Below are 72089 nucleotides of genomic sequence, written 5' to 3'. Positions count from 1 at the left end.
TTTCCGACACCAGACAGAACACGAGCTGCTAATACTCTCATGTACATGACAAGTTCTGCCTGTCAACTGACAAATAATAAAACCTTCTGATTTTAAGTAGGCCTTAGTTGTGGCGTGGTGGTAAAGCTTCTACATTATCTACTTAGGCGTCACTTTTGGCTTTGCTCAGGAAGCTCCTTCCCTTTGTTTCACCTATGCTTTGGTTGAACTTGTCAAGAACAGCCAAAGGGAACAGATGTGTAGCATACACATCTGTCCCCTTTGGCTGTTCTTGAATGATAGTCTGACTTGTTTGACTGTGTCATCATGACAGAGCAGGAGACAGACTGAGACATTTAAGGATGGGGGAAAAAAAAGAAGTATGAGTGTACTTTTATGGCCTCGTTGCCAGGGTGATGAAAAGGCTTTTGGCCTGTTTGAATGTGAGGAACGTGTTTCTTAATGTATTAAACTCAAAGCATGTTGTTGCAAAATTGACATTAAAGCCTATGTAAAGTTCATGTTGGCTTGCTTTTTACTTCCACCCATCAGAAATAATCACACATGACAAAGTAGAAGTTGGATTTCAGCTATAAGAAACATTTGTGGGATTGCCAAACATTTTTTTCTTTTATGAACTTAATTTCATTAAGCTAGCTTGTCTAAATTGTAACCATTTTAAATGCCTGCTGAATTTGACTGCCTTTATCCATTTATAATGTGTGTTATTTGTTCTCCCATACCCTGAAGTTGTTTGTTTTTATTGCTTTGTTTGTTTTATTGTTGGCCTTTTGATCAAATTAGCGAGTTTTAGCATTTTCATAGCACAGTTCGAAAAAAAAAAGGAAAGCAATACATTTTTCTTTCATTGAAATACATTAACAAAAAATATTGATTTGATACTGAAAAAAATGCTTTATATATATTGTGTTCAGCGGTGCTGAAGTTAGCACATGGCAATGGCACGTCATGAACCCTATGAAACTTCACTTGAGTAAAAGTTGTTATGTTTACCCTTAGGATGTTTGCTATAATGGTGAAGCTTTTATTAATGCGGAGACATTTTTAGAGGTATGTGTATTTAAAAAAAAAAGGCAATCGTTGTTGTTCTTTCTTTGATACTTTTGTTAATTTGTCTATATAGATTTCAGCTCATTCTGTTCCTCTAATGTGGTTGTTTTGTCAATACTGGGTCAGTATTTTCTGTGTAGCGTATTTAATATTATCCAACATTAGAGCCGTATCAAAGTAAGATAAATTGGGCTTGGTGCGTATAGATTTTCTTTCAGCACAGGATAGAAAGGAGAGTGAAGAGGAAGAAAATGTGTGCGCTCAGATGATCAGGATGCAGAGGCCGCCGCTCGGCCCCCAGCGTTACAGGAGTTAGGGGGCTTGCTGATGATGGGGCTGCACAGATGGGCTTGAGCCTGGCTCACAGCTTACTCCTTTTGTATGGACCTTGCTCTCTAATTACAGTTGATGAGTGTGTGTGTGTGTGAGAGAGAGAGAGAGAGAGAGAGAGAGAGAGAGAGTAAGGTGGAGGAGGGAGCAGGAGGGGAACTTAGAGGAAGGAGGTGGGAAGGAGAAGGATGGGGGGGGGGGGGGGGCACAAGCAGGTGACGGGGCGAGGAGAGGAACCTGTGGCAGATCCTCGGCACCATCAGGCACAACGTGTCCGCAGCCTGACAGCTAATTAGAAACGACACGGATTTCTCCCAATGTAACAGATGTTGCCTAATCAGTCCAGCTCGGGAGAACCCTGCGCCAGCAACATTTCATGCACAATTTAACCATCTAAAAAGGATGAAATACTTAATGCATTGTAAGGCCAGCACAGCTGTTTCTCTCATCTAAAAATTTCCCTGTCAGAAATATGCATGTTTTATGTAACTCTAACCGGGTGTTTATAATGCCATAATGGGGAAGAAAAATGACTGTCACACACCTGCCAAGATTTCTGCTCTATTGGTCACCACAACTTTGATGGAGTGAAAGAGCAGCTGCAAATGTTCTATCTAATGTTAGAAAGGTTGACAGGCGTAAAATGTCAGTACATATATATGCCAGTACTACACATATACTGTATGTTAGTACATACATATATTAACGAAAACGTGTACATGTTGACATCCAGCAAACTGCTAATTACACATTTAAAGCGAGATGTTCACCATTTAAATCACAAACCTGTTTGTCTGGAGGAAAGCGTCCCAGTTTGTGATAGTAATAATATGTTCTATTTTCCCCACTATCAGATAAATGTAAATGTGTGTCCCTGCGGCTCCTTTCACACATCTCACTGTCTCCATCCAAATCATTTCTTCCTATCTGCTCCACTGTGGCCCATATCTCCTCAACTCTGCATTTTTATCTGATGCACTGGATGACAGGTAATCTAGTAATCTAGCTGAAAGTTCCAACAATTGCACACACATAGAAGGGGGGGGGGGGGGAAAGAAGCTCTGGCTGATGAAATCGGAACAGTTATCACACTAACCATTACCTGTCAAGCCCTCCGCTTCAATTTAAGGGTGCATCAATTTTCTGAAGAGGAAATCAAGGGCGAGGAAGAAAAGCAGTCTAGATAAACAGTGACAAAGGCCTCTTTTCTGCTGCTTTTATTTATGATAGGATGTTGCTGTGCGGGGACCAGGGCAAAGGCTTTATCAGATCGACTGATACATCTCTGATAGCCAAGGAGTCTTCACCCTTGATGAAGTGTTGCACTCGCCGAAGAAGATTTCGAACTCAAATGACTTTCCTTCAAAAAGCCGTGGGGATAGGGGAGTCCCTGGATGGCCACACATGACTGAGTGAAGTGACACACTGAGCAAACAAAGACACAACAGTGCGTGAGCGTTTGTGTGTTGTGCTGTTAGTGAATGACGTGTAACAACCGCTTTTCAGTTCATCTGACAATGCGTGGGGCAATATGAAATGTGGCTCTGCATATGGGTGCAACTTTTTATGTGAGGCTCCCAGAAAGTAATGGATTACAAATACTCACGCGAGCTGCTTTTATGGATACTTGTACTTTTTTGAGTATATTTCTAAATCAGTCATTTTACTTGTACTTAAGTATGTTTTAAAAGAAGTAAAGTAATTCATTGCATTTCTACAATCAACCATTACTGAGTAAAATAGTATTTTCTGTGATTGTTTTTTTTTTTTGTTCTGTTTTATGGTCTCACATTAAACATAATCCATATGTTCTTAATCGTTCCATTTCTGATCAAAGCCCAACCACTTTTTTATGGTTCAGGTTGTAGTTTCTACCTATTATGTTGTTCCCCACATGGCACAGTTTTACAGTTTATAAATGTATCTATACTTAGAGCCTGATCATTTATTATTTTGAATTGAATTCGTTGGTGTTATTTTATTTAAAAAGAATTGTACATTTTGACAAACTTTTTATTTTATACAGATGCCTTTTTGGAAAATTAATTAAGTTCCAATTGTGGTAGATTTATTACCAACAATAAACAAAAGTAACTTTTACTTTGAGTACTATTTAATTGAGCTTCTTTTTACTTGTACTTGAGTACAATTTCACTTCTACTCGAGTAGAATATATCAGTAGTCTTTACACTATTCCCACAAAATATTAGAATAAAGATAAACAACATAAATAATAATAATAACAGTAGTAGTAATTTGCATCATTTATAAAATATCAGCATTTATTTCCCCTGTACGCCGAGCACTTTTACATCCACAAAAATACTGTACACATTTCCTTTTGCACCTGTTTGAAAGCTTTATGGTGGGATGTTAAAGAGGAGGCGGGAGGGAGGTACTCTAAGCCAACAGTCAAAATGCTTTGATAGCTTTGTGTGTGCGTGTGTGTGTGTGTGTGTGTGTGCGTGTGTGTGTGTGCGGGTGCGTGTGTGTGTGTTACAGTCTAAGGGCTCCCGTGCTGACAGTTAACGGAGTAGACACAGAGGAACCATAATTAGATTCATCTACTGTTATTGACAGGCGTGACAAGACTCCAGTCAGATCAATACACACACTCACCATATTGTTCCCAATACCAATAACTGTGAATATCTGTCTTACATGCATTAGCTCCAATCAAATAATTAAAAGTCACCCTTCAGACGCGAACCAACACAGTGTATGGTGCAGAGTGCACCATATACACAATTAAAATAAATCTTTTGTTCAGGGAAGAAAATCGCAGCCATATCACTGAAATTCAACTCTCCAACACAGATGGAGAAATAGATAATATTCACCAGTAGAAATTGTGCATTTATTTTGAACTGAAATAAAATATATAGAAATAAAATCTAACTCATATCTTTCACTTTGCATATTGACATATTTATAGAAGGAAGAAGGCAATGCTAAATGCGTGATGCTAATCGTGTGTTTTCGCTGTTTTATCGGTATCTGGATGATATAACAATCTTGCGTGAATAGCTTTACTCACTGCATCTCGCCCTCCGAAAGCTTTTTGCTGTGAATACTCCAGCATCAAATGGAAAATCCATTATTGACAATAACCAAACACTCTCCTACTCCGTCATTGACGTTTGACCCCGTCAGTGTTTTTTCCTCTATTCAGAATCACTGATAGCATTTTGTTTACCATAACTGAACGCACTATGTTTCAACAGGCTTGGTCTTGTGAACAATCCACACAGCCTAGCAGGGCTTTGCACATAATAGACTCCTCCATCTTTTTTTTTTTTTTACCTTCAACAAGGTTGTTGAATCGCACTCATTTGTTGCATCAATGCAGCTGCCAAGAATGTCTTTCTATATATATTTTGTGCACATCAAAACAGAACTTTTTGCTAATTGTATTAAAGCACAATAGGAGCCACGAGTGATAATGGATACTAATTACCCAACAGCTAGTATTGTCCTCATAAGACACTCTGGATATCTTGTGATATATTCTCCATGATTACTCATGCCAGGGGGTAATGACTGAGAAGTATACGGCCACATGAAACTGACAACAATCATTCTGATGAAAGGATCTTCTGTTTTGCTGCACATCAGTGAAATCACTCTTACTTCCACCTGTCAAACATGAAAGCTGCAGAAACACTTTACAAAAAGATATGCTCCGCACAGCCGTCACCAAAGAGAGGGCTGATTAAGAGCTTATTCACAATGAAGTCACCACAAAACAGAATAATGAGAAAGTCAGCAAGTCACATTTTAAAACGTGGTTTTTTTCACCTACTGCGTCGCCGGCGACACATCCTGGTACGAGTGCATTAAAATTACCATAACTCTGGTAAATATGTGTTTGTTGAAAAATCTGTTATTGGTGTGAGCTTTCGTTGTTTTCTTCCCACTAAATCTCAAAAAATCTATTTCCTTTTTGTGTTTTTCTTCATTTTAAAAGGATATTGCACTGGTAGAACATGTAATAAATGGTCAAATAAAACAAAAACTGACAATTATTTTTGTAAACAGGGTAAAAGCACTTCCTCATGTGACATTTACTGATCATTTTATAGACAAAATAAGCAAAAGAAAACCCAGGCAGAGATGGTAATATTGTTAAAGGTTTAACAAACACGGAGCTTGATGGTTTAGGATGAGAAGTCACTCATGCCAGGCGATTATCGAGAGCAGGGCGGTGGGTGGGGGGGATTGCGATCAAATTTGATAAATGTTTCGCATGTATTTCAATTTTGTCCGTCCTTTGACCTTTAGGGCAGGCTAATGTCTCTGAGGTCATCCCCTTCACCACCACCCGCTCACCCACGGACACGCTTTTTTTTTCACTAAAACGCGCACACGCACACACCAACGCACGCATGAACACACTCGCATACACAACCAGCGAGCGGGCTATAAGAGTCACAGTTAATGGGATTACCCCAGCAGTCCTGAGCCATCCCTAACCTCACCTCCAGGTCCCACTGTGGCAATCAGAGGCATCAGCATCCTTAACGCATCATGGAGAGTGCTTGTGATACCACGCTGTGGGGACCTCTGCTCTCTAACCTCTTAGCACAGTAGCACTCTAACTGAAGTGACCTCTGCTGCTTTATGGAGCTACCCCCAGAAAAGAGCTAAGCACTGCACCCACCGGGTCACAGTATAAAACACCATTAACCCCAAACCTCAGTATGTTTAAAAGTCTCTCCTCCAGCAATCACAGCAGCATCAACACCTTGTTGGCTGACCCCGTCACACAGCAGTGCCGATACGTGATCTTTAATGCGAGGGTCACATCTCTAATGGATCTGTACTGTTGCATATGTGATACGTGTAGCTGACAATAAAAAGGAATGCTAATTTTTATGCTGCTTTGATACAAAAAAAAAAAAAAAAAACACACGGACTGGTACGCATTCCTTCCTATCCACACTCCCAACACGATTACTTAGAAATGAAGCGGAAAATGGAAGCGATTTATTAACGAGACATTAGAGGCACTTTTAATAACCTTCCCATCCTGCTCAGCAGGGAGCTGCGGATTACACCACACAGGTTTCGGTGACACCAGAAAGGAAGTCCCCCGCGGGGTGTGTGAAGAGTGCAGAGGGACACAATACCCAGCCTGGGGTTCTCACATCCCGCTCTGGGCCCTCACCCCAGGGGGAAGGACAATGGGTTAAAAAGGCATGAATGTCCTGCCTATCCAGGATATAATGTAGGTGGCTGCCACTGGGTCTGAATAGCCTGACAGAGCAGCGAAGGGAGAGGCACAAAGAGCGCGTAATAAAAGGGATTCCTCGGGTCAGTAAAGCATTGCATTCACATTGCCCTCCATAGCTCACAGCTTCTCCTCACACATTCACCTTTAGTCTAAACTGCAACAGCTATTGGATATATTGAAAATACCAAACAAATCTGTGAAGTGTAAGCATTGTCGTATTGTCTACGAATAAATCTAATTAAAAAATTTACATTTAAATACATCGGAGGCTATTAGTTATTTTAACACCTTTTTCAAGGGAATTTTTTTTTTACTTTTTATTTTTTAGAAAAACTGATGCTATACTTTTATTTGACCGAATGTATAGTTTTTTTTCAAATATCCATATTATTGCTGAATGACTTTGAATGGAAATTACCAAAGGTGTTCATCTGAGCTGTACTTAAGGACCAAATCTGCTTCAACAAGAGAGGCACTCCCTCTAAAAGTAAATGAAAGGATTAGAAAAATTCCTGAGTATCAGGTGACAATGTTCGTGCAGAACAGAAGTGTGAGAAATGCTTGATTATTTCCTTTTTAGCGTGCGTGCCGTGCACCGCGCTCAGGTCAAACTAAAACACCATCCGAGACATTGGCCATTGATTGAAACCCAACGAGAAATGAAAAAGAAAACATGAAGCCGATATATTTGGGTGTCTCTATTGACTGCGAGGTGAGAACAATCACTACAATTTGCAACTATGTGGTCAGATTCAGTGATTGGGATAATCAGATAATACAAGGAGACAAGGGACTGTGTCCACAACGGACACATGCCTTAACTGCACCCTTAATCTAATTAAAGTAAATAAACTTATAACAGATCTCCGCAGTGACAAAACACTGCTGAGAAAGCTAATTTGCTTCCCCGTTGTTGCTCCAGAAACAGATAATACTGTTTTATTACACAAAGGTCACCGGGGAAATTAACTTCAGGGCCAGCAAATAAAAGAAAGGCCCAGCACTCAGAATAACAAGTACATACTGATTACATTCAATCACGAGAGTCCCAGTTGGAGAGGATGCTGACCTTTCCACCGTCTCGTCAGAAGATCAGATTTGTAAACGTAGGGTGGGCTGCGTGCACATGTATCCACGACATGTTGTATTGTGGGCACAATCTAGCATGGCAGCTACAACACACCAAATTGCGCAAGTTATTTGTTTCAAAGAAGTTTAATTTTAACAGTTGAAAAAGAAATTCATGGATTTTTTTTTCCCCAGACTCGGGGGGGGCGGGGCAACAAATTGGATTAAGAGCACACGGGTGAATTCCCAATGAATTAACAATAAAGTTTCCGATTCTTTGTCTCCTGTTAAATACAGAAAATAAACTGAATGGGGAAAAAAAATTACATTTATGTTTAAGTATCTCTGGATTAATAAAAGCTTGAATCTAGTTTCTAGCTAAAAGTAATTCTTAAAAATATACATCCCAGTTATTGTTTGTCCTCACCAAGCTAATGGCTAATTGCTAAATGTGCATTCATTTGATGTTGAACAGAAATTGTGTTTTTCTGTCCATTTGCGGTCGACCTTTGCTACAATATTTACGCAGTAAATGGCAGATATCAGCTTTAGATCTTCTCTTCAGAATTCCTCAATTTTGTGATCAATGTCTGTGTAATTTAGGGCACATTCGAGTGACTGTAATAAATTGCTGGAATTTAGAGGACTAGAGCGTTCTCAAAAGTTATTTGTCTTTATTGCGCGGATAAATAGGTTGCTGCAAATTCTGTGGAGATTCGTTAAAGTTGTTCATTTGAAGAAACTGGGATATCTACATTTAAAATATTTGGTAAATTACACAATGAGTAATGTTTTCTCTGTCACTTTTACTTTCCAATGCGGCCCGATTTGGAAGCTCTAAAGGGCCGGATTTGGCCCCTGAGCCTTGAGTTTGACACATCTGCCTTCAAAAAGCCAATTTATTGTGAAGTCTAAATGACTCTGGTAAAACAATCATTCAGAACAACGTATTAATAAATAATCTTACATCAGCACTTTAATTGTACACTTTTAACATGTATAGTTCCAGATGAGTGTCCTGTTTTTTTCCGTATTGAACAGTTATTCCTGTTAAATTCATTTCAATTTGAATTTGTGAAATGATTGACTGATTGATTCAAAAGAAACATTCCTTCTGACTAATCTCAGGTTTGAACAAGCAGAGTAATTCCACTTTACTTACAGAACATTTTCATTCACTCACCATCAGACTGAAGAGACAATTCAAGCCTTTATTTCCTATTTGAGATTACTTATTCCAAATAAAACACATCACGTCACTCATCATTACTATCTCATTGGTTTGAGGCTTTTTCTCAGTTTCTCCAACAAGTACCAACTCAGATGTTTCTTTTATTGTATACTTTCATCACTTTCATTTTATCCGTCCTCGCCAGTGCTGTTAGTCACTGTCTCCGTCTTGCTCTGTGATTGATGTTTACAGGTCATAGCAATACTCTTAACTCATTAGTTAGAAAGGGAAAGATTGGAGCACTTGCTGGAGTGAGATATTGCAGGGAAACAGAGGGAGCTATTTCAATGAGGAGACAGAGAAACTTAGCATCAGTGTGATAATAGCCACTGAACTATTGCATGTTTCAATCAATGGAGACAGAAGTAAATAAAAACCAGAGGGGAAGATTCACCGGCATCGATTCCAGCTCAACACAGACCTTGCTGACAATCTATGGTTTGAGCCAGTAATGCTCCCAGTCATCCACCAAATCAATGAAACCCATCCTTTCAATAGCATCCAATTATTAGCACAAAGTAAAGGCAGTCGAGTGCGATAAATCAGAAAAGTTTATTGAAAAGCAACACAGACAAGATAAATGCTAATTGGAATGTGACTAAGGTGCAAAGCCAAATGCTACTAATTAAATGGTCAACTATGTTTCTATGTAGGGTTATATTTCATGGGCTGAGAATCATACAATAAATCATTTAAAGTAATATTTGTCAAAAGCAGGGGTCTGCATCATGTGTTATCAAATGCAAGTTACTTTTTGTAGCCTTTCAAATACATTAACTAAAACAAATCTCATGTAAACTGAGAATTTGAAGATGCAAGATACTGTTTTATTTCTTGATGTCAATTTATTTTATTTTATTTTAAACTGTTTTTGAGTTGCCATTTACATGATCAATATAAATCAAACATTGTTCCATATCATTTTAACTGTATAGAATTTATTACACTGTATTGTCTTCATTGAGAAGGTATTTTTTCACCTCCTGGAGGACTTTATTCCAGGTGAGATGAGGCAAAATGGCTCCTTTGAGAGTAAAGGTTGCAGACCCCTCGTCAAAATCATCTGGACTTGAAACGGAGAAGGGAAGAAGCTCGTTGGATGTGAGGGGCAATGTTTTTATCAAACAAACTAAATGTATAGTTTCAAAAAGTCTCACAAGTGCTTGTATTGAATAACTGCAATATTATTCAATAACTGCTATTTTGCAATACATTTTTAAACAACAATTTCTCATGAAATATTATAACGCCCCTGTATCTGCTTCAATGACATGTTTATTTAATTCATTAATGTTAATTTTATACCAACTTTACGAGTCATGGTGCTAACTCCACCTCCCATCATGTGTATGTGGGTGTACACCCTGTGTTGCTGGGCTAAAACAGTGTTTCATAATGATAAAGGTGTCTATTTACTTCTGTCATGTCTGTGTATAAGCAGAATGAAACATTTACTTTTACTGGTGTTACAGTGATTCAAATAAATATGCTTCATGGACAGTGTGAGGAAGCTTGTTAGCAGAGAAAGCCCAGGGTAGCAGGGGGAGAACATGCAAACTCCACACAGATTTTTGCCAGAATGCAAACAATATTCCACTCTAGTCTGCTTGCAATTATTGATGTGGTAATGTTGGTGTTTTTTATGCAACTGCAAAAATGGAACAAGTACTATTTGATTTTTTTATTTATTTTTTTTCTGCAAATTGAACAAATTTCCAACCTGGACTTGAAGATACTGTTTCATTGTTACATTAACTTAATGAAATTAACAAATAGAGCGACAAATGATTAGCTTTGATTTGATTGATTAGATTGATTCATACTTTAGAGTGTTTATCCCACAGGTATGGGTACTTTCCTCCTCTCACTACTGGTTACATTACGTCTACAAATGTCCAATGTTGCTGATCTCTGTGTATTTTCCCATTAATTTCCCATTCCCAATTTGTGTTAATTAAAAAAGAAAAACTCCAGGTTTAAATGCCATTAAGTGTAACAATGTTAGCTCCACTCATCACCTGCTCCAACTGGCTGGATTTAATCAGACAGCGAAGAAGACTTGTCTCTAATTATCTGCTTCGCTTCTTCATTTAATCTTAGTGAAACAGCTCCTCACATGAGCCGCAGTCTCGACTCATCATATGTCTGAGCTGATAATAAGCGCTAATGATCCAACGCTGCTATACAGTGTGTCGCCACATTATCATTTATTTGGTTAATCATTCGGTGTTCAACTCAGAATAACTAAAATTATGAAGAGAAGGGGACTGTTCATGGGTTAAAACCAGTCATTTGAATAAATTGTCATAAATTCATTTAATAATGATAATATAAATAATGTAGTCTGTTTGTATTCTGTTTAAACAAAAGATATTTGATCACGATACTAGAAAGTCTCACTATATAAATTTGAGAAATGATTCCCAAACCAAAGATACAGAAGGCATGTGTAGGCCGATTAAGTGTACTTTTAAACATACTGTATATAGATCAGAAGTTCACAAACAACAACTAAACCCTTTACAGAAAGCTTTTACATCCGTATCTGAACATGTTTGGATCATCAACGTTTTATTTATAAACCTGCTTAGGATCTTATATTATGTAAAACAGATCGCAATGATGTATTGATTTATCAACCTTGAATGCAATGCATTAGGAGTATCCCAAATAATAGGAGCAAAGAATACTAATGTACTTCACATTAGTATTCTTTGCTAATGGGCTAATGTACTTAGGTAAGTAGGTAATAAGACAATATCTTATTGGTTCCACAATGAGGAAATGTGGCTGTCCCAGCAGAATATATGCAGGAGTAGGAAAATAAAGAATAAGATATAAAACAACAGTTAAACAGAATACCAATATAAATGAATGCTAACGGAGTAAAATGAATAGGTATACGCACCTATATTCATACTTGATTAGATTAGATTAGATAGCTTTTATTGTCATTGTACAAGACAAGTCATACAACAAAAATGTAGCAGCTTGGAATATTGTTACAACACAAAAAAAAAACCCAATAAAATCTTGATAAATTAAAAGCACATACATATCAACACTACACTTATAGCATACACAGGCAAAAGGAAAAGGAGGGGATGTGATGGTGTACATTATATAAGACGGTGTAACCCTGCATTTACTGTATTTGCTGTAATCATTTTTGGCCACTTTTTAATTACATGCCTACTTTTTTTTTATTTTATTTTATATTTTACAGTCTTGGAAAGATGCATACATGCATAGCTCTCAAAGGTCATTCCCACTCCTGAAAAAAAAACAAATTCCAGTGTTAACACACACAAGTGGTGCACTGAACAGAGAAGCTACTTTAGTAAATATTACTGCACTAATATTAGGGTGTATTCAAAATGTCATATATCCTATGTTCAATGGTTCAATACTAATATCACCTGTTCAGGATAAACACATTGCAGTTTAATATGAGTCTTTCAGAATTACTTTTACTTCCTTTAAGTCAATAGATCTGAACAAACCAACATTTGTAGCCGGTGGTGATTAGCGCAACCCTTGATCAAAACCAAAAGTCTTAAAAAGTACTTTAGCTACAGCAGGGAAATTAACTCAAAATCACTGTATAGGCTACATAAAAAAGATTGGTAACAAGTGCACATCCCCTTCAAAATAAAAGTGTAAAATCTTTTTCTCTATTTTCCTCACATTATTGGAAATAGGCCACGATGGGTCTGCAAAACACTTTTGAATCCCGACTAATGAGGTAAGGATTTACAGTTTTGGTGATTCCACCTTTAACTAATGAGAACATGAAATGGGTTCTTGTGTTCTTGTAGTGGTCAAAGTCCTGAGTGAATGAATGAATGGTTGTATCATGACACATCCATGTGTTTAAGTCAGGTGAGCAGTACTAACACTGAGATGGGAGCAGCCGTCTACGTCTCCACCATCCGTAGCCTCTTAAGAACTCTCATGTGAACAGCGTGGTCCTTATTCCCTCCAGCACTAGTTGAAGTGGTGGGAGAACACACTTGTACGGAAGGGAGGAAAATCTGATTAAACAATTAGTGTCAATTAGCCCCGACCAAATCATTCTACAAACAATTGGTCTCTAGTGCCCGGCTTAATTACAGGCGACTTTCAGCTCCTTATCAGGAGCCATGTCGCGTGTGATTCATGTCCGACTCACGCTTGTCCCTCAAGCACCATCAATTATCCACCAGTAAACACAACGCCAGGAAAAAAAAATGCATCTCCAGGTCCCAGGCCTGATTAGCATACATCCATAAGCTCCGCAGCAGCAACAGGATGTGATGAAAGAGTTAAAGAGTTTAAATTTCTAGGTGTGATCCTCAGCCACAATGTTAGCTGGAGATCACAAAAAAATAGTATCGCTATAATAGGGAGGTGAAGATGTTTGCTGAACCAAAAAGCTTTCTCCAATCCTACCTTATATCAACAATTGCATTGAGGTCTGAGATAATATCTACAGTATAGCAGTCATCTGCAAATCTCATATAGACTTAAAAAAAAGGGCCATTCAAATTGTGCACAACGGAGGCTATAGGGACCATACAAACTCATTGTTCTTAAAATCTAACACTCTAAAACTTGACGACTTAATAAAAATGAAATCTTTGTTATTAAAATATAAGCCAGAAATAACCAACTTCCATTAAACATTCAACAAAAGAGGGACAATACTACCTTAGGGGAACGTTTAATCTGAAGGTACAGTATGCGCGGCCTCGTACTACCCTGAAGAGTCAATGTATCACACAAAAAGGTGTCAACCTATGGAAAAGTTTAGATGAAAACCTGAAAAGTGCTGCTAGTCTGCAGAAATTCAAAATACATTGTAAGAGAAGTGTTTTGGAGCAATATGCAAATGACATTAGACCATAGCTCTTTTTTAACTGTAGGTAACCCTGTAATATTTGGAATTAATATAAATGCTAAATTATAAACACCAATGTATAAATGTGTGTAGATAATTCTGTGTGATGTCAAAATGTACTAACATGATTTTCTCTTTAATCTTGTTGATGTTGCTATTTGTATGTTTGTAATGATAATTGAATATGAGGTATAGGTGCCTTTAAGCTTTCTTGCTTCAACTTACTCCTTTTCAGCTTTTATTACCGTCTAATAATGTATCTTGTGTTTTGTAAAAATTATGACTGTAAATTGCTTAAAGCTGATAGCCGCAGTTTCTGAGAGGACGTCTTGATGTCCCGCCCTCATCAGCTCCAATTCCTCCCCCAATCTACCAGAAGCCACGCCTCTACTTTTCATGCACATCGCAGAACATAACAAGGTTGCATCAGGTTGCATTGATATAGGTCTATGGGTCAGGTAAGAGCCAAAATCATATTTACCAGTTTGCTGTTGTGACGCGTGGCCTTGTTTCCGTGCACAGTTCCACATTCACTTTGATTGACAGTTTTAAAAACAGGAAGTCGAAGCCTTCGGGGATCGTTTCCATTTGTATAGGGGTCTACAGAATGAAGGAGAGACTTATATACATTAATGTATATGAATGACCACCAGCAGTAGACCATAGTAAAAGACTAGTTAGGTATTTTTTCGCATTTCAAAAGATTCATACATAAACATAGATTTCTCAGAAACTCAGGATATCAGCTTTAAATAAACTAAACTAAACTAAATAAACAGAAAGATGAACAGCATCATAAAAGAGACGACATATTTTAACAAATGTAGTTAACTCTGATGAAAGCAGGGAAACATAGGGCACCTGTTGGGTTCTTGTGTAGATTCAAACACACCCTAGTATCTCCTCCATACTGAGGCTTGATTGAATATTGGCACAGTGATTAAAATACATCATGCGATTTATAACATGACCACACACACACACACAAGCGATTCTTTTGTTTCCAATCTCTGGGGAGATGAGCCATGTCGTTTCCAGCAATAATCTTTGGCATTTTGTAGTTCAAGCGCACATAAAAACAAAGGGTTGCCAGTACAAACACAGCTAAACTGTGAGGTCAGAGTCTTGTCGTCAACACACAAACACTCATATCGACACAATGCACAAAATGTGTGAAGAGAGCGACAGCAGGCGAGGTGACATGTTAAATTACCCCGGTGATGTATAGCTTAATGAACCCCTTGTGTTGATCACGCTCCACATTAATCAACAGCCATGAACAGATTCCCTTATTTTCTCAATGCTGCCTTGATAAACTGCAATTTCATTTAACCTTGGACAGCAACTTTAATAGCTTCCACAGGACAACTGTCAATACTTCCCTGGGTATACAGTGATTAAATTGCGAGGCGAGAGAAGTGTGTCGTGCTCATCCTGTGTCCTCACACTCCAGCCCCCACCCACCCATCCGCCCCTCCTGCTTCAAATCACTATTTGTACCTTCACACTTGTGGACTGCACTTTAAACTCAAAGTCAAGACTGGCCTGTTTCAGCTGTATACTGTAATCACTGTTAGAGTAGCGTCTGTTGGTTCACTTTTACCAAGTAGCTGAAGAATCGCATTATTATTTTTTTATATCTGACTATTAGGGCTGGGCAATATGCACCAAAATTCTTGATATATTTTTTTCAAAATAGTGATATACATTATGAATCTCAAACTCAATAAAGTCTTACCAGAAAGAAAATTCTGGGTTAAATTTGCTGATGCAAAATGCCACACAAGCACAAACAGCTGCACAATATGTGTCACTTTTGTTTTTTTTCTCCTATAGGGGACAGCATGTGCGTGTGAGTTCTGTACTGTGGTTTGTTTAGGGCAGTGTTTCTCAAACAGGGGTATGCGATAGCACTACAGGGGGTACTTAGAGATAGAGAGAGGAAAATTAACAAATGAAAGCATTAAAATGTAGGCTTCTATAATGTTTATTTTTCAGTTAAAATGATAATATTAAACATTACCAGCAACTCACAAAACGACAACAAAAACACAACAATATAAGAGAAAAATATACTGAATGATAAACAGACAAACAATGACAAAATACACAAAATGACACCAAAAACACATGCACTAAGAGCGAAAAATACTCCATTACCATCGACACACAAAACGACAACAAAGACAGACTAAATGAGAGAAAAATATACTGAATAATAAAAAGAACAGACAAACAACAACAAAATGACACCAAAAAAACACAAAATGATGATAGAAATGATTTTGATTAGAACATGAACTGAAAATACAAAGGTCAGTCCTGGTTCCACACTGGGAGGCAGATGAATGATAAAAACTATAGAAATAGATCTAATCAGGAAGCACAAAATACTGTTTTATTCCACTTATTTACAAAATGAGATTCTTTAAAATGTGTGTTATCACTTATTCATTCCATCATTATGCTTTTTTTCACAGAATTCTGAATAAAATGTTGTAGTTCGAGAAAGGGGGTACTTGGATTGAGAAATACAGTAAGATAAAAAAAAGTTTGAGATCCTCTGAGTTAGGACGCACTCAGTAATCTATATAACTGAGCTTTTCATGCTCCTAAAACCAGTATTTTAATACAAAATAAGCTATAAAATAGAAATACATCATTATATTGTAATTTTCTATATCGCCAAAATAGAAAACTCAATATATCTTGATTCACGATATATTGCCCAGGACTGCTGAGTATCAGAACACATGCAACTTCTCACGAGGCCAAAACTTTTCTGAATCGACAAATTGCTGTTTAGACAAGATAAGAAAGAGAGGTGTGTGGTCTCCAAAGGGAATATTTTCATCACAGCTCAGTGGTCAGAGTAAAACAAGATGGTGACAGGCTGTGACCTGAGCCCTGTCATAATGATTTTCTGTGATATCCTCCACCCTTGTCAATTTAGCATAAATTATCAGCTGTGAAAGGCCTGCTGGCTGATTAAAACCAATTGTCTGGGTAGGGAAGGACAAAGCAACCTCTTTATTATATGATAAACTAAGTTAATGGAAGAAGACAATCTCCCCTCAGGGAAATCGGACCGACTCTTAATTAAAACACTGTGTTTTCTCTGCTGTAAGGAAGACGAGGAAGACCTTTTTATCATGCTTACATTCACCAGAAGAGATGACTTTAGGAATAAAGTGATCGACAAACAGAGGCAACAATCCATTATCTGTGGGAAGATCTGACAAGTGTTTTTAGAGTCATTTTGTGCAAAACGTGATTTTTTCTTGTATAATAAAGAAAGAATCTTACTCTAAAGCTGAAATGCCAAAATCGAAGCTTCTTTGCTTGTAAAATTAGAGGTTGGTTGATTATGTCCTTGTCTATTTTCAATATTATTATATCATATTTTTAAAGTTCGGCATGTTTCTCTCACCATTTTATTCTCGGACTAAAGTAGCATGGTGTGATACATTTTTATGCTTAAATCATATCCCAGCCCGAATATATATATATATTCTGGCTGGGACTTTAACACATTAATGTGATTCATTAATTACAGAAAAATAACGCACCAAAAAAAGAATGCAGGTAATCTTCTTTTTTTTTTTCTACTCCGCGTGGAACCTTTCTCATTCCATGAGTTCCCGTTGTACCCATAATACTGATGCACAGACTACATACAAGAAATGGGGAACCCAAAGAGAAGTGGTGGCTGTGCTTTGTGGACGTTAATTTTAGCTTATAGCAAACCACAGAGAGAGCCATTATCCACAAATGGTGAAAACATGGAACAAGGGTGAACTTTTCCAGAAGTGGCCGGCCGACTAAAATTACCCCAAGAGCGCAGCGACGACTCATCCAAGAGGTGACAAAAGGCCCCACAACATCTAAAGAACTGCAGGCATTACTTGCCTCAGTTAAGGTCAGTGTTCATGACTCCACCATAAGAAAGAAACTGGGCAAAAATGGCCTGCATGGCAGAGTTCCAAGACGAAAACCACTGCAAAGCAAAAAGAACATTAAGGTCAGACAGAGGGTTGGTCTCAGTTCTGGTGCTCTTAGATCTCAGTGCAGCCTTCGATACAGTTGATCATCATCTACTGCTGCAGAGACTGGAAAGCATTTTTAGGATTAAAGAAACAGCGCTGGGTTGGTTTAAATCCTACCTATCAGGCAGAACCCACTTTGTTCATGTTAATAATCTCTCCTCAGCTCATGCCAGAGTTAATCATGGAGTTCCACAAGGTTCAATTTTGGGACCAATACTCTTTATATTATATAGGCTTCCACTAGGTAACATTATCAGAGAACATAATATAAATTTCTATTGCTATGCGGATGATACACAGCTTTATCTGTCAATTAAATCAGACGAAACTCCAGGCTTGTCTTAAAGACATCACATCCTGGATGAGCTGTAACTTTCTCCTTCTTAACCAGGACAAAACCGAAGTGATTTTATTTGGTCCAAAACACCTTATGGATAAATTACCAGAGCAAATAGTGTCTCTGGATGGCATTGCTCTGTCACCCGGTACCACAGGATAGTGGGCCAAAATTCCTCCACAGCGTTGTAAAAGACTCCCTAAAAGACTTGTAGTAGTTGCTGCAACCTTCCTCTTGTGTTAGCTTTCTGTTAGCATCTCTAATGATAACGGCTCAGTTTTGACCAACGTCTGAAATCAGCTGGAAAAAGTTGATATGAAGCATTTTATTGATTGCTAACTACATATGTGTACGCCACAGAACTGTAACATGGTTCCCCATGTTTGCGTTTAATTAAATTGTATGCCAGTTACAATTATGATTGCAACAGCAACATATTTTTTAATTACAGTTACAGGGTGTAGAAGAAAGTAATATAATCCCTGTATACCAGATTACTCCAAACTGGGTTTTTAACAGTTTCCTTTTTTTAATCATAAAGAAATAGACACTTCACAATTACACTTGACATCAATACAAATTATCACCTTTAAAAAAAACATGTTTCATTATCACATCCAAGCTATAAAAAAAAAAAACAAAAAAAAAAAAAAAAACACTGAAGGTATAGTGTTGATTTGTGTGTCAATCCCTGTTGTTATGCAGCGGTGTCGTCCACGCTCAGCCAACAATGTAGGTTTGTCTTGCTCTTTGCTCCTCGGATGACACAACAGAAAAGCAAACATTTCTCTGTCCTGCGCCTCTCGTCGCCTTCCTCCACCCACACTTGAGAGGTGACAGGCGTACACCCGGACTTCCATTATTATCCAGCACAGCAAGAATGCCTCCAGGAGGATAATTACTGAAACTTGAAGAGCTCGGGCTAATCCTAAGTACTTCACTTTGTATGTCCGCCTCGCCCGCCTGTCTCTTAGGCTGCCGCTCACACTGACAAAGTGCAATGCTTGGCTCTGTGAAAGTCAATAAGAAGACCTCATGGCCCACGGATGCAGCAGTCAAGCCAAATGGTGGCAAAATACACTCTTATCTCTGTTTATCATAAACAGTGAGTCATTTGAAACACTATAATCTATCACCTAAGGCGAGCGAGCGAGTGGTCTATGACACAGATTATAAAAACTAAGAGGGCTGTGCAACAAATCCACAAATAAATAAGTGCACTTGTGTTTCGGTGAGAATATTTTTTGAAGAGAGTTTAAAGACGCAGGGAGTTCGAACTAAAAAAAAAGGAAAAAAAGCTGCACTGACAGACACTAAAAATATCTGCAAAGGCTGCAGGTCAGAGAAAGTCCCTGTGATTGACAGCTGCTGAGACAGATCATCAGCATCATTTCCTAACATATTAGTGTGACAAACCCATCACACAACACCCACTGTAACTCTAAAGATATTTACCATTTACCATACAATTATGGAAGACAAGTTACACACACCCATATTAGTGTGGTATGTGTTTTAATGTTGCTTGTTTCATCTTACAACCAGAAGTGTAAAGAGTACTGATATATTCTATTCAAGTAGAAGTACTGTTACTTGATTAAAGTTGTACTCAAGCACAAGTACAAGTAAGTCATACATGAAATGCTCAAGTACAAGTAAAAAGTAGCTCAATTAAATGGTACTCAAAGTAAAAGTCACTAGATACTTTCACCCCCTACGTTTATTTTTGGTAATAAATCTTGCCACGATTCCCTTGCATACAGTAAACACCAATGAACTCAATGCCAAATTAAAAAAATATCAGGCTCTAAGTATAGCTACATTTATGAAATCTAAAACTAAGAAAATAACCTGCATTTAATGCTGTTTTGGCACCGTGCATTAAATGATTGTTGTCTGGACATTTATTTTTTTCTACTTTCACAATGTCTGTTGATCATTTTAAGACAGAAAATTATAATTTGCTCAGTAACGGTTGGGTGTAGAAATGTAACAAATTACTTTACTTCTGTTAAAACGTCCTTAAGTATAAGTAAAACTATTGATTTAGAAATATACTCCAAAAAGTACAAGTACCCAACTCAATTACTGTGATGTGAGTACTTGTAATCTGTTGCTTACTTAGCTTTGCATGCAACAAGCAACTTCAACATTTAAGTTTTCATTATAACTGAATAAAAAGTGATGAAAACTTTAGATTTCCCTTTCAGCCACACTTGAAAGACCAACGAAGGTTGTTTTCTTTCTTTTTTTTTTTTTTTTTAATTCCTCAACTGCATCCATTCATCCCAGAAGGAACCAGAGGCTCCAGGCCTGTCACACAAAGCCGGGAACAGCTGGCTGATCGATCCCCGACAAAGGCTCAGAGGTTAGAGCAGTCAAAAGATTGTTAACTAGCCATTTTATTTGCCAGACATTTATATCATTGTTTATGGTTCAGTGCACTCCTTTAGCACAGGCCGTGCTGCACACCTGTGCTTGGAACCATTTCAGGGCCTCTTCAGCCACTCGTTATGACCTCAGAGCATGGATGATAAATAGAAAAACACCCATGGAAACCAAATATGTATCAATAGTAATGCATTTGAACTTATGTACAGCAGAGCTGCAATGGGGACTACAAGTGTGCATTCCAACAAATGCAATGTGTTGTTGATGTTTGTGTGAATCTATCTGTTGGTGTACCAAGCAGCATCCCAGCTGGTGATACATGGCTCTGGCTCATGTTGTGGGTGACCCTGCAGGCTGGCAGAGAAGGGAGACCCTTTCAGAGGCTCATCCAGGCGAAGAGGGGCTTCCTGCACATCTTTTGTCACACCATTTGGGTCCTTGTGTCTGACTGCCCTGCTCCTGCGGACCCAATTGGCAGCTACGGTGCAGAAAGGACATCTGCTCTCTCCAGCCTCCTGGTGAATAGAAAAAACAACAACCAACACACTCGGCTTACTTTTTGCCCGGCACACTTTACTGTATCTTTTCATCAATATGTCTGCATCTGCACAAAATATTACAAAGTGGTCTTTTGCAGAATTTTCATAGGATATTTATATTTTTCTACTACAGTCTTTGAGCTACAAGTGATTACGTGAGCCTCACCTCCTGATTTATTTTACATGAAAACCCTTCAGATAATTGGGCTGCTTTGTAACCTCACATTAAAGTATAGTTCTCCATCCGTGGACTGACTCCTTTCTGTTGGTTTCCTAAGCAGAGTGAGCAATATTGAACGCGTTTTGTTCGTGCTCAGCGGCCCAGAATAACTCGGTCATTATGGTGGCTAAAGGGACAGGTTTTGAGTTTGATTTCATGACGGTAATATAGCCCATGTGTGTCGGAGAAGAAAGCCTTCAATGAGGACATCTGTTCAATGCGGCTTACAGTTACAGCCCATGTGATTGGGACAACCTGTGAACACCATGAACCACAGCCTCGAAACTTTTTCTTTGATGCAACAAGCAAAAAACACTGGAAAAATAAATTCATCAATTAATTAAACAAAAATGAATTAAATAAATCCAATGGATTAAAATCTCTTGTTTTGCCTATCCTGCTTCCTAGGGGAGGGGTCACCAACCTTTCTGAAACTGTGAGCTACTTCGTATATACTGTATAGTCCAAAGGGTTATCAGTTATAAAATCACTTCTTGAATACTACGTTTTCACGGTCTTGCTATAATTAGAAGGTAAAATAATAAGGAAGGCTAGCAGTAACTTAAAAAGGTTGGAAATGTTTAAGTTTTAACATGCAACACATTATTTCATCTTCCTATTTTAATAGCTTACAACAAACAACTTTTAACTGATCCTATAACATGTAACATTTGCAACAATTATGTGATATTTTACGGGAAAAAAAAAATATTGTATGTATATCATATTATATATAACATAGCACTGATCACACAACAAATCTGCAGCACTTAAAAACATTGGTCACAATGTTTTTTAGTGAAAATAAAGATTTAAAGATGCTTAATTTCATACTAAAACTTAACAGGTGCAGCAGTATTTAACTCGACTAAGTATTAATTACATTTTTCATAAATGTATTTATCTTTGTGAGTTTGAATCCATAGAAAGTAAATCAGATTTTTTTTTATGGAGCTCATTGGTGACTGCATGGTGCTCCTGAAGACCCTTTACATGGTCCATGCGGGCTACCTGGGGCCCGCAGGCCTTGTGTTGGTGACCCCTGCTTTAGGGAGTATCACGCTGACCTTTAACATCAGACTCTCAGTATATGATCACTTGATAATTTGTCACTGGAGGCAAACATGTGCCTCAAACATGAGCCATCCATGCAGACATTATATATTTCACACATCCAGCCACTTTTAAAAGGGAAACAAATATCATATCAATAGATTCTCACTAAAATAAAAACTTCATTTAGTTTAATAAATATATATTTATATATGTATGAAATGTGTGTTGCAATATGAGTGAAATGTAATGAGTACTTCATCATAATCAGAGCAGATTGGACTGCCAGTGTAACATTTAGTTGGTCCAGCAGCAGCAGCAGCAGCAGCAGCAGGAGATGCTGTGTGTGTCTGAGAGCAAACGGAGAGTTTCAGTTTCCATCTGTGCGGCGGAGCGCAGGGAGGACGGTACGTGCGTTTTTATTACATACTCACATTTTATCACTGCGTGTTTTTAAAGTTGTCTATTTTCTGTTTTACAATGAATTATAAAATAATAACGATGTCTATAATAATAATAATAATAATAATAATAATGATCATCATTATTTTTGCTCAGATTATTGTACCGATACTTTTACTTTTGGTTTGGGAGAATGTGTCAGCACGTGAAATTTCACAAATAAAATTCAAAATAAATTGGTTTGAATTAGTTGAAATTAATGATAATTATGAAGGCTATATTATTTTAAAAAGAGCTTATTTAAACACAATAAATAATTGTGCCCCTACATTTTACGCGTGAGTTGTTTTATTTTATTTAACTCTCGTGTTCTATACGTAAAGGTAAGTGTGCGTAAATCCAAAAAGGCGCTATAAGCAATTCCAGAAACACAGGAATTAATCAGTGAGTCCATCTATCACGCTGTATAATAAAGGAAGCGACATGGCTTAGGCAGATGATGTGATGAATAATCCCTGGTCGTTTTAATTAACTTTTTCCCTGTGCTGTAATGACCAAGCTGGTCAACAGACCCGGTCAATAAGCATGTTAATATCAAACAAATAAAACTGCGGATGATTAAAAACCTCCTGCGTTATTAAATTTGAAATTCAAATGAAATTTATGCTTTCAGTGCCCGCTGCATGCTAATAGGTCCAACACACACAGTCCCATGCACGGTTTTACGCACGCTGACTTATTATGTAACATGGGTTCCTTCCCGGTGTGTCTTTTATTTTATTTTATTTATTTATTTAGTTATTTATTTTTACTAAATGTCATAGAATAAAGTGCGTAAATGTTCTACATTTTATTCTCATAAACTCACTTTTATTAAAAGCGGACTGATATACAACACAAACGCAAATATCCCCTGGAGGAAAAAAAAACAAATAAAAAGTCAACACGAATTTGCTATTTTCAAGTCAAATTTCTAAGTCAATTGCGTTGACCTCTCATTATCTTCATCAGCTGTTATAGACTAATAGAGACTTTTAATAAAATTAATACCCCCACCATGCTCCAGATTTAATCAAACCTGCCAAGATAATTGAAAACAATTACAGCAATGGGGAAAGTTTGAGAGGATGTAATGGAGGTCGGAACAAAGCAGCTTTTATGCCTTGTGTAATAGTTTGTGTATATTAACTCTGGAAAAAAAAGAAAGTTAAAACAAGCTAATTTTCTGCAGGAGAAAGTATCAGAAAAACTGGAGATAGATAGATAGATAGATAGATAGATAGATAGATAGATAGATAGATAGATAGATAGATAGATAGATAGATAAAGATTCTTTTTCCATGTTTACCACTTGTTCAGGAATATAAAATAAATAAATAAATGTATTGAAGCATTCCACTAAAACGTATAAGCATTTTTATTTTTAAAGTTGGTAATTAAAACCATTCACTTGTTGCACATTATTTTATGATTAAGGCTACATTAAAAAAATTAAATTTAAAATGTATTTCTAAAAAAAAAAAGTGTGAGGCTTTTCCACCTGCAACATTTGACGTGTGCTTGGATTTGATTTCAAACTTGTACAGAATCCTACACCAGACATCGACATCCTCCCATTTGAAGCATTGTCACATCTGCAAACAGAAAACGAGCTTTTATTTACAGTGTGTCGATGGCGCGCATTGGAGATGTAAATTCTTCCATGTCGCCTCTCTCTCCGTCCACCAACTGTTCGCTTTCACCTGGCACCAGCCATCCTGTCTTTCTCCAGATTTATGAAATGTGATGTTGTGTAAAATTCAAATAAGTAGCCCCCTAATTCCTGCTTCCTAACTCCTTCTCATTTAACTTCACCTTCCTTCCGCTGTCTTTTTTTATGAGAGTGGGGGCGGAGGACCTGTCGGAGGCGCGCTATTGATGACCTCACGGTCGGTGCGCGGCCCCTGATTGGCCGCCCGTGCGGCAGCGGCACTTCAAAGCCGGAGAGGAGCCTACAATTGTAGAAGAATGGGCGGAACAGAGCATTGTATTGCACACCTCTAAAAAAAACAGAGCTCTGATTCATAAATATAAAAAGATCCTCTGAGGAGGGCAGTGTTTTTGTGTGATGGCAACTTCACTTCTAGGGGTGAGTGGAAGGGACTTTCTTACTGGTTTAATTAGTTCTTGTCATTGTTCTGCGGAGGGGGATTAAATTTAGAGCTCTTTGCAGAGACAGTGGTTGGGTGTATACTCTGAGGCAGAGGCTGCTTAGAGGGAACCAAAGCTCTGTAGACCATAGCTATGAGTCCGTCCTGGTGCTGAAAACACGCAGGATCTCTTTTGCATGTGTTTGTGAGCCCCGTTTTGTTGCGTTTTTTCGCGTCTTCTTTGTGATTGTCCAGGTAGGAAGTGGTGATTTTATTTTTTATTTTTTTTCAACCCTAAAGAAAATCTAAGTTATTGAGTAGTCTATCATCTAAACTAGAAAAAGAGTGCATCTTGTGTAATTCTTTGTTTTTATTGAAGTGTGTACAGTGTGTTGTAATGCTGACCAGTCACTCACAGCTTTTCTTGTCCTTGCAGGAGGAGCCGAGGTTAGGATCGACTCCTTTAGCCATGTTAGCTGCAACATGTAATAAAATAGGGAGTCCCAGCCCTTCACCGTCCGCTATTTCGGATAATCCAACGTCCTTTGGGAAAGGCTTCCACCCCTGGAAACGAGCCCCGGCCAGCAGCTGCAGCCTCGGATCCGGCCTGTCGGGCTTCGGGGTGTCCCGGAACGGATCTGGTATCCCGGACTCTTTCGGCGCCAATGGCTCCAACGGTTCCAGCGCGTTCTCCCTGACGTCCGGTACGTCGCCCGGCTCTCACTTTGGCAACGATTATTCTGTTTTCCAAGCGTCCGTTTCCAATAGCTCCCAAGAGCCCAGCCACCAGCCGGTGTTCATCTCCAAGGTGCACACCTCCGTGGACAGTCTGCAGGGCATCTACCCCAGGATGAGCGTTGCGCATCCCTACGAGTCGTGGATCAAGTCGTCCCATCCCGGCATCCCCACGGGAGAGGTCGGTACCACCGGAGCCTCCGCGTGGTGGGACGTGGGTGCGGGATGGATAGACGTTCAGAACTCTAACGGAGCAGCACTACAGACATCCTTACATTCTGGAGGACTCCAGACCTCCTTACACTCTCCTCTGGGCGGATATAACTCGGACTACTCCACTTTAAGTCACTCTGCGTTCAGCACGAGCCCCTCTCCACACCTGTTGACCACCGGGCAGCATCTGATGGACGGTTTCAAACCGGTGTTTTCTTCGTATCCGGACACAAGCCCCTCTCCGTTAGCGGGAGCAGGGGGCACTATGCTCTCCGGGGGTCCTCCTGCCTCCTTAGCGGGGTCCCCACGGTCCTCAGCCCGGCGGTACTCAGGGCGAGCCACCTGTGACTGTCCAAACTGCCAGGAGGCGGAGAGACTAGGACCCGCGGGCGCCAGCCTCCGGAGGAAGGGTCTGCACAGCTGTCACATCCCCGGCTGTGGGAAGGTGTACGGGAAAACGTCGCACCTCAAGGCGCACCTGAGGTGGCACACGGGGGAGAGGCCGTTTGTGTGCAACTGGCTGTTTTGTGGGAAAAGGTTCACTCGTTCCGATGAACTGCAGCGACATTTACGCACGCACACCGGGGAGAAACGCTTTGCGTGTCCGGTGTGTAACAAGAGATTCATGCGCAGCGACCACCTGAGTAAACACGTGAAAACTCACAGCGCGGGAGGCTCCGCGGGCTCTGGCTCCGGGGGCAGCGGAGGGAAGCGGGGAAGTGACACCGACAGCGAGCACAGCGCACCGGGCAGCCCTCCCTGTCACTCCCCCGACCTGTTACACCCACCCGAGTCAGCGCAAGGAGTGGGTCTGAATAGCCTCTAAAACAGTGAAGTTGTGACTCTGATGTGAGTGTTTGTGATGGTGTGGTCCCTAAAAGACATGATAGAAGACATACGGTGTGTGCGTAATCCTCCGTCCTGTTTGTTGTCAAATAACGAGAGAAAATCGGTCTGAGGCTTCCTTCGAGTGTTCAACTTGACTTCATAATGTCACAGACATCCCATCAGTGAGAAGTGTGGCACACCTGAGCAGTACTCTTTCTCAACTATTGAATCCTGATATTCTTATTTCATTATTTTTTAAAGACACATAATAATTATAATAAAAATAAACCAAGGATCTGTAAAAGTTGAGCTACTGCTGTCAAACATGAGTTCAAAACCAAACACTGGCACTTTATTATCGAGCAGGGGGAGCTGTTTTATTGTCACTGTGTGGGTATAAACTGCTCCATACGATAGGAAAAAAAAAAAAAAAAAACATACCTGTAGAAGAATAACTGTGTGGAGTGATGTTCATTTTTATTTCTTGAATCCTATCAATTTGATATTGGAAAGTGTAGATTATCATCCCACATTGCTATTCAGTCCACAGCCTACACTGTGTACGCCAAGTTTGTAAAGTAGGTCAGACTCTTTCTCTCTTGCCTTTGCTGCAAAACGTGTTGTACATATTGAGAAATGTAGGTTAGAATAAATACAGACCAATGTAAAGGTGAGCAATGTATTTGTCCAGGAGACGATTTTGTATAGTTATTTCTAGCTGTACATGGACACTAGTAAATATTTGAAAATATACGGATATGTACTTGGATTTTTTTTTTTTTCTTTGACATGATATAAAATGTATTTGTGGGGGAATTTATATTTAACCACCAGTTTTCTTCTTGTATTTTAGGGTCTATTGTTTAGGCGCACTTTGAATTTATTTGTAAGGTCTGGGAATCATTCTACTGTTTACCCACTGGTTTAATTTAAATAAGCATGTTGTAAAGTGATTTTAATTTTACAATGATTTTTCATTTTCGTCTCCGAGATTGGCTTTTTGTAAGCCACTCAATAAAGTCAGTGTGAACTGCAGCAGCAGCAGCAGCGGGTCGACTCAGTTTGTTTGAATGATTGAGTCGATGGCAGTCTTTTTATTTGTATATCCGAAAGAAAATGGGAAAAAAAAAAAAAAAAAACATAAAATAACAGACAAGAAAAAGTTAAAAGATGTGTTTTATAAGTCTTTAAATGGAATATGGACACAATGTTTTTTTATTATGTTATTTAAAGCCTGCAGTTTTTACTGTTTCCTGCGGTCAAAGCGGAGGCCCGAAGCAACACCAGGGCCTCAGCCTGAAAATATTATTAATAAAAATGAAATTAGTATATATTTAGAATTGCAAAAATAGTATTTATATTTGCAAAAGTAAACAAATAAAAATGGTTATCATCAGGTGTGTTAGATTTGTATCCTATAATGTTGGTTTGAATATATTTAAACTTGACTTCTTAATTATAAATGTATTTTTTGCTTTTACTTTTTGTCCTTTCCCCTCTGGTTTTCTATTCATTTCAATTTAGGCGCTGAAATAAGTGTTTCAACTACATTTATACAATTCCAACCTGACTTCATCATTTATCTTTTATATTTCATCATGCTAAATATTGTAACGAATACACACGTAAATGTTAAATAAAAAATATCTGCCAATAAAACACTTTTTTTATATTAACATTCGTATAAAAGCGTTTAGAAACAAACCACAATTAGGAGATTATTATTGGTTATATATATATATTTATTTTTTTGTCTACTGTAAAAACAAATTCTCCACTAACACCAGTTTTGATTTCGGTTATGTTGGAAAAATTTCACTTCTAATTAACTTTCATGCAATGTCGTGCACAATAACTCATTATTTGTCATCCAAACTGCAGTTGAAATGTAATTAAAATCCACAACGACTATTCTTTAGACTCTTTTCTGAGATCTGTTAACTTCATGTGTCCTTAAAACTTGTTGACGGCCTTAAAAATGCAGCTTGGTTTATATAGCGCCACCTAACGCATCCAAACGAGGCCCACTTTTATCCATCCGTGCGTCAGTGATACAGGGGATTTATTATTCAGCTAACCTATGAACTAATACGTTTTTGATTTTTGATTGATTTATTTTTATTCATCTTCATCACTTTGATGCTTGTTGTATTTAATAAGAACCATTGAAACAATAGCAGTGAACCACATGTGCAGAGCTGCTGTCTGTTACCCACAAACAAGGTTCTGCAGGTGATTTTGCTCTTTAGAAACAGTTAGTCCAGTTTGAATAGAATAGGGTTCGGTTAAAAACTGAACATTTAAACCATTTGGATTCAACAATTCACAAAATCAAAAACCAGTGTCTCCTCCAAATGTTTGATAGAAAAACTAAAATGTCCCTAACTATAAAAACACCTGCTTCATTTTCTCTGTGTAATATCTTTGCTTTTCTCCACTTATTTTGATTATATACAACTTTTAACTAAATCAACATGTGTTTGTTCATTTATAGTTGATGTTCATGTTTTGAGCATTAATATAAAAGGACAGATATTTGGATTTGTAACGCCGTGTATGCACAAATCAAATTATCAAAAATATTTAAACGTGTGTGTGTGTGTGTGTGTGTGTGTGTGTGTGTTTTGTCTTTGCTCTAAACCTCAAAGATGAAATTACTTTTGTAGTCAGTTTTTTTTATTTGTTCTATGAAGTTAAATGTAAAAGCAAGATTAACTATAAGCCAATCAATTGCCTCCTTTTTTTTTTTTTTTTTTTTTTAGTTGATTACCTTAAAAGTCAAAATTTTCCAGAACTTAAAAGGTTTGATGACTGGCTACTTGTTCTTTTTGATAACAGTTAAATCTAAGTGTTAAATGAATTAAGTTTACTTTTGAAATAATCCTTATTTGAAACAATATGACTTTACCATGTAACACTGTAACTAAGTTGTACTTAAGTTGTGTTAAGTTATGCTTACTAATAAAAATATACTTCCATTTACTCAAAAATTATTAGTTAAAGTTACTCAAAAAGGAAGAATATTTTTTTACACCAACTTGACATAATTAAGTGAGTAGAACGTTTTCCATCACTTTGAGTATAAACTACTCAATCTATTTCATATACTTTGAATGTTCGGATATACAGTATGTTTCCTTTAGAAATGACGTTTGATTTTCTGGAGAGAAACAAATAAAACCAATCAAATCACGAGGATCATATTTAGCTATATAACCCCAAATGCCACTTTGTCATGAATTACAATATATGAAGCTGTCTAAATAATTTTCAAATGTCCAAACTAAAATCAAAACAAGAACAAAAAGTATGCAAATTCTTGTTATCTCGAATGCCAAATACAACACACAAATTAAAAGAAATGTATACAGCTGATAGGTTTAATATGGGCCTAAAATTACATAACACATACATAAAAAAAAACAAAAAAAAAACATCTACACTTGACAAAAACTTAGCGGAAGCATCCAAAATGTCTGAGAGACGGGGCCTGGCATCATTCACGTCATTAGCACCTTACCACGCTGTTGTTGCATCACTTGGGCCTCAAAGGGAAAGTCCTGGTCTCGATTCAGTGAAGATGGCCTCAGGAAGTGCACACATGCCAGAATGAGGAGAGGGAGCTGCCAACTGTGGATGAAGACCACAATACACTTAGAGCACAGAGGTCTCCCACAGCAAAACTCAGCTCTGATCCAATCATCAAGAAAACAATACAATATATATATATATGTATATTATGCAAAAAAAGAGTTGGATTTATAAATATACTTTACTAAGAGGTACCTGATTTTTTCCTGCTATTTAAACTTACAGCAGAATGATAAAACACAAGTCCACATTTTCCCCATGGCTATTTTTCAGTTTAAAGCCACCGACCGAGAAGGAATCGTCAACAAACCAGTACATCTCCTGGTAAAGGACGCTGACCATGTTCCAAAGGTTATATAAGTAATGAACTGTAATGGCAGAGGTGTCTTTATCCAATGCTTTCTGTCAGTTTGCCTCATTTCCCTCACAGGTGGTGTTTCACCCTCTGTGTGGGGAGCTCTGGGTGCTCTGGTTTGGGTGGCACTGGATTGATGATATTTGTGTAGGTCAATAAAACAAAGGTCAGTTTGGCCATTGGTTCAGAGTGAACTGTTTTTCTATCAATCATTTCTTTTTTTTTTCTCCTATCGATCAATACATGTATTAAAGCCATGTCTGTTGTTTCTTCATGTCATTAAAATCTCAGTATCTTAAAGTAGATTCAATATAATACATTAATCCTTTGAAAAAGGCTAAAGAAATATCTTCAAAAACATCAAAACAAACAAAAGTGCAGCTCTTCAGCCACAAAAGGCCAAACCATGAATATGGAAACAGAATGGACGTAATAGAACTAAATTCACTCTCAATGAAAAGCTCCAATAACCTCCTAAAAAAATTATTAAAAACATGCATGAATATGTGTTTTAAAAACACAAATAAAAAAACCCAAAAAACAAAATAATGAAATTAAATGTAAAGGGTTTGCACCATCTAAACTAAATCATTATGTTAAATACTTAACTGCAATAATTAAAAAAAAAAAAAATAAATAATTTATATACATAAATAATAAATTAATTAATGAAGTCAATAAACAAAAACAAAACAAAAAAGGGGGAAAGGAAAGCAAAGGTTTAAAAGAAACACATGAAAAGAAATGGGGGAAAAAATAAAAATAAAGGGTAAGTGCTTGAAATTTCAATGACACAGTAAACATTATTTATGGTTAAGGTCAATGTTTTTTTTTGTTTTTTTTACTGATGTCTATGTTAAATCCTTCCATGTTTAGTGTGAAACAAAACCTAATAATAAATAAAGCGTGCCAAAGCAACAAAAGTACATTTATCTCAATCCTTAACCTTTTTGGGGCCCATGAGCAAGGCCCCTAAATCCTCAGTGTGACCTGTGGGCGGCGCTGTGGCCTAAAATAAGTAAAGTGAGAAGTTCAGACCACAGTGGCTGTAGTGTGCAGTGATTGGATGGACAAATGGCGCCTCCAAGTGGTAGGATTTTGCAACTGACCCCTGACAGAACCAAACAATAGCATTTTTTTCTTTAATGCCTTAATAATAATAATAATAATAATAATAATAATAATAATTATTATTATTATTAATTATTATTATTATTATTATTATTATTATTTTTTTTTATTTATTTTATTTTATTTTTATTTATTTATTTATTTTTTTTAAATAAGTGTCTATATCGAGATCTTTTATTATTAAAATAAATCTTAAAAAAATGTTAAAAATCCATATTAATAGTTTGGCTAAGTTTACTTCCACATTTGAATAAAACATCCAGTCACAAAATTAACAATAAAGTAATTTATCTTACACTATTCAAAGTCTCTTTGTCTGACACGATGTATGTTTGACATCAAACTTCTCCTATTGATAACAGAGGGCTGCTGTGATGGCTGATATATTGAAAGTCATCAATCTAGGCCTGTGTAACTGGCCTGTGTGGGTTGTGCAAAAATATTAGGCAACATCAGCCATTAATAATCCATGAAACTGAGACAGACACTTAGACCCACATCTTTACAGCACGACTGTAACAGAACAGAAGAACTTTAAATTATATTTAATAGAGGACATGAAAGTGTTACGCTGAACAATAACAGACATGAAATATTATTTACAACATTTATAATCTCCTCAAGAGGGATTAGTTATATTCCTGGAGAATTCCCTGTGAATTAAGGCTTACAGTAAGAAACCACAGAAACAGCTCCAAAAGGATTAATGTATTTCTAGCATGAACTATAATAATAATAACAACAAAGAGACAGTCATCAACATCCTCCGCCAGGTTAGTTGTCATTATAACTCACAACCTTTTCCTAAATGTCCTAAATCTAAGAACTTAGATACATAAGAAAATATCATCACATCAGAATATAAAATTACTAACTATCTTAAACGGTTTCTGAGAAAAGCCGTCCCCTTTGAAGATTCCTCGAACAGGGTAAAAAAAAAATGGAACAAGGGCAGAAACGCCGGAAAAAATAATTCCGCGCCTCTCATTTTCGAACTCCATCAAGGTATTGATATCCTAAAGCCACACACCGAATTTGGTTATCGTATCTTAAAACGATTTCTGAGAAAAGCTGTCCCCCTTGAAGATACCTCGAACAAAGTAAAAAAAAAAAAAAAAAAAAAAAATGGAACAAGGGCAATAAGTCCATAAAAAATAATTGCACACTTCTCATTTTTGAACTCCATCAAGGTATTGATACCCTAAAGCCACACAGAGAAAAGCTGTCCCCTTTAACTGACAGAGCTCAAACCTATATCCCCCTTCTACACTTTGTGGCATGGGATAACAAGTCAGGTTAAATACACAATGAGTGAGTTTTCTCCTCAGAATCAGAATCAGAAATGTTTTAATGGCCAAGTACAGTTTTTAGGACAGTACAGGGAATTTGTCTTAGTAGTCGGTGCACGAAACAAAGAAAACAAAGAAAACAAAAAACAAAGAAACAACCCAGCAACAATAATAATAATAATGATAAATATAAAGGATGAGGGATAAATAAAGGATAGATAGAGAATAAAGGATACATATATAAATATACATTGCAGCTGGTAATGGCTTCATGGAGGTGGTGATCGGAGGGGGGGGGGGGGGGGGGGTAATTCAGTTATATCTACACAGTTATTGGTGCAAAACCTGTATTATTTCACCAAACCCCATCAAAAAAAAAATGATAATCTTATTGAAGGTGTGTTAGAGTATTAGAGCATTCATTTGATTTAGTATTATTGTTGCTGCAAACATGGCCACTGGCTTAATCATTGGAATTACAAGAGCCCTACGAGAGCCCTAACATATACAACCTATGGTAATTGAAAAAGCAACCTGACGTAACTGAGTCAAATTTCCAAATGATTGGTCAATTATGAATCGTGAATCGTGTGGATTTTCTAAAATTTTAGGAAATGATGAAAGAAAGGGATTTTTTTATATCAATCCAGATTCTCTCCAAAATGTAATGGCGTAACGTTTATATTTGGTTACAGTATGGCAAAAATCTCTTTAGCACTTTTGACATTATCCTGAAAACAGAATAAATAACAAGCAAATAAATAAACTGGTGAAAATATTACCTTCTTGGTGGTAGTAATATAATCTTTCTGCACCAGCATCTCCTTGTTAGTTTACTGAGACATTTTGGACAAATTCATGCTGACAACTTTGTGGCAACAAATCTGGGTTTGTGTGTGTACTTAAGGAGGCTGCACAGAGAAGAATCCAGAAATAAGTGGAATAGTAAGCTTGGGATGAAGGAACATCACCTAAACAGTCTGGACCTCAGCTCTATACCATACTGTAACTGTGAGCATGTATTCATGTTGAATATCAGTGATTGAGCTATTAAAAAAATGCAAAGAATATGGAGGTAGATTTGTGTATTTATTATTCAATAAAAAAATTAAAAAAAATTCAATAAAAAAAATAACTTCAATAAAATAAAATAAAAACATTTTCAATCAAAAGTAAACTTTTTTTGATTGAAGTAAAAAAAATATATATATATTTTTTTTAAATTTATTTTATTATTGAATAATAAAGACACAAATCTACCTCCATAAAAGAATGTTCAAATTACCTCAACACTTTTTATGGAAAGTCTTCTCAGAAAATAATCCCTTTTTTTAACCTGCATATACGTACATCTAATTTCATTGGCTCTATTCTAGTGAATGGTATGTTAATTAACCACACGTGCAGGTAATTAAAAGAGGCGCACGTTCAGCATTATTAGCGCTGGTAAAGAGATGAATAAACGTAAACTATAAGTTACAAATGTGAGTGAGTGTCTGAAAAATACCTCTTATCGAAACCACAGGTGACCTCCTCAGTTTCAGGTGTTGTAAGACATACATAAACAAACTGTTGCATTCTGGGTACTGTAGTTCATTTCCAGCTGAGGGCGGTTCATCGCTGGCCTTTGCGTTGCATTCAAACTTCCAGTCCCAAAATGCCCTGAGGTGGAGAACAAACAGAGGTGGGCGGAGGATGCGGTGCGTAGTTCGGTGAGGCGGAGGTAAATCAGCTCTAGTTCTCCACCAGTGAAGCGGTGCTTTGACCCTGGATCAGCCTACAATCACAGGACGGTGAGATCACACTTTATGTTTTATCTATCCTGTGAATATTCTGTTACTTATAACCTTATATGTTTTATATAGACACAAAGTGAGATCAGGGTTTTTAAGTGTGTAACTAACTACACGGTGTACACCTGCTTTAAATGTTGGTCAGTGAAGGTGAAGCTGTGGGATTATCATTATACATTTTAAATCTGTGCTCACTTTGTTTGGATTATGTGGGAATAAAATACATTTATCTGTAATAATCGTGTTATTATCAACAAAATCACTGTTAAATCAGTGTAATTTTAGTTAATTACAAATACCAAACTTATTGGGTTAAAATGAACCAATAATTATATGACAATAATGTATATTATTTACCTGTATATAGACAGTGCCACTTTAATCACAACAGGAAGCCCTCAGAATGCTAACCACTGTGTCATAGGCTTGACACGACCAACCTGTTTTTGTGCAGTGGTGGAAGAAAAACCACATTATTAATGACTGACTCACTGTGACATGTTCTGAATGGGAAGTGTCATTTTACGCCAACACTGAAGAGCTCAAGCGTCATTCCAAAGTTTGGAGTCGTTTCATGTAGCAAACGGAGGCGCCCTGCACAAACCCTGGGGCTCATTGTGCTGAAATGTGTTTGTGACACAATGACAACTTCATCGGACCCAACATTTGTAACTTAAAAAGTTGGGGTAACACCTAACCTCAAGTTTTATAAATAAGGCTGGCATTGCGCTGTCATTATCTGTCATTAGCATGAATAAGATGTCATGAAGGCTGTCATTAAGTGTCGTTCACTAAATAATGACACCTTTGGAGCTATGTTGGCCTTTTTGGGGTTAGGTGGAGGGATCTAGTGGGGTTAAGTAGGGTTCGGGTTAGGTGGGGCTCGGTAGGTTTAGGGTTAAGGTTTGTGCGAGGGTAATGAACACTTAATGACAACCTTCATTACACCTTATTCATGCCATTGACAGGTGTCATCTCATAATAATGTAATTCAAGTAAAGTGTTACCAAAGTTAATTTCAACACATTGTGTTCACACAGTGTAACCCAACATTTCATGATCCTCATGTGACAACTTATTATCACTTATCTTTGTCCATATTTATTCTTCATCTCTACAGATGAAAATATGGCAGCTAGAAGAACTCGGTCTATTCGTCGTGGAAGCCTCATGCGGAGTAAATCTGAGGGAACACTGGTTGATCTTGATGACTTCACCTCAACAAGCAATAATTTAAATGGTAAGATTCTCAACAGCAAGGAAAGACAGGGAGGGCCTCAAACCTGCTGGTGATCTGACTAATCTCTCACTTCTTCACAGGTGGATTTATACCAGAGAATAAAAGATTTCTGCTTCTACAGCCAGAAACCACTAAATCCTCTCAGATTAAAAATCCATTTTGGAGCAAATTATCTCAATCAAACCCTTTCTTGGATGAGATTATAAAGTCCAGCCCAGATAAACCCCCTCTTGACACCATAGATGGAAAACAGGTTGTACAAAAACAAGAAACTACTAATAACGACGATGCCGTTAGCACATCTTCAGATGAAGGTACAGTGGGGAGATTTTTGGAGAACAAACACAAAATCAGCAACAAGTCAGGGCGATGGAGGAGTGCCTCAGACATCCTGGATGATCTGGAAAGGAAAGTGCCAAAGCAGGATAACAGCTTCAAACCCCCTGAACCAGTGCTTAATCCAGATTTTGAGTGGCTAAAAAATGACAGAGAGGCCTATAAAATGGCGTGGCTGAGCCACAGGCAGCTGACACGTTCGTGTCTGGATCTAAACCTGATGAGCCAGAGCCCCGGCTGGGCTCAGACCCAGGCCACCAACTTTCAAGTCATTTCTAAAATAAGCCACAGTGGGGGCTCAGTGCAGCTACCAGAGTCAGAAATCAGCATGCATGTTCCAGAAGGACATGTTCTTCCAGGAGAAGTTCAGGAAGTGACTCTCAAAGCGATGCTGGACCCTCCCCCTGGACTTAACAATAACTACATGACTACAATGAGTCCGCTTCTGGAGGTGCTCCTCAGCAACATCAACACTAAACAGTGTCTGTCCCTGCAGATGAAACTATCAGGAGAAGTGAAGGATGATGCTGTGAGTCAGGTTATGACCACTCTGTATGGATTGGTGTCCAATAAACGAGAGGGACCTTACGTCAAAATGAAAGACTGTTGCATCCGCAAGAACATGATGGAGATGAGGCTCCAGGACCTGAAGACACACTTTTTTGTGATTACTGTGGCAGAGGCGTCTGCGCTGGAGGCCCCTGCTACATCAGTCTGGGATTACCTCAATCGCCAAATCACTGTGGCCGTTTACGGCCCCCGGTACATCCACCCCTCATTTAAGGTAGTGATAGTCGTCTGCTGCCAGGAGGAAGTTCCATCAAAGCTCCCGTTTTCAGATATCTGCAGAGGCAACAAACATCTGCCTCCGCTGGTGCTGCAACTGTGGGGAAAACACTGTTTGAAACCAGACAAGCTGAGTGACCTGCTAATTGAAGTCGACATCGCCGGCTCCATTTTTAAAGTTAAACCTGAAGACCAGTGGAAGGAAGTGAGGCAAAGCCAACTGAAAATAGGGACTGTTTTGCATCTTCCTGTTGCATTGTCTTGTTCTGTTGGTACAGAAATGACTGCTTTTAGGCTGGATTTACAAGTGAAGGAAACAAACACTTCATCCATCACACATTTCCAGGTGCCTTCCCCGCCTTCTGCACCCATCAGATCAGATAAACGTGCAACGAGACAGGTGGAAAAGAAGGTCGAGTTGGTAAAATCTCCATCTATTCCTGAAGACTGTGTCCCAAATGTACCCATATTCGCAGACAGACCAGTGAACCTGCAGTGGTATGGAGTAGCTCTTAAGTCAGTCCTGCGTCAGCCGCGTGTGGAGTATCTTCTGGAATACTTTAAAGGCGACACAATGGCTCTGCTTTCCAGAGAGACAGTGAGGTCTGTGGGAAACTCGAGGGTAAAGGAATGGTATATCGGATTTCTCAGAGGGAGGATTGGTTTGGTTCACTGCAAAAATATCAAGCTCATCAACAAGGACCAGGTGATCGACTTTACCGCTGTCCAAGTCACCACGACGGCCCTTTTAGACAACATGACGCTTCCCTTTAGGAAGCTCACGTACATGTACTCTGCTATCCAGACAATGGTCACTGAGGATATAACTAGCTGGAAAAGTTTTGCAGATGCGTTGGGGTACACAAATCTGTGTCTGGACACAATCCTGCGGAGGCACGCGGAGACGGAGGGCGAGAAGGTGGCCTGTATTCTGGAGAAGCTGAAGGAGGACTGTCACGCGGACATCAGGAAAAAGTTCCTACATGAACTAATAGTGGTAAGTTAAGAGAAAAGCTCTAGGAAGAGAAAAACTTTGCATCTTTAAAGGTATTTCTGAGTCCTTGAAGTTTAAGTGAAGGAACTCGTTAGCAGGAAAACAGCTCAGTTATTTGGAAATTATTTGGATTTGAACCATCAGATATGCAGGTCAGTGGAGGAAAAGGCATTGCTTAGTGCGCCCTAAGAAGACACACATGCTATCCCTTATGAAAAAAAGCCCAAAATGGCCCATCATATTAAGATGTCCAGCCCTATGTGTGATCTCTCTATGGTGTTTCCTACCTTTTTGTAGGCTGCAATAGATTATGTTACTGTAGTTTGGATCAATTACACATGGACCAGTTATGGATTGATGTCTTTTAATGGTTTTGGAAAGATTTGTTGGCTCACTGATTTTAAATGATTTCATCTGGTTTTCACTCAACTGAAATAAAGTTGACATAGAACCTGTCCTGTATTCAAGACAACCCAGAGATAGTAGTAAGCACTGCAATCTTAACTCATTTCCATTTAGAGCAGTTGGTGAAGATAAAATTGAGGTAATAGCCCCAATGTGAGTTTGCATTCCCTATACATTCTCATAGCAAAGAACTAATGATATCTGGGCATTTTATTATGAACATCTAATGTCTGTGGCAATCATCGGTAACACTTTACTTGAAGTTTTATACATAAAGGCAGACATTACGCTGTCATTATTATGACATGGCACCTGACATTAGCATGAATAAGGTGTCATGATGGCTGTCATTAAGTGTTGTTTGTTACCCTAACCCTACTAAACCCCACTAGATTCCTACACCTAACCCATAAAATGCCAACATAGCTCCAAAGGTGTCATAATTTAACGAACGACACTTCAAGTAAAGTGTTAATCATCTAATGCAAGGGTCACCTTCGTGACTACTATATTCATTGTCCCCTGAGGAAATGCATGATGTGTTTAGGTAGAGGTTTAGTTATTTCTATGAGAAACCTGTATGTATAAACTATAACTATATGAATGGTCAATTCCTGTATATATTTATCAACACACACTGATGTGTGGGGTTTTGTTTGTCTTTAGCTTAAATGTAAGTGGCAGTAGTTCAATAGCCATAGGCGGATAGGTCTACTCTTACTTTACTTAGATGTCTGACCCCGACAACAAACAATGTGTCTATGTTTGGAAGGATTGCATTAGTCATGGGAGAGTCATAGCATTGTGTATATGATGACTCGTGTTTAGCTCTGTGGCTTTTTAAGCTCAAAAAACGAGACACTCAAAAGATTGTACAAAAAGATTGTACCTCCATTTACACATTAGCTAAAATAAATAGGATTCATTTTGTTTTGTATTTAAATGATGCTGTAACGTTGATCTCAAATACCAGTTTTAAGTATAACCACTCACTCCTTCCCTCTACCACCACCATTATACTTGAGCTCCACGCTGGCTGAATGGATTTCACAACGCAATAAGCATAATATACACAACTGTAACATCACATCTCACTCTCACTTTAAAGCAGTCACTTATTCCCCACCCTTTCCATTTCCTACCCTGACTCCCTCTTCCCTGTTCCCTTCCCCCTCACCTAGGTGTAACACTGTAACTTCAGAAAATGAATATATTGTGATTGACAGATTATTCATTTTAGTTTTAAAGTGATATGTGTGTGTCTTCTCTGATCAAGGGCCTGTTAAAGATGGACTCTGTAGGTCTCGTGGCAAAGGTCATTCAGAACACAGTGATACTGTCCACGGCCGTCGAGCTGGGAATTCGATGGCGAGAGCTTGCTGAGAAGATAGGAAAACTCTCTGGTGCTCAAGTATCTGGCTATGAAGCACCACATCGAGGCAAGAACGGAGAAGTCAGCCCTCAGGTTAGTGTCAGAGAATACTCAGAGAAAAGGAACCAAATATTGCTAAACTCACATCAACGTCTGTGCCTCTGTTTCAGTCAATGTGGAAGCCTGCGTTTGACTTCCTTTACTCCTGGAGTCTGCGTTACGGACACAGCTACAAGGACATGATCCAGGACCTTCACCTTGTCCTGGACAAAATGAGAAACCCTGTCACCAGACAGTGGAGGCATCTGACCGGAGCACTCATCACAGTCAACTGCCTCGACATTTTCAGAGCCTCTGCTTACCCAAACAAGACAACCATAAGATGAATGCATTAGTATCCACTACATCCATCCTTTCTTTACGATTAAAAATCAAATAATTGAAGTATAATTCAATTCTGTCAAGTTTGGAAACATTGAAGGAAAACATTCATTATGGGTTCTAGTTTTTTTGTACAAATACAAGATTAATCAGAACAAATTAGCATCGATTTGCTAAAGAAGGGAGCCTTAACTCACTCAAATGTTTCCTTAATTTTCCTTGAATTTTTAATGGAAATTGACCTGCAAAAAAGAGCTCCACGTGCACTCATTACACGCATTTTAGCTTCCATTTCCCATTATTTACACTTCCAGCACACCACAAGTAAGGAATAAATGTTTACTCAGTGTCTGATATCACTCGCCAATGGAACAAGTGCCGAGAGAAGAAGCTAACTAGTGTTATTCATGTTTGGACTGTGAGTTTTGTATGTAACTTGTAGCACTCTAAAGTTTTGTTTTCAATATGTAAAGCGTAAAACCATGGTGATTGTTGTTTATATCTGTAAAAGCATTTTTAAATGTAGTTTTTATTTTTGTTTTAATGTCAAGGGAAACTATTAATGTGAACAGTGCCGCCTAAAGTCTGAGATTTGAAGCACTGACATGTATATGTAATATTTCAGCTTTTAAACAAAAAAACCAAAGTAAAAATCATGTGGTCAGAAACTTAATAATGAAACTTCTTTTGGTGGTGTTGTTTTTTTTTACACATTCCAACTCTGTTGTATTACTGTAAAGTTTCAGAAGTGCACACAGTCAAGAATTTATGAAGTTGTACATTGTATTTATACGTTAACTTATAATGTGATTGCAGTGTGTTTTTGTGTTGATAGCAGGTGCTTGGAGTTACAAGAGCTACATGTGATAACCTGTGATACTGTCATTGAAAATGTAGATAAAATTAACTAAAACGTACTCACTGTCCTTTTTTTTATTATTATTAGGGACAACAGATGGAAATTAGCCTATGGCTATAATCTGACATATTTACATGTGTTGAATGTCCATTGATATGTACTGTCCCTACTTAAAAAAAAAGAATAAATTCAAAAAATGAAATACAATTATTATACAAGTAAAATGTACAGTAACAAAAGGGTAACTACAGCCATATAAATGTATGGATTGAAATGAAGTTTAAATTTTTCATTGATTTCTCAGAGTATTTGCTTTTCCTGTTTGTTTAAGCCAGTTCCACCTGAGAGTGTTGGTTCTAAACAGATTTAATGTCTACCCAGCAAAATCGTAGCTGGATATATACTGTACGTACATACATCAAACTGTTTTAGAGTCTTACAGAACATTGGGTTACAGAACAGTTTCTTCACAGGAAACAAATATTAAAATAAATGCACATTACTCCAACAACAGTCTGCTATGTTTCACAGATTTCAACTAGTTTAAGGTGCCGGTGCTTTGTAAATTAACATGTACTTAAAACTGCATGTAGATTATAATACAAAATAAGACTTTGACACAAATAAAATCGAAATGCATTGAGCTGCTGAAAACACAGCCTTAACACAACATCCATTAAGCTGACCTGCAAAGTGCTGCACTCACTGGTATTTTTAGCCTGTGTTCACCCCGTCCCTCATTAGGAAACAGGACAAAGGTCCTCTGTGTCACTAACAATGGGTGATGGTTGCCTGAGAAGAAGCACTCGGTGTCAGAAACACTACCCAGATTCCTGCTTCAAGCATCTCCTTCATTATATTGAAGTAATTAAATACTTTCAGATTTTTTGTTGTTGTTGTTAATGTTGTTGTTGTTGGATGAGCACAATAAAGATTAAATTATGTTGCTTGAAAGACAAAAGTGGAATGATGTGAGGTGTTTAAACATTTACACTTCAGTTCACTTCTGAAACATTACACACATAAAAAAAAAATCTGATTAAATAATTACACATTCTGTGTAAATCACAGCACTGGTAAAACATGGTAAGTGACCTGTTTTGTGGAAACGTGTCAATAGAAATTAAGAACATGACATCAAAAATGTAAGTAAATTGAAAAGCCTTGATTTGAAAAAAGATTGACATCTGATTTTTAATAAATGGGAAGTTTGATGATCTTATTTACACATTTCAGCCCTTTTGGATTCTGCCATCCTAACTTCAGACACTTTGTTTACATAAATTGTCTGTTACTGTTATTCATTGATGCAATAAACCTACACATTAATGGAATAAACAGCTCTTAAACAGATCACCAAATACTAAAAATGTGTGCCATCACAGTTTGTGCATTTATTGTTGAGTTTTTTTAACAGTACACAATTACTACAAAGTTCTACACAGTTACTGTTAATTAAATGTTCTGTAATGTTTCAGACCAGGCATTTGTCACATAATCTCAAGTTTCTATTGCTTTTTCAGACTTTGATGATATAAATATTGCCATAATTCACTGAGCTAAAACATCTTAATCCTGATTTAAGCTGCTTGTTCTGCAGCTGTGATCTTAGAGTTATAAAGAGACATTTTCACATTATAAGTAAACTAAAATGCTTTCAGAATCAGAATCAGAATCAGAATCATCTTTATTCGCCAAGTGTATGTTGTACACACGAGGAATTTGACTCGGTCAACTGTGCTCTCTCCAATAGTGAAAACATTCAATAATAAACAATCAACTAGAAAAGATGATAATAAGTATAAACATAAGTATAAATATAAACAGTAGTTAGACTAGAATGTGCAAACTCGATAAAATAACAAGATAATAATAATAATAATAATAATAATAATAATAATAATAATAATAATATAAAATAAAAAATAAATAAAAAATAAAAATAAAAAAATCATTTTTGCCAGATTCTGTTTGTGTAAAACTTTTATATATATATATATATATACGTATACTAATGGAGTGTTTCTATGAGGTGCTGCTTCCGATGACCTTTTTGACTACCTAAAATTACATTGCCACTCATGACAGAATTATGTGCACAATTTGAGAATGATGAAGTATTTAAAGTCACTTGTAAAAAAAAATTAAAAAATTAATAAAAATAAAGTCAGTCACTCTGTTACAGCAGCACTTGAATAATACTTGTCTGATTCTAATGAATTTAATCTGACCCCCCCCCCCCCCCCCCCCCCCCACCCATCCCCCCCACCCCCCCCCCCCCCCACACACACACACACACACACACCAGGGGATGGCGCCATTGCATCAACACCAAAATATGACTTTTTTTTTTTATATATAGCTGTTCAGTTTTGGGAATCCTATTGTTTCTAATCTATATTATGTATTGATACTACAAACACACACACACACACACACAATGACTGTAAATGTTCTTACTATTGCCTTTGAGTTCGTTCCCACAGTTGTTGTGCAAACAAATAAAGATGTGAGATTATAAAGTGATTCAATGAGAATCACAGACTTCCACACACTGTCACAGGCTGCTCATCCTGTTTGTATTCCTGCTGTTATGAACTCCAAACACTTTATCTCCCTCTCTCTGATTTCTGCATCTACAAATCACTGCTGTGAACAGAAGCATTCCTCCGTCCTCCAGGGTATATAAGGCTTCATTTGGTTTGCCTCAGTGATATATGTTGAGGGCAAGAAGTCATTTAGTTTTCAATTTATTAGTCTGCTGATTTATGCGTCCTGCAAAGGTAGTCAGTGTCTCCCCTGCTCCCCATCCTCCACCTCCTTACAACTCTAAATAATTGCACTCATAACGTGATAATAGATGATGTGAAAGAGGAAAACAATAAGAAAAATGTACAAAAAAACTCAGATTCATAGTTTTCAAGCCAACACCTAATTTATCCTTTGAGTTATTCCTGAAAGGTTAAACACTGAGATCATAAGGCAAAGAGAATTAGGAAAAGTAATCAGTGCAAAACATTAAAAACTGTTTTAAAATGACTGAGTTCAATAGTCTCACAGACAACAGCAGTGCAGTACTGTTAAAGACAAGCTGCTTTTCAAAAGACACACCATTGTTAGTATTCTGGATTTCTTTCACGAACACGTGTAAACCAAACAAGAAGACATAGACATCAACATCCCCCGCCAGATTGGTTCTCATTATAACTCACAACCTTTTCCTAAATGTCCTAAATCTAACTTAGATGTATACATAAGAAAATATTATCACATCAGAATATAAAATGACTATCTTAAACGGTTTCTGAGAATAGCTGTCCCCTTTGAAAATACATCAAACAGAGTAAAAAACAGCACAGGGCCAATAACTCTCAAAGAAATAATTGAGCACTTTTCATTTTCAAACTCCATCAAGGTATTGATACCCTGAAGCCACGCACCGAATTTGGTTATCGTATCTTAAACGATTTCTGAGAAAAGCTGTCTTTTTTTAAGATACCTCGAACAGAGTAAAAAAAAAAAAACCGAACACGGGCAATAACTCCGGAAAAAATACTTGCGCACTTCTCATTTTCGAACTCCATCAAGGTATTGATACCCTGAAGCCGCACACCAAATTTGGTTATCCTATCTTAAATAGTTTCTGAGAAAAGCTGTCCCATTTTACTCAGAATTATGGACGGACAAACCTACAGTATATCCCCCTTTCACATTTTGTGGCAGGGGATAATAACAACATGAAGACCATTAGTTGGTTTAAAGTCTGGATTTTTGTTTCTTTTTTGTGGGAGTGGAGGGTGCACCACCGTGCCCCGAACCCTGAGGGGATGTCAGCAGCTCTATAAAAGCTGTACTGGTTTGTAGTTTCCATTTTTAGCAGGAACTGTTTGTGGTGTGTGTTACAAGGTCTCGCTTGTAGCCCAAAGATCAATGCTTTTCTCCTGACTAAGAGCCTGCTTGGAGCCGCTTCCCATGACCACCGCTGGGGAGGAGGAAGCTGACTTACCAAATGACTCACACAGGGAAAAGAAAAAAGGACAACCTGGAGTGTTTGGCAGTGTGCAGAGCAGCTTTGTGAGTAACCCCATCCACATCCTGGGACACCTCACAGTGATCTCACTCTCACTTTTTCCATTGACAACCTGAACACAGTTCTGTCATGGCAGAGCGTTGCGATGAAGATCCAGTGGAGTTTGAAGATGCAAAAAAATGCATCAACATTTTGCCATAAACACAGAAATCTGCACCTCAGAGCAGAACAAAATTCTTGACTATCGTGTAACAATGATGACAAAGTGTTTCTCCACTCTACCCCAATCATCAGGGGACGGTTTGTCTTCATTGATGTGATGTGATCCCATCCTCTCTCGCAGTTAGAAGTTTTGTCAGGTGTACCATGCATGATGGTGTGGAGGAGGTCTAAAGAACGTGTCTGCTGATAGGTCTGATGTACCAACCATGACACTCCCCAGTTCGTCAATAAGCTGAAAACCAGATGGAGGGGAGCTGGGAAAGAGACAAGGGAATGTGTGGGATTGCAGCAAAACACAGATACAGGAAGTCCACCATTAGCTTCCTATTGTTTAAAGTTATACCTCTGCACTTTCTACATTGGAAACAATTACATTGTAAAACAACAGGAGTGCAGACAACAACGTTAACACAGAATACTTCACGTGCAGAAAAATGTATTTATTGTTCAATTCAATGGTTCGATTGTCGGACAATGCAGGTATTCCATTTTATGTAACAGATGTGAACCATTACCATAGTTATTTTTAATCTGAGGTCCTTTCTTAAATCCCCTGTAGTAAAAGATTGTTAAAAAAACAAACAATTGAAGAGCAAAAAATACTTTCTGACAAATCCAAAAGTATATCTCTTGAGTCTCTAAATTTACCTGATCAGCAAGGCCAGTGTAACCCTAATGCTGGTAAATCCTGAAAAGGCCCTAAGTGTGTTCCTCACTATTGAGGGTCGGCCACTGGAAAAGAGTCTACAACGCAATCCAAAGGAATTACAGTTGTTTGGTGAGAGGTGCTGGGTGAAAATCCTGGACAAGCCCCCATTTTGTCACATTCCGTGGTCCGGGATCTATAGACAAAGTGTGGAGACCATTCATTTAGTTGAAGCTGAAGTTTATACAAAATCTGTTTATTAAGAACCTCAAAAAAATGCTGGACTAAACTAACTTGAAACATTCGAATTGTAGTGTGTGTGTGTTATTGTGTGTGTGTAGGAGCCCAGATCAGATTAAATTCATTAAAATTATACAAGTATTGTTCAAGTCCTGCTGAAAACAGAGTGACTGGCTTTAAATACTTGAACATGCTCAAATTGTACATAATTCCATCATGAGTTGCAATGCAATTTCAGGAAGTTCGTCATCAAAAGCAGCACCTCATAGAAACACTCCAATCAGTAGATAAAAAAAAAAATTTTACACAAACAGAATCTGGCAAAAATTATGAAAGCATTTTGATTTACCTATAATGTGCAAACGTCTCTTTATAACTCTAAGATCACAGCTGCAGAACGAGCAGCTTAAATCAGGCAAATGGGCGTCCCCTCAGCGTCCCCTAACGACCTGGTAGCGGGCCCTGTAGACTCCTGCCATCACACTATTTAGATGACTTTAATGGCTAAACTTCCCGAAATCATACCAATAGGCAATAGGGTTAATCAAGTCAACTCCTTGCAAGATTATTTCGAGTATGTTTCCTGGGACCTGTTTTACGGGAACAATACCATGGAAAAGTAACATGTAAGTGAGGGTTTAGTCTGAGTCATACAGTTATTTCCATTTTGTTTTCAGCTAAATACTGCCATCAGCAAATCACCCACAAGTTTTGCACGAAATCCCACGCGATTACGTAACGGAAGATTTTGAACGAGATAATGAGCAAAATTTACATATTAGCCTGTTTGCTATAGTTGCCAGCCATTGAGTCTAAAAATAAACGAGTAATGATGTCCAGTAGAAATAAGGAAATAATCACAAGGACCAGTTTATCTTCAAAGTGGCTTGATGCAAGTTTACTAGAAACACATTTATCTTTCATTTAGTTGCAGAACTTTGCAATCTGTAAAATCTTTGTCGAAAACCAGTGTTACCACATCCAAACGCTTGTATTACACACACATTCCATTCACCCACTCGTACTCGGACAATTTCCAGCAGATGTGAGAGCAGCCATAAGCTGCAGGTGTCTGCACTGCACAAAAAGTAATATCTTTAGCAGACTAAAGCCATCAGTATCTGAACAGAGCTCAGAGTCCAGCTTCAAACGACCATGACAGTTCAGTGGGTTACTTAGTGTCAGATATTCCATGATAAAAGGGGGGAAAAATGTTGTTTTTAAATGTCCAAGCCTTTTTTTATTTTTATTTTTACATGAACCACGACACAATCAGAGCACACAATTAACACAAAAAGCTAACTCACTGTCAAGGTAATGCATTTTTTTCAAGGTAAAACACACTTACTGGTAATCTGTCTTCTGTACCCATTTGTGCTATTTACGGCCTTGAAGTGATAGATCATGAGATGACGCTGGGCTGGTCACAGTCCATCACAACACAATCTTTTTACATTAAGGAAGCAGCAGCACACACCAGCTTTTCCTATACAGGATCACATGCTGGAGAGTATTTCAGCTATAATTTAGCATACAATAGGCTACACCCTGCATGGACAGTACCTGTTTTTGATTTCTGACCACAGGAACTCCACTGTTTTTCTCCTTTATTTATTTGTTTTTATAAGCCGGAAAACTTTGACCTCTAGGACAGGTTGTTTTTAGAAATAAGATGCCATTTTAGAAAGTCTTTCATGGTTAGGTAGTAAACAAATAAAAAAGTCAAATATAATATAATGTCATCTTTAGGATATTGTTATACACTATAACAGGGGTGTCAAACTCATTTTTGTTCAGGGGTCAAATAGGGAGCAGTTTGACCTTATGTGGGTCACAGATTTTAGGCGGGGGAAAAGATCAAATATATCATTAATGTGCCCGGGTTTGCACTTCCACGTATAAAAAATGTATAGATGATCAAGTATGTTAGTATATCAGTCCCTTCAAGAACTTCACTTAAATTGATTTTGGGAATTTTGGGGAAAGTTCATGGACTAATTTGAAGACAATTTGCCATATTTTGGAAAAATTGAGAGTTCTTTCAACAATTTGAGCTTAAAAATGACTGGAAAACTGAGCTCTGCTAATATAGTTCATTTTAATTGAATCTTTGTATTTGGAGGCAAATACTGAAATATCTACGACTGAATTAGTTAGTAATTTACAAAATGTTACAAAACGAGCGCGCCGAATTTGATGTTCTAACGCTGCGCTCACACCAAATGCGCCTTCTGCTGCACAAAACGTACCGCAGGGTCCGCAGGATCAAAAAATGTCCCCATTTGCTTCATACGCACGTCTGAAGCGTAGCACCACCCAAGAGAGACACGTACAACTCGGTGAGTTTCAGTGCCTGCTGAAGCAAGGAGCTGCAATCCTATTTCTCCTCTCATAAACATAAACCACCAGTGAAAAAAGCCGGTGTGATTAGCGGCTAATGCTATCCTCGCTCAGTGCCGACTTTCAAAGATGAAAACTACAGAGAGAACTTTTACCTGCTACTACCACCTCCTCGCTGATTCTCCTCCACACCTAATCCTTCCTAGTCAGATCCCGGTTATAAAGGCCGTGTCATACAGCTCCAGGTGGTCACACACAGCTTCTACTCCATGGTTGAATGGGTGAACAGACCGGTGTCCATGTTGACGGCCTGACTTCATCGTCAACAAAGACTCTGAATGGCTTTTGTCATGCGAAACAGTCGCAGGAGTTCAATACTTTCAACTCTTGCAAATGTGCGGATGTGTGGCAATGCGTAAAATCGGGAGCGCGCTCGCACGGCCAAAGCACTTGACGTGCGGATCGGACCGCACCGCCGCACAGGAAAGATTTTGCATCTGGGACGCATCTATCCACTTTGTTTGACTTTGTATCTAATCTGGATGTATGGACATTTTGTGACGCATACGGTGTGAACGCAGCTAAAAGACTGGATTCGGCCCCCGGGCCTTGAGTTTAAGTTTGACACGTGTACTACAGCAACAAAAAAGTTGGAATGAAGTGGGTATGTTCATGTCCTGAATAGACCTGGGTAGCTGGAGGCATAAAGCTTCCACATTGAAGAGCTCAAGTGAAGACATCCTGAGACTAAAAAACAAACAAACAAATAAATCTACAGTGAGAGGCAGTAAATCCATCAGGAATGAGTGTCCTCTTGGCTGATTTCTGTCAACTGAGGGGGAGAACAAGCAGAGCTGAAGGCTTCTAGTTCCAAAAACAACATAGCTGGAAAGGTAGCCTATTGTGTCCTGACGGATTGGTCCGACTGAGGGAAGAGGAGGAGGAGGAGGAAGAAGAGGAGGAAGAGGAGGAGGAGGTCGCCTCTAACTGACACACTGGGAGAAGCAGGAACCTGGGGGAGATGAACACAGCTGCAGTTTGGAGGAGAGTTAATGTCCCTATACTACCACACGTTATTTACTATCTCTATTTATCTATCTATCTATCTATCTATCTATCTATCTATCTATCTATCTATCTATCTATCTATCTATCTATCTATCTATCTATCTATCTCTCTGGTCTCTATCTGGTATCTATCTATCTATCTATCTATCTATCTATCTATCTATCTATCTCTCTGGTCTCTATCTGGTCTCTATCTATCTATCTATCTATCTATCTATCTATCTATCTATCTATCTATCTATCTATCTATCTATCTATCTATTTATCTATCTATCTCTCTGGTCTCTATCTGGTATCTATCTATCTTTCTATCTATCTATCTATCTATCTATCTATCTATCTATCTATCTATCTATCTATCTATCTATCTATCTATCTCTCTGGTCTCTATCTGGTATCTATCTATCTATCTATCTATCTATCTATCTATCTATCTATCTATCTATCTATCTATCTATTTATCTATCTATCTCTCTGGTCTCTATCTGGTATCTATCTATCTATCTATCTAGTATCTATCTATCTATCTATCTATCTATCTATCTAGTATCTATCTATCTATCTAATTCCTTCTTACTCCTCCTCTGTTGTGTTTGGCTGAGGTTATGAGACTCTGCTATATCTCCTCTGACCTGACTGTTCCCCAGGTACCCCGTCCTCCCCCCCACTCCCTTGCTTCTAGCCCCGCCCCTTTGCCCATCATCCATCTGTCTACTATTCATCCTTCTGTGCAGCTGGAACCCTCTGTTTGACCTTGATTCTTCTCACAGGGCTGTTATAACCAGGGGCCGCTGAGGGAGCCGTCACAGCACGCAGTGTGGAACCCTCACTGAATTGTTGATATTTTACTCATTGCATTACTTTGTTTTCATAATGTTTTATTATTCCGTCAGTACTTTTTTTTAATGGATGTTTCCATTGGGGCCACAAAATAAATAAATTAATAAAGACACGATATAATTTCTCAGTTGAAGTCTGTGCTGAAAGCACGATGGCTGACATTTATGGCGTGGGTACAAAGGCGGTGTTGCTCAATTCTGTGCTATTGGGAACACAATGATATGGTTTAAAACAATCTGTTTGTCATCCAGCTGACTTTTGCACTGAGTTCAATGATAATTTAGTTGCGTGCAGCAGACTCAGGCATCAGGGGACGTCTGCGCTGACAAGGTTTGGCACATTACTTTGTTTCAGATACAAAGTATATCATCATTGATATAGTTAAAGAGTTAGTAAGAGAATTATAGGCTTCATCCCAACCAGGCGCAGGTATTTGCAGCCCCACAGGCCAAAAATAACCTTTTAATCTCTAATTCCACTGTAGAAGTAAAATTGTGGGTCTTCGGTGACAACATACATGGTATGGTACATTTCATTGAAACATCTTTGTCTTTTGAGGGCTTCAGTGCATATATCAAGATTCGTTTTATGTCTGGCAAAAAAAAAAAATAAAAATAAAAACTTCTTCATGATATACTGTGAATCAAGATTTGTTTCTTTTTTCTTTGTGTTTTGTTGTCTCTGATGTTTCTCGTCGCTATTTTCTGTGCCATGTGTTTCCAGTGTGAGCCGCTGACAGAACAATCTGGTAATTATCAGGAATAATAACATTAATACAAGGACGTTCTGCTTTGATATTCTATGCATGTCTTTTTTTTTTCAGTACTTTAGGCAACACAAACAAAAGTCCATTGTGTCTCAGGGATGAGAGCTTTAGATAGACTTAGGAAATATCCTCCTACCCCCTTAAAAAACATTACTTACAGATGATTGATATGCTCAGTGGATGCAATACTGAAATATGCTATTGTTGAAGATTTATGATAATTCATCATAGAATGCACACAAAAAAAGTAGGACCACTCAGCCTCGAACCACTAAAACGATTCAGTTTAAATGTATAACAAACATACAAACATGAACGAACCATTATTTAGGGAGTGATACTAAACTCAACAGGTAACATTCAACTACTTCCAAATAAAGGTAGATGGAGAATCCTTCACCATGCTAAATTATGATCAAATGCTCATTCACTTTTATGCTTCATGGAGTTTGCCTGATGTTGGAAAACTTATCATGGGTCTATAGATGATGTTCTATTGGGTTATCTTAAAACGATGGTAAATGAAAATGAAGTAAATCATCACATAAAAATAAAAAATCAAGATATGCATACATCTTTTAATTTGACGCTAGCAGTTAATCATCAAACACTAGGTTTTTTTTTAATTTTTTTTATTCATAGCAGTACCTGTCAAACTCTGAAATACAGCACAGCTACTGTAGTCATGTGAAGAGTTATTTCCATTGCATGGGTCAGCGCATTTGGTCTCCATGCTGCTGCACTTGCCGTAAATGTATGTGTGTGGTGTATGTGTGTGGTCTTATTGTTATGAGGCAGAAAAACACAGTCAGACTGAGCTTTTAGTTTGAACTGAAGCACAAAAATATTCTAAATGTATTGTGTTCATTTTAAAGGTAATGCTGCATTGTTTGTGTAAAAAAGGTCAGGGGAATCCTGAGCTTCACACACACTGAGTGTATTCTACTGAAAGTCTTCCTCAAACCCTATAGGCTGGGGATCTCTGTTTAGATTGTGTGTGTGGAGGGGATGTGAGCGTATGTGTGTGTGATGCCAGTTCTTCCCTCAGACCCCACATCCTCACCCTGAACGCCCAAGCTGTGAAAACACACAGAGCATTTGTCGGTTCTTAGAGGCTAATAAGGTGTCATTGTGCGGTTGAGTTCTCTGATATCCCACAGAGTCATTAGCATCACTTTAATAGATTTAACAGAACATCAATAAAACACACGTGCACCTCTTTGTGCACAATAATCAATCCTTCATTGCACAAAAAATCATACTTTTATGAGACGAGAGTCCAGGAGTTCAGGCTGTGCTGCACTTTAGACTAAGTATAATTCTACTCTGCAGGAAGAATAGTGACTTAATACCTGCAACATCAAAGTATGTGGCTTTCAAAGGCTTTCATTTACTGCTGACTATGGGAGTCCTGGCTCCGATGTGTCCAGACAGCTTTGAAACGGGCTGTTTTCATCATCGCCACCCAAGTTAACACCCAAATATCGTCTCATATCCATGGAACCAAGAAAAACTCTGATAAAAAACAAAGTCTAGATATGGCTTCAGAGTGAGACATGGTAAAGTCATAGCTGAGGAAAAATGCTGTCATTGGTTTCTGCTGCTTGACCTTGTTAGTCCCCAGGTTTGATTAGGGCTATCAGGAGCTGAGCTTTGAAGAATGCACCTCTGTCTTTTCTCATCCCGGTACAGAAGATCCATCTTGGCAAGCTGGCAGTGGCCTCGCTACGATTGAACTTTAATGGAGTGAACGTGAATATCACTGTCAATTGTGGGAGACTGGAGCATGCGGAGACCTGTGGTTTGTTATTTTAATAGATATGAGAGCGGGCTGATGAAGAAACACTGCCTTCCGAGGCCCGAGCAGAGAAAATAGACATGCAGCAGCTCCCTGTGGATCTGAATGTGACTCAGTGAGTGAGAGCCTGAGTTGTGTCTGCATTGATGTGACCTCTGGGAGAGCTGGTAATCACGCTGATGACTAGTGAGTCAGGTTGCATCATGGGCCAGTAATTAATATTTTACTTTATCACATCACCCTCACACCAACCATTGATAAGACTTTTATTTATTGTTATCTGCAACTGCTCCTAACCTAATTGTGAATAATTAATGCACTTAATCTATACAAAGACAATCTTTAAACAGTCTGCGCCGCTTATCTTTTCCTCGTACTCTTGTCATTTTCATGCCCCGGAGTCTGTAAGTGACCGATGATGCTTTTCCTCTTTATTAAAGATCAACACTGGAGGAGTAGAGTCCTGTGATGACATCATATTCTGGAGAAGCAGCTGTGTTTTCTCAGAGTTACTTCAGCAGCAAAGAGGTGAACTCTACAGGGGAAACTGACAGAGAAATGTAAATGTGGAATCAGTGGGTTTTTACATCACTGGCTTTTCAAATATAAAATAATGTCTCAGCCTTGTTGAATCAGAGGTGAAATAATACAACCCGGTTCCACTCCAAAGCGTAGAATGACTGACTACGCTTCTCCACTTAGCTAATATGTTTTAAAGAGTCCTAAACTACACTTTAGCCTCAAGGTGTGGAAACATATTCAAATGTCAATGAATATAAATAATAAAAATAATAATGATGATAATAAATAAATAATTAACATAACCCGTACGGTTTTAAAGACTAAACACGTCCATAAATCAACATCATTTCCAGTGCCATCTAAGCATCCTTAGCAACACCATAGCAACAGGATAAAGCAGGATGAATGCACGTCGAAACAGCAAACTACAGATCACATACATAAACTGAATGAATACTATGAAAGTTAAGGTTACTCACTAGAAATGTCATTAAAATGAATCTAACGCCACAAGCTCTCTTAAAGCTGATATCTGGAGTTTCTGAGAAATCTATATTTATGTATGAATCTTTTGAAATGCGAACAAATTCCGATCCAGTCTTTTTCTATGGTCTACTGCCGGTGTTTATTCGTATACCTTACAATATATAAGTCCTTCCATCGTCCTATAGACCCCTATACAATTATGGAAACAATCGCCGAGTGCACCCAGCCAATAGGCTTCGACTTCCTGTTTTTGAGACTGTCAATCAAAGTGAATGTGGAACTGTGCACGGAAACAAGGCCGCGCGTCACGACAGCAAACAGGTAAATATGATTTTGCCTTTTACCTGACCCATAGACCTATATCAATGAGACCTGATGCGACCTTGTTATGTCCTGCAATGTGCGTGCAGAAAAGTAGAGGCGTGGCTTCTGGTGGATTGGCAGAGGCAGTGGGAGGAAGTGAGGCTGTTTAGGGCGGGACATCAAGATGTTTCTCAGAAACTCTGAATAGCAGCTTTAATATATAGCAATGTCCAGTGAAAATTGAACGAATGTCCATGTTTTTCTTTTTCTGAAACAGAGCTGACAGGTGGTCACGTGACCTGACGTATGCCCCATAGAAAACACTGGGCAAATGACGCGTAGAACTTCAACGCCCTGAGAGGCATATGCATAGTGGACAAGTGCAGTCATTCTCCGCTCTGGAGTGAGACTGGGTTGAATAATATCAACTCATGTAAACGTCTGCCTGAAGTGAACGATGCGTTCATGACCATAAGTTTCCGCTTAAAGACATTATGGTTTGTGTTTAAAAGAAAGAAAAGAGACTGTCTTTGTATTAGGAATTGCATGAAGAATAAGAGCAAACATTATTTCCAATCCTAGTTGATATCTCACATCTTCATTAACAGGGACCATTTTTTATCGAGATGATTGCTGTATTTTGTGTATAAAACCAGGGACATTGACAGAAGGTATAAAACGTGTTGTCCTATAGCTGTTAAAATCCTAACGCTGTGTGATAATAATTGAGCTGTGCAGCTTTAAAGCCAATGATAGAATTGAAAAAGGGCGTTTCCTCAACCTGTGGCATGCAGCAGGTATAGTGACTTCAGCACCATGGACAGATACAGCAGACAGGTACGCACACCTACAGTGGCATCTTTCCAACAACCTTATTGTTTTTGTTTAATATCCATTTAATTAGATTTTTGCAGGAATCAACAAATGACATTAACTTAGTTACTGAATAATGTCACAGGCCAACATGCATTTCTATGTCAGAAACTAAATGATTGTCTATTGCTTTCACTTAATTATGTTCAATGTTTATTTAGAGGGAAAAAAGTTTAAAGTCTGGATGAAATGGGCCAGTGTTTTTCCTGGAACAATCCCTCACACTCAGGCCTCCACAAAGATGTAAATGGATGGTTTGCTGGTGTTGTGACCTTCGACCCTGACTGCCCCCTCGTTTCCTGAACCAGATGCTGCTCCTGTGGACCACAGTCTTCTCAACCTAAACAAAGTAATCCTCCACTAAACAAGATGGATATTGTAGCACCAACCTTGTAAATTCAGCTGAACTTATCGCATTGACCTGCTCTTTTCTTTGGCTGAAAACAATAGGATAACACGCCTATATTATTTTATTTAACATCTATTGCAACTCTTTGTTACAGCAGGTATTAACGCCTACTTGATGGGCAATGTATTTGGATTAGATCACCCAAAAAGACAACAAATTGTAAAGATGCTGCTTGGTTTGGTGTCTGACATAAACATTTCATTAGAGTACGGAAAATACACATAATACGTTAAAATCTGTTTTCTTTTAAGTTTTGATAAGATTTATTTGCTTATAATGTAGATTTATGTAACTGTCTATTGTTTCTTTTTTGTTGCTTGGAGTTTGCATGAGGCTGAAGGTTAAGATAATTTTATTTATTTATCAGTGTCAAATATTGTACTTTAAAAAAAAAAGAAATCTAAATTTTTTGTAGTTCTTGTGTATTGTTTATTTTATGAAATATCTGTTACCAAAAAAGACAAAATAAACTGACTTTCTGATGATTTATTAAATGTCAAAAACATTACTATTATTATTATTATTATTATTATTATTATTATTATTATTATTATTATTATTATTATTATTATTTATTTTATTTTATTTTATTTTATTTTATTTTTATTAGTATCAGCATCATGATCGTCGTTATTATTATTATTATTATTATTAGTAGTAGTAGTAGTAGTAGTAGTATCATCATTATCATCATCATCATCATCATTCAAATTATTATTATTACCATCATCAGCATCATGATCATTATTATTATTATTATTATTATTATTATTATTATTATTATTATTATTATTATTACTTTTATTAGTATCAGCATCATGATCATCATTATTATTATTATTATTATTATTATTTTATTTTTTATTAGTATCAGCATCATGATCATCATCATTATTATTACTATTATTATTATTATTATTATTATTATTATTATCATTATTATTATTATTTATTTTATTTTTTATTAGTATCAGCATCATGATCATCATCATCATTATTATTATTATTATTATTATTATTATTAGTCGTATCACCATCATCATTCAGATTATTATTATTGCCATCATCAGCATTATTATTATTATTATTATATTTTTACTGTGATACTTCTTATCTGGCTCTGAGTGACTGAGTGATGCTGACAGTCCTCTCAAGCACCGCCCACTTTCCTACGTAATTTATCTCCTCGACCAATCAGGTTCTCCTCCAAAAACTTTACGGCCTATAAGAACAGCTAAAAGTCTTGATGTAACAGAAAAGCCTGGTTCTTCTCAGAAAGACCCCTATGGCTGCTTTGGTGTGTCCAGGGTCAGGAACATCTAAAGGTGGACCCACTCCTTGACTTCATGAGAGGGAAATAAAGCGCTGGGACTCCGAGAGGCCGTGAATCCACCCAGGTGGAGATGTCTGAGGAACATCTGGGGGAAGAATCTGGCAGCTCTCCTGTCTCTCCTGTGGACAGCCTGAGCAACAGTGAGGGAGAGCCGGACCGGCAGCCCAAGAGAACCGTGAGGAAGAAGAGGCCGAGCAGGAGGAGCGGGGAGGACTCAGACAGCCCGACCCCCGGGAAGAAGGGTAAGAAGTCGGGCAGCAGCGGCGGCAGCAGCAGCCCCCAGTCCCTGGAGGAGCTCCAGTCCCAGCGGGTCATGGCCAACGTCCGGGAGCGACAGAGGACTCAGTCCCTCAACGAGGCCTTCGCAGCCCTACGGAAAATTATCCCCACTTTACCCTCGGACAAACTCAGCAAAATACAGACCCTGAAGCTGGCAGCCAGGTACATCGACTTCCTGTACCAGGTGTTACAGAGCGACGAGCTGGACTCCAAGATGTCCAGCTGCAGTTATGTGGCCCATGAGAGGCTGAGCTACGCCTTCTCCGTGTGGAGGATGGAGGGCGCCTGGTCCATGTCAACATCTCATTAACAGCTGGATTAAATGTGCCCATGCACCACTGGTACGATGCCAAAGCAAAGCCCAGACCTGAACACCCTGGTGGGCTTCATGTTTCATGGTCTTTTTTACACTGATGCACTGCACGTCTCACATTCCTAAGGCTTGATCTGGACTATATGTGACCCACAGGTGACACATTCTGAAGGGACTGATCTGGACTCAATGCTGGATACATGGGGCCACTGAAAGCAAAGAGCCGACACTGCTCCACACACCCGGCTGTGTTTTCAATCCACTGACGACGAATGTTGAAAAATAACCTCTGCTTTTATTTTTATTTTTTTAGAGGGGAAAGTTCTAGATGCATGACCATTTCTGAGTGATTTAGTGGAGGAAAGTCTCAAGGTTTTGTGAGACTGTGAACTGGTGGTGAAGCTCACATTATGGACTGTGGATCTAACCTGTGCGAAAAGTATTTTTCAGAAAACATTTATTTATTTATTGGTGAAGTGAAGGAACAGATCCTGTGTCTGAAGTACAAATACATTCCTATTTTTTATTATAATGTTTTGTAAATGTTGGTATAATTTTTTTTTTTTTTTTTTTTTTTTTTTTTTTTTTTTTGCATTAAAGAAAAAAATATCCTTTAAAAAAGAAAGTGAGTTTTGTTTTATTTAAATTCTGCACAGGGATGGATTAAAACTCGCTGGTTTGCAGCCTAAATACAAATAAACTGAATAAAATGTGTTAAAGGTATGACTTGTGTTTGATGTGGTGTAGCCTATATGTCTTTAATAAATGTTACACCTAAACCACGGAAACTAAAATCAAGTAGTTAGACTATTGATAAAAATAAACATTAAAGTAGAACAACAACAACAAAAAAATGTAATATTGAAATCAATTTCAGTCATAGACATAAAAATAATTATATTGAAAAATATATATAAAACAAAAGTTTTAATTAATTTGAATGATTTGGTTTAGATTTTATTTGGTAAATAAAAGTAAGGGGGAAACGAGGCCTCAATTTGTTAAAACCGACATAAATTACAGTTTTATGCAATAAATGTGTGAAAACTACATTTGTATAAAAATAAAAAAAACTATTATATATGTATTTATAAAAATCCTTAGAGTTTCTCAAAGTAAAAGTGAATTGTGAATCAGGGTAATTATAATGTATTCTAATTAAAATAACAGTGAGGCTCATTTACTAATAAACCTCTGATGAATTGTCAGTAAAATGTCAAAAATAAAATCGTAATTAAAAAAAAAAATATTAAAAATAATTACCACATGATGAGGGTTTGCTCTGAACGCATGGCTTTGACTGCTCGTTTTCATGTCTATTCCCGGTTATGGACACTAAATCAACCTTTCGCCCTGCTATCTGCAGTGATTGATCTCAGTGATCTGGGAAAGTGTTTCTGCTTGAATCAAAGTGTGTGTGTTGCCCGTTTGAAGGTGTGTAATTGGCTCGGGGAGGCATGTATGGAATTCCCAGATGTCTATGAAACTCAAGGAGGCCGTGAAGGCGCTCGGTCTGTTTGTCTGTCTGTCTGTCGGTGTGTACAGACACATGTGCGCCTCCCCAACCCTAACCCTTTAAAGTCAGTATACACACATGTTTATTGACACAGTTTGGTAATCTTATTTAAACCCAGATAAATAAATACACATGGTGGTCAATTCCTGCCTGTATTTCCAAAAAGGCTTTGGTTTCATCATGTTTTTCTTCCTTAAAATACATTGTTTTTCTGCTGCGCCTTTTACGCAGTGCAGTGAAGCGAGCCTCCAGTTGGCCGCAGCGGCTCGGAATGAAACCTATTTAGACCAGATGTTGGTATTTCTTAAAAAAGAGTCACGTGAAATGAGCAGATGTGCAGACTAGAGCCGTGCTGTGCATTGTTTAGTGTGCACCACGCACAGCAGCAGCAGCAGCAGCAGCTCCACAGACACGGAGCGACACCGCCGTGCGTCTCTACGCGCTCCCGGAGCCAAAGTGGATTTAACGAAAGGCGGTAAAAACACAAAGAGTAAAGGCCACAGTGGACTGGGAGATGGAGGTAAGAGGAGTCTGAGGACTGGGTGTGCGCGTGCACGTGCGTGTAGGTGCCTGGGTGCGTGAGGGGGAGGCTCAATAGCTACAGACTGACATAACATAACATATAACATAACATATGGTTTATAGTAACATTTTAAAATAGAAAAACACAGTTTGACGGTTTTGTTGGTGTGTTGTTCAACTAAACTTTGGTATGAAAGTCAAAGACAGATGTTTAGCAAATTGATTAATTATTATCTTTTTATCTTAGAAATTGGCTTTTAAATTTGGGAATTCGTTTATGAACTTGCATGTGCATTTTTAAATATTTAAGGGTTTAAATAACTTCTTTCTGTTTTCTCTCTCTCTTTTTTTTTTTTTTTTTTTTTTTTTTTTTACAATGCGATTTTACCAATTTTAAACCTCAAAGAACCAACATAATTTTTTACCATCCCATATCCCCAGGGATATAAGCATATAGAAAACTTACTGATGTTAGAAAGTGTTTTTTAATTCTTTTTTTTATTTTTGGGGGCAATTTTTTATCTTCAGTATTTTTTTTCCAAATGTTTTTAGTTTTAATAATTGTTGACTAATTTGATTATTTACAATTTCCAGAGTATTTTATGATATCATTCTAATGATGTCCCAGTAGCAAAACGTATATTATCTTGTTTTACTCAATTATCTAATCTTATTTTAATAAATATTTCCTTTTTCTATATCGTTTTATTTTGTATAATTTTATTTTAACACATGAAAAGTATGAACAAATAGTAATTTGGATATATTTTATTTTATTTAGTGATTTTTAGCACTGTGACTATTGTAAAAGATCAAATTTCCTGTATTTTGAAAAAAAAAAAAAAACTTTTTTAACACTAAAATTAAAAACATGTTATTGATTGGATAAATTAAGCCTTAGTCAACATCTGATATGTTATGTCAGAGAGTTCAGTCAGAAAATATAGTGAATGTTTTTATTATTTATTAAAACTTCTAAAACTTTTATTGAATAGTTTTTTGTAATCACAAATTTTCCCAAAAGCTTATTTATATATTATTTAAATAATATTATACTATGTCATATATTGTCAATTAGTTGAAAACACTGTTATAAAGGTAATAGGCTTTTGTCGAGAAAAAGAACAGGTGCAAACTACACTGAGCTTTCCTTTCTTGCCATGAAACTATAATCTTTCTGTTTTGCAATTCACTGACATACAAACACTGGGTTTCATCCACACTTCCAGGAAATCTTACAAAAAGAGAATATTAAATCCAGCAGTGGTTGAGCATGGATGAAGACAAGATCAGAGCCTGTAGTGCACTCAAGGCAATAAGGAAAGAGAAGGCTAAGCAGAACCAGACACAGCTTCAGCTTCAGACCATCTGCATCTGCTGATCATCATGAGTACTTCAGCACCCACAATGCAGTGCTTTGTTGTCAGCGATATGTTATACACCACAGATACAAAAAAAAAAAAAAAAGAAATAGTTTATGTAAATTTTGAAATGTTTACTTCATGGGAATTCATATTTGTAAGGGAGCTCTTTGGTTATTTTACACTGAGTGACATAATATTTCCAGATGAAGAAAATGTTAATTTTCTGGTGGATGATGGGAATGGTTCGGCGGCTGAAAGCATGCAGCGCTTATTTTGACATTTAGAAAAAAAAAAATATGAGACAACATTCAACGAGAAAAACAATAGAATATGTATCCGGTTGATGTCTTTGTACTGCTGAAGCAGACAAAAACATGTAATACATGAGTGACAGCTAGCTGTAGTTAATTAATTAAATATCTCTTTTAATATTCATTGTTGGGAAGAAACACAATATATAATATAAACCTCTACATTTTTTCCAAAGTGATTTAAAATTAAAATCAATAATAGTATAAAATAAAATGTTCCACTAAACTCAATAACTGCAATAAGGGTGTCCCGATCTCATATCGTCAATGGATATCGATCCGATATCAGCAAAAACAACCAAACAAACATCTAAAATCTTCAATATAACGCTGATATATAATTTGTTTTTATTCGATTTATTGAGGTTATTTTTCAGGGTCTTCTAATTTATTTATATTTATCTTATTCAATCATAAATATTCTTATGTTTAAGGGTAAAATGTATGTAGCCCATTGGTTAATGATAAATAAGTCAGTTTTTCTCATATTCTTGCTGACAATTGTTTTCTGTTTGAGTAATATTACTTGATTAAAACCTTTTCTAACAACAAAATAAGTAATAAAAGTATGTATGATTCAGGCTGAGACCGTATCGGATCAACATTGTGTCGACCAACACTCAAGGTTGCATTATCGGTATCGTATCGGAAGTGAAAACGTGGACTATAAAGCTACACTTTCTAAAAATATATCTGAATATGAACAAGAAATGAAGTTATATCTTTTTTCCACATATCTATCATTCTAATTTGTTACAATTAAGATAAACTCTCCATAGTTTAGTCCATTTTTCACCAATAGAATGCATGCAGTGGTCTCCAACATCTGGAGAGCTTTCAGCTGATGGACCATTGAAAATAACCGTGGATACACATGAGGACTTGATTTTCAGGATTCTGCCTGAATGACAAACTATATGTATATATGTATTTTTTTAAAAACATGCTATAACTACATCTCCCAACTGCTTTACACATTCCTGTGCAGGTTCAACAACAATTAAAATGAGCAACAAAACGTTTCTGTATTTAATTGTACATGTATTTCATGATAATTATGACAGAATCATGTAAAACAGATCTTTTTTTTTTTATATATATTTTTTTCACAAATCAAACACAAATGGTGCAATATATCATGTCTATAAAAAAAAATCTTTTAAAAATGCATTCAGAAATTGGCAGAAAACATAAATCTCTAGGGTCGGTTGATAAGTTTAAAAAGCCTCAGTGTATTAAGATAAGTTGGAAATGTAATATGTGGGATGTAGATTTGTACTGAAAATGTAAAGATGTGAGGAGCTTATTTCATATTAAAAAAATAAATAAATCAGACAATGATGGTGACAAATAACAGCTTGCTGTTGGTGTACACACTGATCGTATCCAGGATGAGAAAGTTCCGAAGGCGTTTGTTAAAACCCGTGCACCTTGTGTTTAACCTCTGCACCATGTGATGTGTGCCACCCAGGCAGCAGACAAGACACGGATCGGTGTGTTTTAGGGGTGTACACAATGATGTCAGCGACAGGAAAGGGCTGGAAAAGGCTCGGCACCTTTAGGAATTGGCCTTCTCCCCATTGGCTCAGCAGCACCGCTGGAATAATAAACAGGCAATCAGAAGGCATGCCTGAGCGTACACAAAGGCATTGCAAAACTTTGCAGATAATAAAAGCATTTTCCTCACTGGGGGAGAATGATTATTTGTGCTCCTCAGTTGTCCATAAATAGAGGGCCTCTCACAGGAAGTATAAACACACACAGATGAAGTGTATGGCGCTCATCGCACTACGCGGTGATTTCAAACAGTCCTGTTTATGTTCAATCAAGATGGAGTGTAACTGTAGCCCAGTTTGAGAATGAAACACAAAGGCTCACTTTCTGAAGGGAAGAGAGCAGGAAAATCTCACCACAGGATCTGAAGTGTCTTATGAGGCTTTCACTGCATTCTGTAAAGTGAAGCACTACAAGTCAGCTCTTTGAAAGAGTGTATTCTGTCTAAATGAGCAAAGGATCAATAGGATTTGAAATAATTACTATGACGTAGGGAGTGGAATGAATTTGGTTGCAGGGTCATACTTATCAACAGCCTCACTTTTCTGTAAATGGGCCGATGAGCACATTTCATTCTTCATTGTGGCACAAAGGGAATCATGCAGTCCTTGTGTACAGCTCAGGGCTTTAACTGTGCTCTAATGACGCAGCATCCCCGCTCCTGTCCCTGAGGCCGATCCACTCCCTGGGTATTAATCCCACTGGCTCCATTAACGTGCTGGCCCACCGTTCCCACAGCCGAATGTCACACTGATAATTGATGTGTTGTTACCTCTAGTTACAATGATCGCCTTATTCCTCCAGAACCTCCACATATCCCTTATTCTTATTCACTTTGGTGAAGTCATAGCAGGAAGCAGTTATGTAGAAGCAGGGGGAGATTAAATTGACCATCACTGCAATACTTTGTCCTAATGGAGGCCACGCTGATTGTCTTTGAGAAGAATGAATAAAGATCAAAAGTGCTTCGTCGATGTAATTATCAAAGGCTTCCTCATTGCCTTTCCACTCATGATAGCATGAGGCCATCATTTCAGTATTCACTCATCATTCTGACAACGACATCCGTCAAATATGTTGTAAATTCATCGGAATTCATTTGTATTCAACAACTAATCAATCAAATTTTATTTTGAAAATGTACTTCTTCAAATAAATCTCTACATCAGGGGTGTCAAACTCATTTTAGTTCAAGGGCCAAATGCCGACCAGTTGGATCACAAGTGGGCCACTGGTTTTAGGCAGGAAAACGAACAATTTCAACATTAATGTGCCAAGTTTGCACCTCCAGTTATGAATCAGACATAAATAATGGAAGGCATAAACAATATTTTAGCAATATGTGACAGATACTTAAATAGCCTTTGATTTATTTTTATTTATTTATTTTTTTTTACCAATTTTTATTTAACTTGGGAAGATTTTGTGGAATAATTTGAGGAAAAATTGCAGGATTTTGAAGAATTTAGAGTTCTTTCAACAACAATTTACAACTGAATTATTTGGTCATTTTCACAATGAGTCATGATTTCTCTGTTATTTTTCATTTCTCTGTCACTTTTTCTCTCGGATGCGCTGAGGGACCAGATTTGGCCCTCGGGCCTTGAGTTTGACACGTGCTTTACAGGATTGTAAGAAAATGTGTTCAAAATGAACAGATATATTAAAAAAAAAAAAAAACACGTCATTTATGACTTTTTTTTACTCAAATCTAGAAGCAAATGATGCAGACTAATAATGACAAACCTGTTTTTCCATGTGCTCATCATGTTATTGCTCACCCAGCTTCATGTTCTGTCCATCTCACGATGCATCTCCTCACTCTCCATCAGGGGCATGGACGCAGGACGCCTCAGTCCTTTCATCAGAAACACAAATGGAATAATCTTCTGCTGCCATGAAAAAGAAAGTGACGAGAAGCAAAAAAAAAGAGCTGTGACCCAGTCTGAGGAGAGAAGAGATCCTAAAGTTTTTTACTGCTTTGATAATTGTTCCATAAATGAAACTATCTGGAGTCTGATGTACTGCATTGACAGTGTGTGGTAATGGGTGGTTTATACAATAATAAATAACCCCTCAGTGTTCTGTGAATACATGGCTTCTTTCTTTACGTCATCATCAGCCTCACAATGTCTCTATGAACAGGAAAAAAGGAGTTTATGCTATTTAGTCATATAGTCTGAATTTTACCACATTGGCTTTTCCCTTCCATTATTCTCAGGGTTTTAAGTTAACTGGTAGAATTATGGGAAATAAAGTGTGTTCACGTATCTGTAGTTTGAAAACACTTCTGTACAGGACAAACCATTGTAACGTTAAGTGAAGGAAATGAGCAACAATTGTCACAATTTTGGGTTTTTAAATGCGTAAATCTAAACCATCCCTGTTTTTGTGTGCAAGAATATGTTGGTATGAGTAGGTGCGTTACCTAGTTTTGTTTTTTTTTCCTCATTGTTTTCAACTGTACTGTTGTACAATATGTAAAACAGCATGAACAGAATCTCATGAGTTCAACTGTAACCATCCGTTTCTATATTTTGGAGGGAATAGTGTTGGAAATTTGCCTTTCTTAATTAAAAATAAAAAAAAAAGCAGTATTTAAAAATAAATAAATATATGCATATATCTTTAAATGAATTAAACAGTTGAAAGCCTGAAAAACAACTTTCCATTAAACATTTTAAGCCCTATTTCTTTCATTGCTTTTTTTTGTGCAAGATTTTCTTCTTCTTCTTCTTCTTCTTCTTCTTCTTCTTCTTCTTCTTCTTCTTCTTCTTCTTCTTTCTTGGCCGCGTCCTTCACAGCAGAAGACTCTCTGTCTGTTTGTGACCTCAGTGCTAAATCAAGTTCAAAGAGGACCACTGGTGTTTGGCAGATAGTTTTACATGAGGGCAGAAGGAGAATCAGTTGTTTAGTCAACCTCTGGCTCCCCCTTTGATTCGAAGCTATCTGTGACCCCTGGCAGAGTGAAACCACTTAAAGCCCTTCATCCAGCAACAATGGTCAGTTTGATAAGATCAGGGTGATAAGTGACTCCACATTCAGTCAACGATCTCTCAACAAAATTATTTGTACAACTTAACCTTTGAAGGCAGTCCTTTTTTTTTTTTTTTTTTTTATGAGGATGAAAATCTTCATTCATCTTCCTGTTAAATACTTTGCAGAGCTCAAATAGCAAAAGATACAAATCTGTGTACTGTGGGCCATGTATCACAACAGTGCAGGTTTTTATATTTGGTACACTTATATTTCTAACACATCTTAAATTACTCCTTCAAAAAATCTATGTATTGTAAAGCTTCAAAGAAGTTAGTCACCTTTCCCTTTATGCAATATACAAATGATGTTGACTGAACCCCAACATCTAAATTTCACATCATAAAAGTAAGTGTAAATCTAAGTTTCCAAAGAAGAACAAATTTAAACCAATTATTAACACAACACAGTGTTTGTTTTTGCATCACAAATGTCTCACTTTACATTGAATCAGTTTCTGTTCAACTATTAATACAAATAAGTTAAATCGGTTCAATATCTATATCTTTGTAGCATTTGTGGGAAGCAGATAGATTATTATGGCTCTATGCCTGGATTGATTCATTGTCCATGCAGTAAATGTTGGGAGAAATATTGTCTGTTGTTGATTTTCTTTTAAAAACAGCACATTTTTCTTCCAAAAAGCTTCATGGTGCGACAGAATATAAAAAAGCATCACTGGGACTCATTTATTAAAAAAGGAGTAAAGAGTAGGAGAGTAAAACTGCTCTACTGTAACTTCAACAAAACACTGCAGAAAGTTGGTATTTCAATTGTCTTGGGAAAATAGATTTCAGGGAGTAATTTAAGAAACGTTAAAGCAAACACAGGCCTGCCAAAGTGTTCAGTGTGCGCAGTGAGTCACTTTTTCTCACGCAAAACTTTGCTCTGTTGTATTTCGTTTTTCGGTTTGTTTCTCCGACCTTTAACACTTGCCCCAGAGAGATGCAAATGCCCAAAGAACATAATGGCTCCCTTCCTGTGTAAAAACCAGGCTGTAAAGGACGATAATTAGGGTTGTCATGACAACGGGGTCAAGCTGTTTGATGGTGCGGCGTTCCCTTGCAGAACTTCAAACGGTATCAAAGCTCCACAGGCTGGTACACAAGCTCTGGTTTGAATTAAGAACAAACCTCCACAGCCTGTCTTCAAATTCAAGATCTATATGGATCAACCCCCCCACCACCCCCCGAAAATAAGGAGAAATGGGAGAGAAGGGCTCAGAAAGTCCTGGTCCCGGCAGACCTTGAGATCTGGATTTCATTAGAGACAATTATCTTATCTGTTTCATCTCATTACTGCCCCCAGGGTTGGCAGGCGGAACCAGTGGCTCTTTGCAGAAAGCCTGAAGCCAGGCAGAGGCATGTGGACCGGGTCATTAAAACACTCCTGCCCCTGCTGCTAGTGATCAAATATTTTCTTGGTTTTCTAAATAGATGTTCTACTTTCAACTCTAATGGAGAAAAAAACAACACTGCTCCTCTTCTCTGGAGATACCGACATTATATGGTTTTAATCAGGAAATCATTTGAAACACTATTAGACTCAATGTAGAAGTCAAAGCCTTTATATGCACAGTATTAAAACACTTTCCCTGTATGAGATTCATGCACAGCTCAAATAGAAAACTATAGAAACGTAAAAAATTACCAAAAAATGAAGTAAGAGATTCTACTACATCTGTAATCGACACCACATATACTGTATAATGCAAGTAAAAGCCATCTTAATACAAAATATTCTAACAATGAGTAATCGTGATGATTATTTCTAACCGGTTTCTTGCTTGCCTGTGTTGCCTCTGTCCTATAACTAAGAAAGTGTCTATTTGTATGGTTGCCGTACGGACAACCCCCCGTGCTATTGATACGGTTACCAAAGTACACGTACATAGCGTTTTAGGGTTAGGATTAGGTCATAACCCAATATCGCAACAATTTTTAGGGTTAGGCTTAGGTTTAGTCTTAGTCACGCGACTTAAACTGGCTGCGTACGAATAGAATATCGGTATACTGATACGGCAACCGTACGGATAGCCACTGCTTAAAACTGACTGTCTTTAACTCTGAACATTGCTTCTCTGTCATTGTTGTCATATTTTGTACAGTGCATTTTTTCCTCTCTTTATTTTCTGATTACTTCTCTTACTCTAATATTTTATAAGCCTCCTGTGGACAAGTGTTGCAAATTAACACATGTGCTAACCCACTTAAAACAACACATCCAGGTCCTAACCAATGTAATTGTGATGTCCACATCAAACAAACAAACAAATATATAACTAAATACCCGCTTAAATGTGAGTATGTGGCTTTATTTGCAGGGTGTATTTATTAGGAGAGGCAGGGGAAGGTAAGGCAAATGTATTTGTATAGCACATTTCATACACAAGGCAATTCAATGTGCCGTACATGATCAGAAAGTGCAACAGAAAACATTCAGCAGCTTAAAGATCCATAAAAACATTTAAAATCAGCATTAAAAACATTTAAAATCAGCATTAAAAACATTTAAAATCAGCATTAAAAACATTTAAAATCAGCAGTAAAAACATTCAAAATCAGCATTAAAAACATTTAAAATCAGCAGTAAAAACATTTAAAATCAGCATTAAAAACATTTAAAATCAGCATTAAAAACATTTAAAATCAGCAGTAAAAACATTCAAAATCAGCATTAAAAACATTTAAAATCAGCATTAAAAACATTTAAAATCAGCAGTAAAAACATTTAAAATCAGCATTAAAAACATTTAAAATCAGCATTAAAAACATTTAAAATCAGCAGTAAAAACATTCAAAATCAGCATTAAAAACATTTAAAATCAGCATTAAAAACATTTAAAATCAGCAGTAAAAACGTTAAATCAATAACATGATCCCTCTCAATCATACGCAGTACAGAATATGGTCATTTCTTACTTCTACTTTCTGCTTGTGTAGAAAAAAAGCAACAATAAAAGCAGAAGTCACCGTTAGTAGGCGGATAAAATGAATTAAAAAGGTGATATTGCAACTTAGCGTTGCATAGTTTAGCTAATCTTAGTTTAGCTTTGCTTAGCATTACTCATCTTAGTTTAATTAGCCTTAACACATTTCAAAATGTTGTTATATGAATTCCTTTGTGGGTTTAAATTAACAATAAATCATTTTTATTTAAAAAAAAAAAAAAAAGAAAAGGAAAATGCTTAAACAGTTGTACGTAACTGTCCCAGCATGCTAGTTCAGCGTGCTAGAAGTTCTATCCAGATCACAAAGAGTAAATGGGCTTTATCAGGGTTGCATCTACCGTTTTATCTGTTACAGTTCAACCAAATGGATCAGCAGCCTGTCGTCAATGGCGACCTTTGATCCAGGTTTGGCACAACCCTGTACATAGGCAACAAAGTGCACTATTTCATACATAAAAACCCCATTTTGGTTTGAACTACATGCGTCAGCCGGATTAGCCTGCTTTTATTTGGACCTGGCCCAAAGACTTCTGCTTAGTGAATGTCACTAAAGGGGCTTTCATCTTCAAAAAGAAAAAAAATTCTACTTCCAGCTTCAACTGTTCTGCTAGGGAACCTGTCAGGTAATATTTACCAATACCAGCCATTAAGGGTTAAAATTGTGGAAAGTGCCACTACCTATACCAGTAAAAAAAAAAGAAAAAATAATGTCAAGTGGCCAAAACCTTTCTAAAATATAAAAAAAAAAATAGAAGTGTTGTAAAAGCAAAGTTTATTGAAGTATATTTAGTCTGGTGAGGTTTATTCTTCAAAGCAGTGTCAGGAAAACGACGTGTGACGACATTGAAGAAAAATCTATATTACACAAAACTCTAGTCTCTTTATACCTATTTTATTACATAACCTTTAACAAAAACCACAATCCTACTTACACTAACCACAAACTCAGGTTTGAATTACTCAAATGTCACAGTGTTGCACCCACAAAACGAGCGCTTTATGGGCACCCCTAACTTTAGCACTGCATTCATTAATCCTGAGAGCAGTATTCGGTCATTTTGCGATGTGTTTTTTTTTTTTCCAATTGAATTGATGTCTTGTATCTTATAGCATAAGACACAGGATGTTGGTGTACATCATTAATAGTTTTGCACTTAACCAATCATTCTTTTTCAAGGAAACAGTGAGGCAGCGCAGCTTGACACATAATTGCTTGACGGTGTCCTGGCATAAAACAATCATTTCCTGGAACTAGTTGTCTAGGCATCTTGGAATGACTTCTTTCCTCCAAGAAATATGGCACATGAACTCAGCTTAGTCATTTTCAACAAAATATTATTAATATTTATTTTTTCAATCACATCTGTTAAAAAGATAGACCTAAATAATACCTTGATCTCTGGAGTAAATAGGTACGTGTGCCAGTTACGATTCTACGTCTTACGAGGAGCCCTCATCTCAGTTTATTTCAGAAAATAACTGCTTACTTTTATATGGTCTTTTTTAAGAGTGGGACAGGAGGAGCAAAGGAGACGAGAGAACTTTGAGGCCCACGTACAGGTCCTGGAGTTGAAATTGAGAACCCTCCTCATCAGGGGTTAGGGATCACGGGTAGAGACTTCCCTTCATCACAGCCGAGAAATGCAGCATGGGTCAGCTGAGTCGGCCCGCTGTGCACCGTAACCATGGTAAACGTCCCAAGAGCCAAAGTAAACAGATGACAAGCACAATAATAGAAAGGATAATCATGCAGGTTAGTTGTGTCCAGTGCTCTATCTCGGGTCTCAAAGTATTTATATTCTCCAAAAGTTAAAAGACGAGTTAGTTAGTGCACTTTGGGAGAAAATGTCACAGTAATGTGGTCGTTTTTCTTTTGCGTGCCTCTAGAAATCAGGAAACCTTGAGAGACGTGCTCTAGAGACTCTCCAATAGCAGCCATTGAGAGATTCCAGTGGACTTCCATTGCAAGATATTTACTTTCCGGTTCTTTGTACTGTGTGTGCCCTGCAGATGGAATCTAGCGTCCTCTTTGAGGGGAAATTATATGACCTATTAACTGTCAACAGTTCATAACCTCCAAGGAGCAATTAAACCTTCTCCTGTGGTCACACTAGAAATGACTGTGTTTGATTTGGACTGGTGAGATATTTTAATGTTTTCACTATCCTCCGCCCTGTGTGAAAGTGCGGCTAAAGCGTCAAAATCAGCTTCAATGGCAGATCCCAGTGTCAAGATAAGGGTTATAATGTGTTAGCTTAGTTTTGAACTGACGGAGGGAGCGAGGTGTATTCATTGTTTAAGATCATGGTTTATAGAAGGGAGAATTAAAACACACCACGGGTATGAGAAAGTACGACAACATGGATGATTCAACCTCGCAAATATTTGTAACGTTGTATCACGGAGGATGAATAACACAAATATAGTTTTATAATATAACTTAATGGCTGTCATAGCAACAGGTGAATAAATGTAGCATTCTTCTTATCTCGGGGACCAGGTTTTTTGGTCTTTTTTTTTTTTCCTCCGAGTGTTATCACAGTTATATTTGTACTTGAGAAACAGTGTCAGCAGTGTTACTAAAGCATTTATCACCATCCAAAAACAACGAGGATGAATAATTAAGTCCAGATGGGACTGATTCAAGCAAGATACCAGGGTTCATTTCCTGTCTGTGCTTTGTAAGACAACCTATTACACCTCCCAGGCAGCTGCTGGTTACACTGGCCCAGCCTGAATGTCAACACTCCTCAGGTGTCAGCGTAGAATTCACACAACACTACTAAAGAATGCCAGTCTCCTTTAAAAAAAATAATAATAATCATATACTCCTATACATCCATCAACACTGGAGGACTATACTTCTTTTTCCTACGACATCCTTCCATTAGCACACATTATATCACAAAATATGTAGAATAGGTGTGTTTATTCTAGTGCTGCTTTTGTTATTTAAAGTGTGTGTCAGACAACATACCAGAAAGAAATAATCTACTATTAATACCTTATGTACCTGATGGTACTCGTCTTCTGCCATGTGGACTAAGATGTAAGGAGTACTTTTTTCTACAGTCTGTCCTATCACAACATTTGAATAATAATGTTTATGTTTGTTGAAAACTGTAGAATAATGGCTCTGAGTCAGCCACACA

The 72089-nt window shown here is 37.6% G+C and overlaps 3 protein-coding genes and 1 long non-coding RNA gene across 4 annotated transcripts; all 4 read left to right on the top strand.

The window, feature by feature from the left end:
• Window positions 1–24798: 24798 nt before the first annotated feature.
• Window positions 24799–45419, top strand: sp8b (sp8 transcription factor b). Its single transcript, XM_028470933.1, has 4 exons — window positions 24799–24907; window positions 25345–27772; window positions 39474–39476; window positions 45409–45419. Exons 1-2 carry the CDS (start codon window positions 24887–24889, stop codon window positions 26680–26682), a joined length of 1359 nt encoding a protein of 452 aa, XP_028326734.1. The 5' UTR covers window positions 24799–24886; the 3' UTR covers window positions 26683–27772; window positions 39474–39476; window positions 45409–45419.
• On the top strand, window positions 34715–41274 carry macc1 (MET transcriptional regulator MACC1). The gene is made up of 5 exons (XM_028470932.1): window positions 34715–34843; window positions 35964–36083; window positions 36164–38202; window positions 39881–40069; window positions 40147–41274. Exons 2-5 carry the CDS (start codon window positions 35972–35974, stop codon window positions 40360–40362), a joined length of 2556 nt encoding a protein of 851 aa, XP_028326733.1. The 5' UTR covers window positions 34715–34843; window positions 35964–35971; the 3' UTR covers window positions 40363–41274.
• Window positions 45420–57027: 11608 nt separating the features above from the next.
• twist1b (twist family bHLH transcription factor 1b) lies at window positions 57028–58227 on the top strand. Its single transcript, XM_028470948.1, has 2 exons — window positions 57028–57712; window positions 57841–58227. Exon 1 carries the CDS (start codon window positions 57163–57165, stop codon window positions 57679–57681), a length of 519 nt encoding a protein of 172 aa, XP_028326749.1. The 5' UTR covers window positions 57028–57162; the 3' UTR covers window positions 57682–57712; window positions 57841–58227.
• Window positions 58228–59447: 1220 nt separating this feature from the next.
• Window positions 59448–65035, top strand: LOC114478506 (uncharacterized). The gene is made up of 2 exons (XR_003675862.1): window positions 59448–59720; window positions 64784–65035. It is a non-coding gene; the product is annotated as an uncharacterized LOC114478506 (long non-coding RNA).
• Window positions 65036–72089: the final 7054 nt, after the last annotated feature.

Source organism: Gouania willdenowi, chromosome 16 (assembly GCF_900634775.1).
Source record: "Gouania willdenowi chromosome 16, fGouWil2.1, whole genome shotgun sequence".
Classification (NCBI taxonomy): domain Eukaryota; kingdom Metazoa; phylum Chordata; class Actinopteri; order Blenniiformes; family Gobiesocidae; genus Gouania; species Gouania willdenowi.
The sequence above is the reverse complement of the archived record's forward strand: the minus strand, read 5'-3'. Positions and strand labels throughout refer to the sequence as shown.

Excerpts from the sequence above, each read along its gene's own strand:
- macc1 (XM_028470932.1), top strand. The coding sequence starts at position 35,972 with ATGGCAGCTAGAAGAACTCGGTCTATTCGTCGTGGAAGCCTCATGCGG. Across the intron at positions 36,084-36,163 it reads AACAAGCAATAATTTAAATG|GTGGATTTATACCAGAGAAT; the intron begins GTAAGATTCTCA and ends ACTTCTTCACAG. Across the intron at positions 40,070-40,146 it reads ACGGAGAAGTCAGCCCTCAG|TCAATGTGGAAGCCTGCGTT; the intron begins GTTAGTGTCAGA and ends CCTCTGTTTCAG.
- sp8b (XM_028470933.1), top strand. The coding sequence starts at position 24,887 with ATGGCAACTTCACTTCTAGGG. Across the intron at positions 24,908-25,344 it reads TGGCAACTTCACTTCTAGGG|GAGGAGCCGAGGTTAGGATC; the intron begins GTGAGTGGAAGG and ends TTGTCCTTGCAG.
- twist1b (XM_028470948.1), top strand. The coding sequence starts at position 57,163 with ATGTCTGAGGAACATCTGGGGGAAGAATCTGGCAGCTCTCCTGTCTCT.